General features: G+C 45.7%; 6 protein-coding genes across 6 annotated transcripts; 1 reads left to right on the plus strand and 5 right to left on the minus strand.

Annotated features, from left to right (window-relative positions):
• Nucleotides 1-7,012: 7,012 nt before the first annotated feature.
• LOC102446670 (olfactory receptor 5F1-like) lies at nucleotides 7,013-8,145 on the minus strand. Its single transcript, XM_006116941.3, has one exon. The coding sequence runs from the start codon at nucleotides 8,030-8,032 to the stop codon at nucleotides 7,013-7,015; it is 1,020 nt and encodes a 339-aa protein (XP_006117003.2). The 5' UTR covers nucleotides 8,033-8,145.
• Nucleotides 8,146-20,745: 12,600 nt separating this feature from the next.
• Nucleotides 20,746-21,702, plus strand: LOC102446911 (olfactory receptor 5F1-like). Its single transcript, XM_006116942.3, has one exon. It carries the CDS (start codon nucleotides 20,746-20,748, stop codon nucleotides 21,700-21,702), a length of 957 nt encoding a protein of 318 aa, XP_006117004.1.
• A 6,427-nt stretch (nucleotides 21,703-28,129) lies between these two features.
• Nucleotides 28,130-29,336, minus strand: LOC142829018 (olfactory receptor 5F1-like). Its single transcript, XM_075926070.1, is given in 2 exon segments — nucleotides 28,130-29,083; nucleotides 29,085-29,336. Coding segments are annotated over 2 exon segments (942 nt in total). The 5' UTR covers nucleotides 29,331-29,336; the 3' UTR covers nucleotides 28,130-28,387.
• An 18,366-nt stretch (nucleotides 29,337-47,702) lies between these two features.
• On the minus strand, nucleotides 47,703-48,680 carry LOC102447406 (olfactory receptor 5AP2-like). The gene has a single exon (XM_006116944.3). It carries the CDS (start codon nucleotides 48,657-48,659, stop codon nucleotides 47,703-47,705), a length of 957 nt encoding a protein of 318 aa, XP_006117006.3. The 5' UTR covers nucleotides 48,660-48,680.
• Nucleotides 48,681-53,968: 5,288 nt separating this feature from the next.
• LOC142829325 (olfactory receptor 5T17-like) lies at nucleotides 53,969-54,960 on the minus strand. Its single transcript, XM_075928807.1, has one exon. It carries the CDS (start codon nucleotides 54,920-54,922, stop codon nucleotides 53,969-53,971), a length of 954 nt encoding a protein of 317 aa, XP_075784922.1. The 5' UTR covers nucleotides 54,923-54,960.
• A 4,485-nt stretch (nucleotides 54,961-59,445) lies between these two features.
• LOC102447656 (olfactory receptor 5T17-like) lies at nucleotides 59,446-60,096 on the minus strand. Its single transcript, XM_006116945.2, has one exon. The coding sequence runs from the start codon at nucleotides 60,094-60,096 to the stop codon at nucleotides 59,446-59,448; it is 651 nt and encodes a 216-aa protein (XP_006117007.2).
• Between the last annotated feature and the right edge of the window lie 11,019 nt (nucleotides 60,097-71,115).

Raw genomic sequence — 71,115 nt, forward strand, 5'->3', positions numbered from 1 at the left:
CCAAGCACCATCTAGACTGAGTTATGGATCCACCGGGTCTGAATTATGAGAGCAGATGCTCAGCATAGCTTTATACTAGCTCACCTCCAAGCCCCTGCCTAGCCCAAGTTGCTAAGAGATTTTGAAATAACAGGCAGCTTATTCTGACGTCCTGGTAACCCTCCTTCCCCGCAGGTTAAGGGGCATTTTGGAATAGAGAGTTATTTCAAAATTTGAACTGTGTAGAGAGCACCAATTTCAAAATAAGCTATTTTGAAATATACTCAAAATAAGCGATGCGATTTGCATAGTGCAAATTGTGTAGCTTATTTCAAGCCGAGGGTGCTGTGTAGACACACCCTTAAAGAGAGATCACCCTACTGGGCATGGCCACCAAATTTTTAAATTGAGCATGACTGAAGAAAGGACAGTGACAGAACAGTCAAAAGAAAATGGGAGGGTAGAGGAGGAATAAAGGTAGAGCAGAAGAAAAAAGAACAGAAAGGTACAATGCCCCACAACCAGACATGGGAGAGCAAGAAAAAGAAAATGGCTGCTCTCTGAAGAAAACAAAATTTGGTGATCCTTACCCACCTTTATCCTGAGAAAAGGTGCAGAGACAATGTTCTCTCAGCTGAATGTCGGCTCCACTGCTTACTTTAAACCATTTGCTGAGAGGGGGCCAATAGTGTTTTGGAACAACACAACCTCTCAACAGCTGCCCTAGACGCTTACTGTGACTCTTCCCGAGGATTTTGCTGGATGGTCTTGTGGAACTCAGACTTACCTCGAATTTGCTTTGTTTGGAGACAGGCACATCATGGAAATGCACACGGAGGGGCAGTCAGGGTGAGCTTCAAAGCTTGGCTTCCCCTCGTGTTAGCGGCATAACATAGTGTGGTGGCTGCATCACCGCACAAGGTGCATGTCTCTTCCATAGCATCTGGTTCCCCAAATAAATTCCTGGAGCTTATCAATGGGAAGCCGTGTTGAAAAGGCTGCTTGACATACTCGCGGGGTTCTTACCAGGCTGACTCGGGAGGAAGGGCACTTAGTAGTAGTTCTGGACACATCATCTTCTGAAACACCCTTCTGTACGAAGCATAGAGTCACAGAACACTAGAACTGGAAGGGACCTCGAGAGGTCATCCAGTCCAGTCCCCTGCCCTTGCGGCAGGACCAAGCACCGTCCATACTGAGATATGGATCCATAGGGTCTGTATTATGAGAGCAGATGCTCAGCGTAGCTGGATACTAGCCCACCTCCAAGCCCCAGACTGGCCCATGTTGTGAGGGAAGCAAAAGAGCTAATCTTGTATTGCAGAAACCAATTCGGTCAGGAGCCCCATTTGAGCGTTCACCTCACCATGGTTTAATCCCAGAGGAAGGTGGTTCAGGGAGCAAACAATGGTTGGCTGATTTCCCTGCTGGATTGAATTCATTGCACAGAGACGGCACTGAAATCGCTTGGGCTACATCTACACTGGCATGATTTTCCGAAAATGCTTTTAACGGAAAAGTTTTCCGTTAAAAGCATTTTCAGAGAAGCGTGTCTAGATTTGCAGGATGCTTTTCCGGAAAAACACTTTTTGTGGAAAAGCGTCCGTGGCCAATCTAGACGCGCTTTTCTGCAAAAAAGCCCCGATCGTCATTTTTGCGATCGGAGCTTTTTTGCGGAAAACACTACTGTGCTGTCTACACTGGCCCTTTTCTGGAACAGTTTTCCAGAAAAAGACTTTTGTCCGAATGGGAGCAGCATAGTTTTTCCGCAAAAGCACTGATGATTTTACATGAGATCGTCAGTGCTTTTCCGGAAATTCAAGCGGCCAGTGTAGACAGCTGGCAAGTTTTTCCGGAAAAGCGGCTGATTTTCCGGAATTACTTGCCAGTGTAGACACAGCCTTGGGGTTTGAGCAGCTTTGGTGTAACTCTTCTGACTGGGACTCGCTCCGTAAGAGGGGGCTGTTCTGCTTGCAACTGAGGGATTTAAAACTTGTCTCTTTATTCCATCCAACTCGAAGCAGGAGCATCCAGAAGCAGCGACTCTTCGCTCCTATTTCCTCGGCATATTTGTGCCATCTGTCATGGGCTTCTGATTCTTGGGTTGCCCCTATGTAATCAACGTGTCAATGGCCTCTGCCTATTTTCTAGAGGCTACTGTGGCCACTTAGGAAAATCATGCATTATTTGAGCTGTATGGGCAATAAGAGGAAGCACAGGCCAGTGGGCAGGGCACTAGCGTAGGAGCCAGGAAACCTGCATACAGACCCATCCTGTGCCACAGATTTCCCATGTGATCTTGGGCAAGTCACTTAGCTTCAGTTTCCCATCTTTAAAAATGAAGACTGTGGCTCTTCCCTGTCCCACATGGGTGTTGTGAGGGTAAATACATGAAAGCCTGTGAATTGCTCAGATACAGGCCTGCTGGGTCTCACCAAAGTGCCTTACACCCGAGTGTCCATTGACTCTCCTTTATAGAGCCGGTCTCTGTTCTCAGGGCTGTGGTTCTTCAATGGAACATAGACTGGGGCACCTCAAAGTGTGTCTGCCCATGCCATGTCTGTCCTTTGGATCACTGCCTTTTGCAGTTTCTACAGTCTCACCTGCGAGGGAGGTAGGCTGGACACAGTGGGTAGGCCACAGATGAGGGCATCTCAGGACATAGCTCAAGGATGCCTTTGCCACTGACTTGCAAGGGGCGGGTCTTTGGACACATCCCTCTTATCGGCTTCTCCCATTGGCTAGCTTAGTCTGAGGTCTGCCAAGCATGCTGCCTTTCATGCATGCCATTTTAAGATGCCCATCTCTCCCAGTTCATGTTCTAGAGCAGTGGTTCCCAACCTTTTCACTAGCACGGGCCCCCAATCACCCTCCAAACCATTCGCAGACCCCCATCAAAGCCAATTCTAGATGCAATTCTGGTAGTCAGCAAACTATTTTCTCACTTTTTGTTACTTATGTCTGTTTGATTAGACATTCCTCTTGCGCATGCTTCACTCAGCTCATCAGTATCCTTTCTCTTCAGTGAGACTGATTTCAGCCACAGATCCATGTTAAATGTATGGCTCACATTTGCATACTACTAACAGTCGCAATCGTTTTGTCACACAAAGGCGCCACAACATAGATTTTCAGACCCCAATTAACACCATTATTGGAAGATATTTAATTTAAAAATAATAATTGATTGTAACTTTGCAATTTATTTAAATCTTATTTTCTATGATAATTTTTAATCAGATTTCTGCCCATCTGACTCCAATGAGACTTACATTCTCCATAACGCACATGGAAGAGTTGAACTTGCATTGCCCGGATGGTGGGCTCTGTAAAAATGTTCAGATTTATATACTAGAGAAACACATTCTGGATAAAATAAACAAGTCCCTGTAACAATGTACTCACTTAGTTGGATGTAATGTGGCTTGATCAAAGAATAAATATTGGACCACGTCTAGACTGCAAGCCTCTTTCGAAAGAGGCTTTTCCGAAAGGTACTTTTTCGAAAAAGAGCATCTAGACTATAACCAGTACTTTAAAAAATCAAGCTGCTTTTTCAAAAGAGAGCGTTCAGGCAGTCTGGATGCTCTCTTTTGAAAAAGCACAGTTTGCATTACATAGCTCCTTATTTCAAAAGAGCACTTTCAAAAAAGGCATTCTTTCTCGTAAAACAAGGTTTTCTGTGATCAAAAAAACTGCTGTATTCTTTCTATTTACTTTCAAAAGAATGTGGAGGCAGTCTAGACGAAGGGGAGTTTTTTTTAAAAAAAGCCACTTTTTTTAAAAAAAACCCTGTAGTCTAGATACACCCTTGAAGAATTCTTATCTTATTGTTATTTTGTTCATGAAAATGCAGTTTAATTTGCAATAAGAGTTTGAACACCTGAATTTAACATAGGATGTGAAAACTTGTCAAGAATAAATCAAACAGCAATAAATGAAAGTTTTATGAAGAAGTAGATTTTTTTCTTCTGACTCTGAACTGCTCAGGGATGTGGGATTGTGGGATGCATTAAGAGGAGTGTTGTGAGCAAGTCATTCTTCCGCTCTACTCCACACTGATTAGGCCTCAGTTGGAGTATTGTGTCCAGCTCTGGGCACCACATTTGAAGAAAGATGTGGAGAAATTGGAGAAGGTCCAGAGAAGAGCAACAAGAATGATTAAAGGTCTAGAAAACATGAGCTATGAGGGAAGGCTGAAGGAATTGGGGTTGTTTAGTTTAGGAATGAGGAGACTGACACGGGACATGATAGTGGTTTTCAAGTACCTACAAGAGTGTTACAAGGAGGAGGGAGAAAATTTTTTCTCCTTGGCCTCTGATAATAGGACAAGAAGCAATGGGCTTAAACTGCAGCAAAGGAGATTTAGGTGGGACATCAGGAAATACTTCCTAATTGTCAGGGTGGCTACACACTGGAAAAAAATTACGTGGGGATATTGTAGAATCTCTGGAGATATTTGAGAGCAGATTGGATTACAGCTATCAGGGATGGTCTAGATGGTGCTTGGTCCTGCCGTGAGGGTAGGGGATTGGAATTGATGACCTCTTGAGGTCCCTTCCAGTTCTGCTGTTCTATGATTCTATATTTAGTATCATGAGCATTCACAGGCAAAATCCACTTCTTCAGATGAGAGTGGGGAAAAAGATGGGGAACCTCACAATAGTTTTGCCCATGAATGCTCATGATACTCTATATACATTTTGAATAGTCTCTATGGTGCTACAGGACTACTCTTTGTCTTATTAAATGTACAGACTAATACGGCTACCCCACTGAGACTTGTGATAACATGTTGATAGTTGACAATGCTGAGAGAAATTCAATATTAATAATTGGACCATCCCAAAATAGTCCACAGGGGAATTATTTTGCCCTCAATAGTGGATCAGTGAAGGGAGGGGAATACGAACCCAATATTGTCAAGAGATCTTCCATGGATTCCTCCCCATCAGTTTCCTTCTCTTGGCCACTTACTGCCCCATCACCATGACCAGAGCTCTAAACACTCATGCTCTCTCAATATACCTTCCCCCCTCTTCCTTCCAGTTTGTCTTCTCCCCTATGTACTCCATATTCTCCACTCTAATAATCCTACCAATCCCACCCTAAGCAAAGCAACTTCCCCCTTTTCCCATCTCCCCCACAAATGGCACTAGATTGCCGGGATGTACAACAACAGAGCTCCTAAGTTAGTGTTCAAACTAAAGGCTGGGTAACAGTAAAGAGGTGCAGAGGGATACATGAGATTTCCATTGTGGAGGATTTATTCAGAGGAATACTATATATCCTGGGAAAGAGGAGAGGATAAATGCTGACATAATACATTTAGGAACTGAATAGAAATAATCAGATGAAAAAAGTCCCGTTCAATTACATCACATGGTGGCAAATAGTGACAAATTTTATAAGTGGTTATATAGAAATGCTGGAAATCTAAATATGAAAACGGATGAATTTGAGTGTCTAGTATTCAATGAGCCTATTGATATAGTTGGCATCACAGAAACTTGCTGGACTGATGATGATCAATGGGACACAGAAATACAAGGATGCAAATTATGTAGGAATGAAAGAGCAGGTTGAGGTGGCAGAGGCATGGCACTGTATGTGAAGGGGGAAAAGTCACATTTAGTACAAATCTAAAACGAAACACGAATGTATTCAGAGACTCTGTATGGATAGAAATTCCAGGCTTGAATAAGAATATGGCAGAAGGAATAGACGACTGATCACCTGACCAGGATGGCGACAGTGACTGTGAAATGCTCGGGGTGATTAGGCTACAGAAAGAGAAAACACAATAATAATGTGGGATTTCAGCTTTGCCTATACTGACTGGACGTGTCACCTCAGGCTGGGCTGCAGAGATAACATCTTTAGGCACTATATGAGACAGCATCTTGAACAGTTTGGACCTGCGTGGTCCGGCAACCTTGGGACCTGACCTGTCCTGAACATGGGAATTTGCCGGACCAAGGCAGGTCCCCTGCCATTGGCTCCTCACCCCACTGCCCCTAAGTGCTCCCTGCTCTGCTACCATCCCAGTTGTCCCCACCTCCCACCCCCATCGTCACTCTGGCTGGGATGCTGCTATGCTGCTGCCAGCTCTTAGCCCTGGTTGGGCTGCCAGGGGCTTGGGCCACAGCCCCGGCCCTGCGCTGCTGCAGGTTGCTAGATGCTCTGGTTCTGGCTCTGTCTCCAGTCCTGGCTCTGGCCTGTGCTCCTAGCCCTTCTGCTAATAGGCTCCCTGGACTCTCTGGTCGAGGAACATTCACAGTCCTGCTGGACCCCGGATACTGCCAGAGCAGAGAGTGGTGGTTCTGGGTGTTCCAACCTGAAGTAGCTAGTCCACACCCCACAAAGGGTGTGTGCTATGGAGAGAATATTTGCTTATCTCTATAGGTTGTTGTGAGGACTCATACATTAAATGGTTGAAGAAACCTTGAAGGACTCATAGTACATTGGAATATGAGTTTTTTGTGGAAGTCCAAACACGTTGCAAAATGAGGTGGATTTTCCCAGAATTTTATTTTAGGAGAAAACAGAAAAAAATACTTCAAACAGTGTCGGAACCTTGAATTTCCATCTTTCTTAACATATAATTGTTTCATTTTTACATTGTAAAATTACAATGAGTTTTAAATACACACGTGTTTGTTTATACCTACATTATAACACAATACAAAATGAAAAAAATTGTAACTGAAAAACAAACAGTTGATTCAACCACAAATTGTCAGAAAATCTGAACTTATGGAAAATGTCAAGATTTTCAGCTTTTGCTCCCCTTCAGAATGAAGCCCAATTTTGAAATCTCAAATCCTTTCACAGAACAGGCTCTTAATCCTCACCACCCTGGTAATTGAGAGGCTCTCTCAGTCTCGTTTGAGGGGACTGATAAAGTTTCCTTACACAGGTATCACGTCGCTGGCTGAAGAGGCTCATTCAGTTGACAGTCAAGACTGCACAATTTGCTGTTGGAATCTTTCTTGAACCTTTACTTCATGCCCCATCAAATTAACAGAGTGAGTTATTGAGAAGATAATTTTCTGCTCATCACTCTTCTGAGAGCGGCCTTCACTTCCTTGTTCCTCAAGCTATAGATCAGTGGGTTCAGCATGGGGATGACTAGAGTGTAACATGCAGAAATCACTTTGTTCTGATTGTCTGTGAAGTTGGAACTGGGCTGTAAATAGATAAATAGGCCGGTCGCATAGAAAATAGTGACGGCCATCAGGTGGGAGGTGCAAGTAGAGAAGGCTTTGTATCTGCTCTGGCTGGAGGGGAGCCTCAGGATGGCAGAGAGTATGTATATGTAAGAGATGAGAATGATCAGGGTGGAGCCTAATCCATTCACTCCGGCAGTAATGAAAATGAGCGTTTCATTGAGGAGTGTGTCAGAGCAGGAGAGCTTGAAGAGTGGGGGACTATCACAGAAAAAGTGGTCAATGACGTTGGAGTGGCAGAAAAATAAACGACTTATTAAGGTGGTGTGCATCAGGGAGTTTAAGCAAGCTAGTGCGTAAGCCCCGGCTGCCATCTTGCGACAGAATTTCTGGGACATGAGAGTCACATAGAGTAGAGGATTGCAGATGGCCACATAACGGTCATAGGCCATTATCGCCAAGAGCATGCACTCAGCAGAGACCGCAGCTATAAAGACATACAACTGCACTAAGCATCCAGCAAAGGAAATGGCTTTCCTCTCCGCAAGGAAGGTCTCCATGGCTTTGGGAGCGATCGTAGAGGAGCAGCAGAAATCCACAAAAGCCAAGTTGCTGAGGAAAAAGTACATGGGGGTGTGGAGCTGGGGGTCAAGGCTGATTAACGTGATCATCCCGAGATTCCCCACCACGGTGACACTATAGATCGCGAGGAAGAATATAAAAATGGGAACCAGCAGCTCTGGCGCGTCAGTGAATGCCAGGAGGATGAATTCTGACGCTGACGTGTAGTTGTCACCAGCCATTCTATTCAGTGCTGAGGTAGAAGAACAAATCTGATCTTCACAATGGATTCTGTAGTGTTTGCAAGGAAGGCCCTGTCCCATCTCCTGGAAGTCCTTACACAGTGGTAGGCGTCGGTGAAGGCAACGTTGCCATTTGCACAGCAGATAACTCGATGGTTGGCAAAGAAAAGTGTCATCGCCAGTTGAGAGGCACGTCCGTTAGATCCTTTCCGTGCAATCTACAGAAACAACATACATAAAACATAGATCTTAAGAATAAAACAGGAGCTTTCTGGACCACAATAGCACCTGGAATGTCAATCATGTTTGTAGCCTCTACATCTCAAACTGTTTTGAAAACATTGTGTTTCTGTTCTCACCCTCGGGTGAGCTAGAATTTGCTAAATTGTCCTTATCCAGCATCTCCCAACCTGCCTTAATATTATATAAAAGAAACTGGAGTCCCTAAATTCAATTTTTAAGGTTTTGCAGCAAGAACTGCACAGGATCTATCTCCCCACATGCAAGTACCCAAAGGAATGATTTGGATTAACAACTTTATAAAAAGATTCTCATAATGAGGCATAACAAGTGATCATTTAATTTTGCAAATACATGGCAATTTGATAAACCACATACATTATCTTTACATTTCTATGTAAAGGAAACAAATGAACTCTAAACGGGCAAGTCCCCATGGAAACACAGTGAGGAGAAACTCAGAGTTCCCAAAAGCTGAGGTGGAGTTCACTTTCGTTTCCAAATCTTTACAGCCTGCTGAGTCAAAAGCAACCTCTTCCTTCTACCTGCCTGTAGGAACCTTCACTTGGAATCCACACAGATTCTTCCTCTGCTGAAATCACTGTTAGCTAACTCAGTGTTTCTCAATTTTTTTTAAGGAAGTACTCCTTTAAAAAAAAAGTTATTAGTACCCCCAGTACCTACAGTTTTCAGATACACAAAATTGTTTTCTACCATTGCAACACAGTTGTTTAAACAAGTTAATTGTCGCTGAGCGGGCGATCAAATTTTTGGGTTTAAAAAGTACAAAAACAATAAAGCGCTGTAAAACTTGAAACAGGGGTTCCCAAACTTTTTGACACTAGGACCGGTAAATCCATTCACAAGCTTTTAGAGGACTGGTAACATTCATTTTCATATTTGCATATTCATTAAGCAAATAATGAATATGCAAATAAGTTGTTTCTGGTCCTCCCAACGTCCCCCAGTGCCAGCTTTAGTAAAGCTTTTGATGTGGTCACCCACAATATTCTTGCCAGCAAGTTAAGGGAATATGGATTGGATACATGGACTGTAAAATTGATAGAAAGCCGGCTAGACCAGGGTTTCCCAAACCTGACTGGTCCCAGAGGAGGGATTTTTTGGACCAGGGGAGGTCATTTCAGGGCTCCTGGTTCCCTCCCTCCCCACTAGGCTTCTTTGCACCTCCCTCCCCTGCAACCCAACTGAGCTGCCCACCTCCACTGGTTCTCTGCACCTCCCCCAAAACCATCCCCCACAATCAAAGGGCGTGCAGCACCAGTTCCCTGCAGCCCCTCACAGTCCAGCTGAGCTGCCCTTCTGTTCCCTATGCCTTCCCCCAACTGCCTCAGCCCAGTTGAGCCCCACACTGGTTCCCTGCACGCCTCCCCCACAGCACAGCTGAGCCCCATTTCCTTGCACCTCTCCCCAAACCCTGCAGAACTGCTGAGCCCAGCTCTGATTTCCTGCCCCTCCCACCGCTTGAGTCTTGCGCCGGGTTCCCGGCACCTCCCTCCTCCTGCAGCCCACATGAGCCCAGCACCCCACACCTCCTCCCTTCCCTGCCCCCAGCAACCCAGCCTGGCACCCCCTAGCGTAAGAGGCATAGCAAAGGTGTTATGCGTCCACCATTGCTCCCCTCTCACTACGCCTCTGCGCCGGGAGCCCGGAACATCCGGCTGCATCCTCCGCCCAGCTCAGTTCAGGACTAGGGGGACCTGGCACTGCATGGGCGCTCCAGAAGCCCGGAGTACCCCGGCAGCCACGCTGAGGCCCGGTATTGGCCGTGGCCCATAGTTTGGGAAACACTGACCTAAAACAAATATTCGGTTTTCTCCAAAGTTCAGTTGTGTTGAAGTCCCCCCACGAGACTCCTCTCGAATACCCCTAAGGGTAATGGTATCACTGGCTGAGAATCACTGAGCTAACTGATTAACCCCCCACTCAGTGAAGTGGATAGGTTAAAAATAAGCTTGCGGCAAAATGCATCAGAGTCCGGGAAAACGGCCTGCTTTCTGCTCCTAGCTTGTCCAGCTCACCCTGGGCACGTGGCCTTTAGCAAAGCAGCTGTGGTCACCACTTGCCTTCATGGGACCTATTGGAGTAGCCCAGAACTACCATACCCTATTCCAGAACCTTCTAGGTGTGGAGAGCTAATTCTGCCTAGCAACAATGACCAAGACGCAACTCACACCTATCTACCCCCAATGGGTCTCTTAGGGCACGTCTACACTGCGTGACACTGGAACTATCCTGAAATAGCTATTCTGCATCTGTTGAAGAAGCCTGTTATTTCAAAATAGTCTTTGAGGTCCAGTCCCCTGCTCTCAACGCAGGACCAAGCACCATCTAGACTGAGTTATGGATCCACAAGGTCTGAATTATGAGAGCGGATACTGAGCGTAGCTGGATACTAGCTCACCTCCAAGCCCCAGCCTTGCCCAAGTTGCTGAGGGATTTTGAAATAGCAGGAGGCGTATTCCAATGTCCCGGTAAACCTCATTGCAGAAGGGTTAAGGGGCATTTCAGAATAGCGAGTTATTCTGAAGTTTGGTGCAGTGCCAAATTCCAAAATAAGCTGCCTTGAAATACACTCGAAATAAGCTACGTAATCCGCATAACACAAATTTGTGTAGCTTATTTTGACCTACGAGTGCTGTGTAGACACATCCTTAAAGAGCGATCTGCCTACTGGGCATGGCCACCAAATTTTCAAATTGAAAATGACGAAGACAGAACAGTTACAGAACAGTCACAAGAGAAGGGATAAAGGTATAGCAGGAAGAAAAAGTACAATGCCCCACAACCAGACATGGGAGAGCAAGAAAAGGAAAATGGCTGCTCACTGAAGAAAACAAAATGTGGTGATCCTTACCCACCTTTATCCTGAGAAAAGGTGCAGAGCCAATGTTCTCTCAGCTGTGTGTCGCCTCCACTGCTTACTTTAAACCATTTGCTGAGAGGGAACCAATAGCGTTTTTGGAACAACACAACCTCTCAAGAGCTGCCATAGACACTTACTGTGTCTCTTCCCAAGGATTTTGCTGGATGGTCTTGTGGAACTCAGACTTGCCTTGAATTTGCTTTGTTTGGAGACAGGCACATCATGGAAATGCACACGGAGGGGCAGTCAGGGTGAGCTTCAGAGCTTGGCTTCCCCTCATGTTAGTGGCAGAACATAGCGTGGACACTGCATCGCAGCCCAGGATGCATGACTGTTCCATTGCACCTGGCTCCGCAAATGAATTCCTGGAGCAAATCAATGTGAAGCCACCTTGTAAAGGCTGTGGGATGCCTGAGATGCTCATGCAGTTTTTACCAGGCTGGCCTGGGAGGAAGGATACTAAGTAGAAGTTCTGGGCACATCCTCCTCTAGAACACTAGAACTGGAAGGGACCTCGAGAGATCAAGTCCAGTCCCCTACCCTCACTGCAGGACCAAGCCCTGTCTAGACTGAAATTTGGATCCATAGGGTCTGTTTTATGAGAGCAAATGCTCAGTGTAGCTGGATAATAGCTCACCTCCAAGCCCCAGCCTGGCCCATGTTTCTGAAGGAAGCAAAAGAGCTAATCCTGTATTGTAGAAACCAACTCGGTCAGGAGCCCCATTTAAGCATTGACCTCACAGTGGTTTAATCCCAGAGGAAGGTGGCGCAGAGGACAAACAATGGTTTGCTGATTTCCCTGCTGGATCGAATTCATTGCACAGAGACGGCACTGAAATCGCTTGGGGTTTGAGCTGCTCCAGTGTAACTCTTCTGACCGGGACTTGCTCCGTAAGAGGGGGCTGTTCTACTTGCGACTGAGGGATTTTAAAACGTGTCTGTTTATTCCATCCGACATGAAGCAGCAGCATCCAGAAGCAGCGACTCTTCACTCCTGTTCCCTCGGCATATTTTTGCTGTCCGTCATGGTCTTCTGAGTCTTGAGTAGCCCATGGGTAATCAACGTGTTGGTGGCCTCTGCCTACTTTCTAGAGGCTTCTGTGGCCACCAAGGAAAATCACCCATTACTTGAGGTGTATGAGCAATAAGAGGAAGCACAGGCCAGTGGGTAGGGCACTAGCTTAGGAGTCAGAAAACCTCCTCATAGTCCCCTGTGGTGCCACAGATTTCCCATATGACCTTGGGCAAGTGACTTAGTTTCAGTTCCCCGTCAATAAAAATGAAGACACTGGCCTTTCCCTGTCTCACAGGATAAAGTCCTGCCAGAGGCTGAGGACTGAATCCGCTCCGAATGCTGACCTTCCCACTGACTCCTAGAAGAACTCTCAGCATTTCAGGGGGAGGGGCTTATTGGCAAAGCTGCTGGTATAATGCTGAAAATAAAGCTGCCGAGTGAATGTTCAGTCCCGTGGTTCATCTGACAAAAAAAGAGGCAGTTTTTGGTCACTCAGAGGTATTTGCCAGTTGAGGTCAAGTTTGCCAAATGGCTTTAGAAATGTCCTAGAACATGTTTCTCAACCTTTTTTTTTTTTTTAATAAAGTACCCCTTTTTTTAAAAAAAAGAGAAGTACCCCCAGTACCTACAGTTTTCAGACACACACAATTTTTTTCTACCATTGCCACACATTTGTTTAAACAACTTAATTGTAGACAGGCAAGTGATGAAATTTTGGGGTGTAAAAAGTACAAAAATAATAAAGCGCTGTAAAACTTAAAACTTCAGTTTTGTCCAAATTTCAGTTGTGTTGACGAAACCCCCAGACTTCTCTCGAGTACCCCTAAGGGTATGCATACCACTGGTTGAGGAACACTGTCCTAGAATCACAGAATACTAGGGCTGGACGAGACCTCAGGGGGTCATGTAAGACAGCCCCCTGCCCAAAGCAGGACCAACCCCAACTAAATCATCCCAGTCATTGTCCTATTTTTTCAGACCAGAGCGCGAGTTACAGTGCCCATGGGGCATGATGGCACCGTTATGCATCTCCACATTTCAATTTCTTGCCCAGATGGTTCATTATTGACATTATCTTTTAAAAATAAACCTTTTGGCTGAAAAATGTAGACAAAACCAAGTGTTGGGGCGGGGGGGGGGGTGACTTTTTAATATTTTCCCTCTGGTTTTACTTTGCCCACAACCAAGCAGCTAGAATATCAGGATCTGGCCTTCTCAGGAATAAACGCAGCCTTCACCACCAACCAGAGCCTGTGCTCTTCTTTACTAGTAACTTCAGGGTCTGCTGAAACAAGAAGGCTCAGGGCAGGGACCTGTTGTGTAGGGAGGGCAGGGGGCTGAAACCCCCCAAAATTCATACCAGGACTCTGCTTGCTTTTCTCCTTCTTGTTACTCAAATCCCCTGCCCTCCCCAGCTGGATTGAGGAATGTAGCCAACTATGCACTTTCTCCTCACCCCCTGATGGGAAGGCGAACAGGAAACTGGGTCCTGGTATGAATCTGGGGGGGGAATGCCCTGCCCTCCCTAAAATGGCACCTGAGGGGGGGGGTCTCGGAGCTCAGGCAGGCATGGATGGTGAGGGGAGAGCGCCCCCTGCTGGCCCCTTTCATTTGCCTGCCTGACTCCTGCTTAGGGCGGCCACCTGCGGGAAAGCTCTAGAAGCCTATCTGGGTGCACATCCTGCTTCCTCCTGCAGCCGAGCCCCCCCAGCCAACTGGCTCCTTCACCTATGGCTCTTCCATCTCTAGAAAGAGCTTGAGAAATCATGGGCCATGCAGTCAGTATGGCAAACGTCAGCCAGTCCTGTTTACATGTGTACTTGCACCAGTAGTTATTGTGATACTCAGACCTGCCAATAGGGGGTGGGGCATGGGGACAACTGCCCCAGGGCTCCGGACATCACTGATGCTGTGACAGTGACAGGGGCTGAAGCCCTGGGCCCATTAAATCACCCCCGGAGCCTCACAGGCCATGCTCCAGAGCCTCTGGATGAGCATACTCCAGGCAGTGCTGAAGAGCTGGCGAAGGAAAGGCTAGCCACAGCCCCACCCCTTCCAGGCAAGGCCCCGCCCCGTCTGAGATCCTGAAGCGGGTCCTCCTCACCTGTCTCAGGGGCCCAGCCTAAGTCTGTCAACCGCCCTGCTGGTAACATGAGGCTGATGGATGTGAATCAGTAACAGTGATGGCAGTGGAAGAGGTGGGGTTTAGGGGTTGCCTCCCCCAGCCCTAGGTTCACCCACCACCCATGATCTTTAAGTACTCAAAATCACGAGACTTAATCTGAGAGAGAAGCTAAGCCACATCTGTCTCTTGTATGATTTTTACATTGTGACTCTAGCAGACTAGGCCATCTGTGTCGGACCCATAACAACTTAGCAGGAGGTATTATAATCACACGTACAAAATGGGAAGCGATGGTCTAGGAAGGAGTCCTGCAGAAAGGGATCTAGGGGTTATAGTGGACCACATGCAAAATATGAGTCAACAGTATGACACTGCTGCAAAAAAAGCAAATATGATTCCTGGATGTATTAACAGGAGTGTTGTGAGTAAGACATGAGAAGTCATTCTTCCGCTCTACTCTGCACTTGATTAAGCCTCAACTGGAGTATTGTGTCCAGTTTTGGGCATCACACTCCGGGAAACGTGGGGAAATTGGAGAAGGTCCAGAGAAGAGCAACAAAAAATGATTAAAGGACTAGAAAACATGAGCTATCAGGGAAGATTGAAAGAATTGGGTTTGTTTAGTTTGGAAAAAAGAAGGTCGAGAGGGGACGTGATAACAGCTTTCAAGTACCTAAAAGAGAGAAAAAAAAATTCTCCTTAATATCTGATGATAAAAAGCAATGGGATTAAATTGCAGCAAGGGAGGGTTAGGTTGAACATTAGGAAAAACTTCCTGTCAGGGTGGCTAAGCCCTGGAATAAATTGCCTAGGGAAAGCGTGGTATCTCCATCATTAGAGATATTTAAGAGTAGGTTAGGCAGACATCTGTCAGAGATGATCTAGATGGCGTTAGATCCTGCCATGAGTGCAGGGAACGGGTCTTGATGACCTCTCGGGGTCTTTTCCAGTTCTAGTATTCTATGATTCTATGATAATAGTAATCAAGATGATCCACTTATATGCAGCTATAAAAGAAATGTTAATTAGGCCACAAATCCACAATTCATTAATTTGTATTGATGAGAATCAAAGAGTAGATGCTAAGTTCATTGGTCTGTGTTTGCCTGTATCCTGATAGAAGTTTGAAAATTTAACCAAACTTGCTTGTAGATGCTAATTCCCTTTCATGTCTTAATCACCTTAATGATGTGTGCAACTGTGTCCAGTGAACCTCAAGAACAAAGACATAAGGTATTGCAGGAAACTAATTAATGTTATATACATGGTCCTCAGCAGACCATGAAGTACCAGCTAAAAACCTTAGGGGAATGAATGTTGCCAGTTTATCTGTGAATACACAGGAAATACAAGATTAGCTTCAAAGTAAAGATTTGCATGGACTATTCTTTCTCAAGGGAAGCACCTGCTGTGACAATTTCTGTGCGGAGGCATGTCGGCCTGCTAGGAGAGCTATAAAAGAGAAGCCCAGGGCCAGAGCCTGCCCTCTTCAGCCTGCTTAAACTTTGAACGGGGGAAGTATAAGTCATAGGACAGAGAGTTTCATAATTATTTGGAATACACTGGAAAATGCGCAGAAGGCCTTGAACAGATTCTACATCTGGACTACCTATTGGACTATAGCTCTTTATGTTGACTTCAGAAAGACTTTTACAAACCTGCAGCTTCTGTCTCTGCTATGAATCCAAGCAAAGGACTTTACACACACTTGCATGGATATATATTTAAACTTTAACCTCTTGCAACTCTTACCCCCGCCCTTTAATTATTAAACATTTAGTTTTAGATACTAAAAGATTGGCATCAGCAGGATTAATGTGTAAGATCTGGGACTTGTGTGGACTTGTGGAGTAGGCATCTGGCCCTTTGGGACTGGTGAACCTCCATACAGTGAATCAGGTTTTCAGTAGCTTCTCATTATATTAGACTTGTCTGTCTAGCTGGAAGCCAAGGGCTGGATTGCCTAAAGGAGACTGTTTGGCTTCTTGTTAACCATCGTGGTATTATAGAAGATGTTTTTTTTACTAGCTTAATGAATTTAATTATATAATAAAGCACCATTTGGGGGACTGTCTGCCCTATGCCATGCAGTCTGCCCTGAGCATGGCATTTCCAGTGTGGCCCATCCAGGTATCTGGTCATATACATTTACATCTTCCACTGAAGCAGCTGTGCTAGCCACTTGGCAGGCAGGATACCGGGCTAGATGGACCTTGGGTATCCTACTGTCTGGCCATTCTTATGTTGCGCCCTATGACAAGTCACTATATTGAGAACATGAGCCCTTGATAAATGGACTGGCACCATCATCACATTTTACCTGGGCCCCCAAACAGCAAACCGTGGGAAGACACAATGTCTAATTCACCACCAAAACAAGGACACTACCATCTGCCACTGCTTCTCGATGCTACTGCCTCCAGCCCAATGAAATAAATCAAAACTTTTCAATCTCGCATTGCCAGGAAAACATGTTTATTCATGTTATGGCCTGATCCAAATTCCAGTAAATTCAGTGGAAAGACATAAGGGTGCATCTACATTGCACCCTAAACTCGAAATAAGATACGCGAATTGCACTACGCAAATTGCATAGCTTATTTTGAAATTTGGCATGTCTACACAGCACCAAATTTCGAAAGAATGCGCTATTTCACAACATCCCTTAACCCTCATAGAAAGAGGGTTACAGGGATGCTGAAATAGCACGCCTGTTATTTCGAAAAATATTTCCAAATAACGGGCAGCTTGTTAAGATGTGAGGTAGCTATTTTGGGATACTTCTGGTATCCCAAAATAGCTGCACAGTGTAGACGTACCCTAATAGTCTTTGGATCATGCCATTCTTGTGTGGCCCCTCATTAGCCTATTTACTGTGGAATATCTGAGATCACAGGTGTTCAGAACTAAATCTCTGGGCAATATTGATGGCCCCATTGCGAAACCAGACAATATCCTAACTGTTGAGCCTTGATAATCCTCAAGGACTGGATCCCAAAGGTCAGTAAATCCCATCTGAGGTGAACATGAGCTTCTGAATAATTTAAAGCCACTAACATAGAAATAGTTCCTTTGTTTCCACAAGAAGACTGGGTGAGCCTGGAGTTGGAAAAAGACCCAATAACCATAAACTCTGAGAACCCAAACCCAGAAGGCAAGGTCCACATCACTGTAAGTGACACACAAAACGAGGGATCTCAGAAGGTATCATCTCTTCCAACTGACCTTCTCCTTGGCCAAACTGGTAAGAACAGACCTATTATCTCAGACAGAGCTTGCACTCTGTAGCTGTTACAATGCTGTACCACATTAATTTTGCTATGAAACAGATAGAAATAACTCTCTGGGTCAGGTACTGTCTTGTACAAAATATTAGAGTTGTGGAGAATTTCTTCAGGCTAATAGTTTATTCACCAGAAAATGTAATTTAGTTGACCTGAAACTATTTGTGAATTTGAGAGAGAGTTATGGTGCTAGCTATTTTATTCCATTCCGGATTTAGGAGCCATGGACAAAATGGAAAAAGAGATGGTGAAGGCAGTACCTTCTTTTTCACCTTCACTGTGGTGATTCTCCTAGAATGCTGGAGACCTTGGTTCAGTTCCTCACTTTGATACGAAGCAAAAACCTACGCTTGGTTTGTCTGTTTTGCATGAGGGGCCCTATATCCTGGATGATAGTGTTATGTCTTAGGCAGTAGTTCAATTCTAAGCTTTTCCTCTTTTCATAGAATACATGAATCATCATTGGGTGAGAGAGAGAGAGGCAGAGAGAAAATAGAACATGGTGGTTAGAGTATCATTTGGAATATAGAAAACCCAAAGCCAAGATTCTACACTAATGTTTATTTAATCAGTTGTACAATGCAGAACTGCTTCAAGATCAGAGACTGAGAAAGCCAGACATCAGTATATCTCATAATCCAGTGCTTAAGGAGCTCCCCTGAAAAGTAGGAAACTCAAGTTCATATTGATACTGTGATTCTAAAACTCTAAATCTCTTTACAACATTACTGTTGGTGAACTGGTGGCAGGGAATAAATCAATGAGGACATGGCCATCCGATGAATAGATGACTGGCAAAGCAAGTAAACTACAAGGATGATTTCACTTCAAGCTCATGCACTTACACGTGTTTGCCACAGGTTACTAAACATCCCCAACATCAATAATTACCAAAGTCTGGCATCGCCTTTGAGAGGAACACTGACAGCTATCTGGTTGGCCAGTCTTGCAGCTGTCTTTGGCGATCCTACAATGTGTCCAAAAAGTGTTTCTGAAGAACCCCAGAAGAGCTCACCTACTCCATACTTTCTCCCTTTTTTATTTGTTCTAGTGCAATAATAATATGTCAATAAAAAAATTAAGCAATTTCAAAGTTTAAACAAGAGGTTTCCTCAGATCATTAATTAGACAGAGGTGGTTTTTTAGCTTCAGAGGGGTAGCCGAGTTAAGTCTGTAACTGGAAAAACTTTTAAAAAACAATGAATAGTCTAGCATCTCCTTAAAGTCTAACAAAACATTTAGGTAATACCATGAGCTTTCATGAGCACAACCCACTTCTTCAGATGAATGGAGCATGGAATCCAGAGATACAAATAAATAGCAGAAAAAGGGGGAATAGGGTGGGAAAGAGAAGGAAAAGATCCTGTCTATTAGAGTGTCCGTGCTAAATAAGGCTCATAGAGTGGGCTGTAAGTGCCTGGTACTTAGCTTTTGATGTCATTAGGACATTGAATGTAGTGGCCTATCCAGTTCAGGTCTTTGTTCAAACCTTGATTAAAAGTGTTAAATTTGCAAATGAAGGCAAGTTCTGCAGCTTCTCTCTCCGGTTTTTGAAATTGCTTTGTAACCTTTAGATCCATTAGTGAGTGCCTGAGCAAGTTAAAATGTTCCCCAACAGCTGTATTACCATTTCAAATATCGGAGACTCATTTATCTCTCTACGCTTTGGATCACACCGTTGCTGAATAATTCTCAGAATATTTAGCCTAGAGTAGCTTCAGACATCAGCACGGATGCAGACACCTGAAAGTTGCTCCTGTTGCCTGGCTTTTAAAATTTTATTTTCATCTCCCACAATAAACTGGGGTATATCTACACTGCAGGCTTCTTAGGTAAGAACGGCCATTCTTGCGCAAAAACTTGCAGAACGTCCACACTATAAGCCCATTCTTGTGCAAGAAAGTTAACAGTAGATCATCAGAAGAGAGGGCTTTTTACTCAAGAGAGTGTCCACATCTCTTTGTGCAAAAGCACATGGGAGTGTAGTCGCGCTCTTGCGCAAGAACTTTCCATTTAGAAAAAAAGCAGAGGCTAGGTTTATGCTAATGAAGTGTGGGATATTTAAATCCCTGCTTCATTAGCAATTTTGACATGCCTAATCTACAGCTCTCTGTAGATAGAGAGGTGTAGTCTAGTCATAGCCCTTGTGTGGTCAAATTACCATGAACAATCTTTTTTGCCACATTTAATCTTTTCTATGGTTAGTGTCTGGTATCCAAAATTCACATGGTGACTAGTTATCATTTCTGTTTCATGTACAGCTTGAATCTCTCTAGTCTGGCATCCTGGGGACCTGACCGGTGCTGAACCAGAGAATTTGCTGGACCACGGGAAGTCAATATTCTCTAGCAGCATTACCAACACTTCCACAGCTTGCTGGACTCTTAGGAGACATGTAAGCATAAATTAGAGCTAAATGACACTCCCGAACACTGAGAACCAGGACTGGTGGCTGTAAACACTTTATGGGACTATGAGAAAATTGGCCACGCCCCACCATAAGTGGGTATCTAAAATCATGCCAGACCACAGATGTTGTCGGATCAGAGAATGCTGGACTATAGCTGTTTAACCTGTAGTAAACAACCAGTCACTGATGAATTCTTCCTGTTTGGTCCTGAAATGAATGTCAGTGTTTGGATAAAAAGTACTTTTGCTGTAGTACTGAACATTCCATTTCTTCCAGCACTAGTGATGAACAAGATTTTTTTTTCTCCAAAACAAGCTCCTGAAATGATAATGTAAAAAGGTAAATGCAATTACCACCATCTCAGACCTTCTTGGCTAAAAGTATTGGCTTATAAATGTTGTGCTAAACAAACAAGAAAAGTCTCTTTTCCACCCCGATAGCAGACTGAGATGTGGGCACAAATAAGGACAGCAGAGGGTTTTTGAGTTTTTTGGCCCACTGTATTGGTTCTGCTTCTAATTTAGTGCTTTGAAAATTATATCTGGCAGTCATTGTTACATAAATTCTAGGCTCTGTTATCAGCTTTATTTATATTTATTTCTGTAGAGTGGAGGAGAAGGCTCACCTGCCTGTCAAGTGACTATTACCCTTCTCTGGAACAACTAGCAAATTCCTTTTGGTTATACAGCCTTATCTGGAGTATGGGTAAGTGGAAGGTTTGGTAATCTCTGGCATCTAGGTTAGGACTTCCACGAAGATCCATTGTGGGTTAATCTCAGAAACGGCAGGATTTTATTTCTCACTGCCTACTTTATTCCCACGCAAATGCAGAGATAATGTCTCTTCAGAATCACACGGCGGTGTCTGAGTTCATGCTTTCAGGATTTATGAACCTTCCAATGCTGCAAGTCCCCCTTTTCATTGTGTTCTTGGTGATTTATGTAATCACGGCGGTGGGGAATCTTGGGATGATCGTGTTAGTCAAAGTGGATCCTCAACTCCACACCCCAATGTACTTCTTCCTCAGTAACTTGTCCTTCACCGACTTCTGCTATTCCTCGTCTGTCACTCCCAAAGCTCTGGAGAATTTCCTGTCAGCAAGAAAAGCCATTTCCTTCGCTGGATGCTTTGTGCAAATGTATGTGTTTATTGCTATGGCCACTACGGAGTGTATCCTCTTTGCATTAATGGCTTACGACCGCTATGTGGCTATCTGTAATCCCCTGCTCTACACAGCCGTTATGACTGAGAAATTCTGTCTCAAGATGGCAGCGGGTGCGTACACGGTGGGTTTCTTGAATTCCATGGTACACACCGTATTCACAAGCACTTTGTCCTTCTGCCGCTCCAACGTCATTGATCATTTCTTCTGCGAAAGCCTCCCTCTCCTCAAGCTCTCTTGCTCCGACACCCATATCAATGAGAGTGTCATTTTCATTTGTGCGGGGCTAAACATGGTGGGCACCCTGCTGATAATCCTGAGCTCTTACACGTGCATTCTCACCACCATCCTGAGGATCCGCTCTGCTGAGAGCAGGCGCAAGGTCTTCTCTACCTGCACCTCCCACCTGATGGCTGTTGTTTTGTTCTACGGCACGATGATCTTTATATATTTACGACCCAGCTCCAGCTACTCCCATGATCAAGACCAGGTGGCCTCCGTGTTCTATACAGTGGTTATCCCCATGCTGAACCCCCTAATCTACAGCCTGAGGAACAAGGAGGTGAGGGACGCCCTGAGGAGAGCGATGGGGTGGAAAATGTTTCCTCAGTTACTGTTAATGGGTCTTTAATGGATGATTATGCTCAAATTCTGGGGCATAATACATAACCGAGGTGATGAGATGTCACCAACAGATGTTCCCTAGCAATGGTGGTGGTGGGGTTTAGAATTGTCATCCGCAGTAGCTTTCCCAGCCCTCACCCAACCCCTTCTGTCATTGGGTCCACTACTCCTACCCCTCTCATAGCTGCCTGGGTTCCTCCTATCCTGTATCTGAGCTTCATGAAAGGATATGCAATCCCACCATAAGCTTGGCCTCCCCGAATTCTGCACTCCCACCTTGTGCGATCACATGGGGGAACAGCCATGGCTAGAGAGAGAGGATTTGTGCCATGAAGGATAAATGAAAAGGAAGTTCCGGCTTGGCTGGAGACTGACCACTGATCCACTCTATCAAGACACATAGCTCTACTGTTGTTTTGTCCCTACTTCCCTTACCCCACACCCTAGTGGTGATGTCTAATCTAATTCCTAGACTTTAAACCCACTTGGGGAGGGACTCCATCTGTGATTTGTTTTCACAACGTCCTGAGCGCACAGGGTTTAAAAGAGTAGCCTGGGTGTCTTGAGATCCAATTTCATTTCCCACAAGTTTCCTACTTTTCTTCCAGTCTTTGTGGATCTTTATTTACTCATCTGTGAAGTGGGAATATCAGCACGTGTGTACCTTATAGCACTGATCTGAAAATGAATACATTGCAGGAGGTGCTCAGATAGTGCAGTAAATGAATAATTGGAATGGGTGGAGTATGATGGTGCCTTTATTCTTGCTTGGGATAGCACATCAAAAATAATAAGGGACTATACACGAATGTTTGTTCCTAGCCAGAAATCAGGAGATGAGGTGGGTGTGGAACACAGAACTGAGTCTCTCTAACAAGAGGAGGAATGGATAAAGATAAGGGCGAAGATAATTTTTTAAAAAGGCTTTCGTCCAACCATCATCACATCTGACACTTAATTGGATTCAGTGGCCATGCCAGCAGAAAGCATAAGGATCAACTAGACACTAGAGGTTACACTTTTCCCTTTCCCCTAGAAGGGGTTCCATTAGAACGGAAGTGAGAAGTATTGACAAGGAAGGTATTTATATGTGGGAAGCTGGAACTCTGTTGATTATGATCCAATAATTGGATTCACCCGTGTTTGATCACTTTTATTATTTCAGTCTCCTTCCCTGTCAATAAAATGTATTATTTACTTCCAACCAAAATGCTGTTTCTTTACCTACAATCAGTACATCTGTGTCTGTTCCCCTTCCATTATCTTACCAACCCTGAACTGTGTGCTGTTGTACTACAGGCTGAACCTCTATACTCCAGCACTCTCTGGTCCAGCAACATTTGTGGTCCGGCATGATTTTAGATAGCCAGATGTCCACTTAGTATGGGTATGACCATGTTTCCCAGAGTCCCATAAAATTTGTTTCCAGTCACCAGTCCTGGCTTTCAGTGCTCTGTGCTGTTATTTGGCTCTAATTTATCCCAAATGTCTTCTAAGAGTCCAGCAAGCAGTGGATGTGTTGGTAATGCTGCTAGACAATATTGACTTTCAATGATGCAGCAAATTCTTTGCTTTGGCACCAGTGAGGTCCCGAGGGTGCTGGACCAGAGAAGTTCAACCTCTAGAAGCTCTTTGTCTTCCTTCTGGACTTTCTTGCCCACAAACTGTTGGGAGGCTTCACTGTATTTATCCCCACGATTGCTGCATTTTTGCTCTGTTCTTCCAATGCGGGTCTCAAACCAATGTTCTCCGCATTCAACTCACCTGACTGGGGGCAGCGGGGCAGCGGGGCTGGCCAGGAAGATGGGGGGGGGGACCATCCAGCGGATGCAGGGTTGGCTGGTGGGTGGGCAGGGTTGGGGGTAGGGGTTTTGGCAGGGGGAGATGGGGAGGAGGAGAAGGGGAGAACCGGCTGCCGGAAGCAGGGCTGGACTGGGGCAGCGGGGATGGCTGGGGGAGATTGGGGGGAGAACCAACTGGCTGTGAGAGGGTCGGGGGGAGCAGTGGGTCTGGCTGGGGAAGATCAGGGGGCCGGCAGAAGCAGGGCTGGCCGGGGGGTGCAAGGTTCAGGGTAGCAGGGCTAGACGGGGAAGCAGGGCTGGATGAGGAGAACTGGCCACTGGAAGGAGGGCTGGACGGGGGTAGAGGGGCTGGCTGGGGGGGATCGGGAGGGGAAGTGGGGGAGAACCGGCCAGCCAGGAGGGGGTTGGGGGAAGTGGGGCTGGCTGGAGGGGCAGTGGGGGGGAGCAAAGCACAAGTGAGTCCAGCCCCGGGGATTCCATTTTGCCCCTCCCAACCCCCGCTCAAGTAGTTGGAACTGTCTGGCTGGTAGACACACTCACGCAGCCTGAGCACATTTAGCATCCAGGCAGTTCGCAACTACAAACTGATATACCGAATAATAATAAAACATAAGAACATAAGAACGGCCGTACTGGGTCAGACCAAAGGTCCATCTACCCCAGTAGCCTGTTTACCGACAGTGGCCAGCACCAGGTGCCCCAGAGAGGGTGGACCGAAGACAATGATCAAGCGATTTGTCTCCTGCCATCCCTCTCCAGCCTCTGACAAACAGAGGCCAAGGACACCATTTTATCCCCTGGCTAATAGCCTTTTATGGACCTAACCTCCATGAAATTATCTAGCTTCTCTTTAAACTCTATTATAGTCCTAGCCTTCACAGCCTCCTCTGGCAAGGAGTTCCACAGGTTGACTACACGCTGTGTGAAGAAGAACTTTCTTTTATTAGTTTTAAACCTGCTACCCATTAATTTCATTTGGTGTCCTCTAGTTCTTCTATTTAGAGAACTAATAAATAACTTTTCTTTATCGGCCCTCTCCACACCACTCATGATTTTATAGACCTCTATCCTATCCCCCCTCAGTCTCCTCTTTTCTAAACTGAAAAGTCCCAGTCGCTTTAACCTCTCCTCGTATGGGACCCGTTCCAAACCCCTAATCATTTTAGTTGCCCTTTTCTGAACCCTTTCCAAGGCCAAAATATCTTTTTTGAGGTGAGGAGACCACATCTGTACACAGTATTCAAGATGTGGGCGTACCGTAGTTTTATACAGGGGCAGTAAAATATTCTGGGTCTTATTTTCTATCCCTTTCTTAATAATTCCTAGCATCCTATTTGCCTTTTTGACCGCCGCTGCACACTGTGTGGAAGTTTTCAGAGAATTGTCCACGATAACTCCAAGATTTCTTTCCTGATTTGTCGTAGCCAAATTAGCCCCCATCATACTGTACGTATAGTTGGGGTTATTTTTCCCGATGTGCATTACTTTACACTTATCCACATTAAATTTCATTTGCCATTTTGTTGCCCAGTCACTCATTTTGGTGAGATCTTCTTGGAGTCCCTCACAGTCTGCTTCTGTCCTGACTATCCTAAACAGTTTTGTATCATCTGCAAACTTTACTACCTCACTGCTTACCCCTTTCTCCAGATCATTTATGAATAAGTTGAAAAGGATTGGTCCCAGGACTGACCCTTGGGGGACACCACTAGTTACCCCTCTCCAATCTGAAAATTTACCATTATTCCTACCCTTTGTTTCCTGTCTTTTAACCAGTTCGCAATCCAAGAAAGGACCTTCCCTCTTATCCCATGGCCATGTAATTTACACAAGAGCCTTTGGTGAGGGACCTTGTCAAAGGCTTTCTGAAAATCCAAGTATACTATATCTACTGGATCCCCCTTGTCCGCATGTTTGTTAACCCCTTCAAAGAACTCTAACAGACTAGTACGACAGGATTTCCCTTTACAGAAACCATGTTGACTTTTGTCCAATAAATTATGTTCTTCTACATGCTTCACAATTTTATTCTTTACTATTGTTTCGACTAATTTGCCCGGTACTGAAGTTAGACTTACCGGTCTGTAATTGCCAGGATCACCTCTAGAGCCCATTTTAAATATTGGTGTCACGTTGGCTACCTTCCAGTCATTAGGTACCGAAGCCGATTTAAAGGATAGGTTACAAACCACAGATAATAGCTCAGCAATTTCCCATTTGAGTTCTTTTAGAACCCTTGGATGAATGCCATCCAGTCCCGGAGATTTGTTAACATGAAGTTTTTCTATTTGTTCCAAAACCTCCTCTAATGACACTTCAACCCGGGACAGTTTCTCAGATTCATCACCCACAAAGGACGGTGCAGATTCAGGAATCTCTCCAACGTCCTCAGCCGTGAAGACTGAAGCAAAGAAATCATTTAGTTTCTCCGCAATGGCTTTATCGTCCTTGATTGCTCCTTTTATAGCTCGATCATCTAGGGGACCCACAGGTTTTTTAGCAGGCTTCCTGCTTCTAATGTACTTAAAAAACATTTTGTTATTTCTTTTTGAGTTTTTGGCTAGCTGTTCCTCAAAATCTTTTTTTGCTTTTCTTGTTACATTTTTACACTTGATTTGACAGTGTTTATGTTCCTTTCTATTTATCTCACTAGGATTGGACTTCCACTAATGAGAAAATACCAGACATTTTATATGTTCAGTATTTTCTCAATTTGTTTCCCAGACAGAAGCCTCAAACACCGGACTGTCCAGTACAAAACCGGACACCTGGCAACCCTACCTCTCCTTGCACCCTCCCTCCTAGCCAGATACTCTACCCTCAATCTGCTCCTGCCCCCGCTTCTTGGAGTGCCTGTGCAGTGCCGGGTCCCTCAAGTCCTGGCCCGGGCTGGGTAGAGGATGCAGCCAGGTGAAACAGTGAAAATTTAATTCATTTTTCATTCTTTTTTAAATATGTGTTTATATTTTTGGGCTACAAAAAACAGTACTGAAAAAAAAACGGGTTCCAACTAAAGTAAAAAGTTTGGGAAACCCTGGTCTAGCCAGCTTTCTGCCCGTCTTACTGTCCATTTATCCAATCCATATTCCTTTAACTTGCTGGTAAGACTATTGTGGGTGACTGTATTAAAAGCTTTGCTAAAGTTGGCATTGGGGGCTTTGGGAGGACCAGAAACAACTTATTTGAATATATATTATTTGCTTAATGAATATGCAAATATGCAAATGACTATTACCAGTCCTCCAAAAGCTTGTGAATCGTCCCTGTGCCAAAAAGTTTGGGAACCCCTAACAAAAGCAGAATAAAACCCAATGACGGGAATTCATGGGTGCTAGAGCTAGGAGGGCAAAGAGTGCTGGAGCATCCCTGACTTGAACTGGTTTACAGTGCAGTTCAATGAGCTTCAGCACCCCCCACTGTAAAAATTGTTTCCTCACCCTAGAAAGAAATTGAAGCTGAACAAACTCAAGTTTGAAATAAGGTACACATTTTTAACTGAGAGTGCCATTAACCATTGGAACAACTTACCAAGGGCTGTAATGTCTTCTCCACCACTTGAAATCTTTAACTCAAATCTGGATGTCTCTCTAAAAGATACTCTTTAGCTCAATTGAAAGTTATTCAACTTGATGCAGGGATCACTATGTGAAATTTTCTGGCCCTGTATTTTTCAGAAGATAATCACAGTGGTCCCTTAGAAACTTGCAATCAAAGCTCATTGTAAAATGTCTTCCCCCCCCCCCCCCCGCCGGAAATATTTTGACAAAAACAAACAATTTTGATCTCATTTAATTTGATTATTTTTTTTATTTCTATCCAGACACCAAAGCCTCCCAAAATGGAAAAAGTCAGTGATGAAAAACTAATTTTATTTGATATTCTTGCCTGATAGTCTTTTGCTTTTCAGCTGCTGAAAATGTAAAATAGATCTTTTTAAAAATCATTTTCAATTTTTCAATTTTCCAATGAAAACTACAAAAGTTGACCCAAAAATGTTATCTCTCATGGAAATTTCCATTTCCATGAAATAACCATTTTCTCTGAAGAATGGAACAGGTTCCAACCAGTACTTCCTAATATTTAAGGGCATGTCTACACAGCAACATTATTTCAAAATAACTAACGTTATTTACAAATAACTTAGTCCGCATCTACATAGCAGGCATTTATTTCAAAATAATGTTAAAATACTGTCAAGCTGAAGGACTTCTTACTCGGACTCCTGTAACCCTCATTGGACGAGGAATAAGGGAAGTTGGAGGAAGAGTGCTCTGTTTCAAAATAAGTGCTATGTAGACACTACCTATGTCGAAATAAGCTACGCAATTGGCATAGCTCAATTTGCGTAGCTTATTTCGAGTTAAGCCCTGCTGTGTAGACACACCCTAAGATTTGACTGGTAATTTTCATTTACTTGTTTTATTCCTAAACTTCCCTGAGGGTATGTCTAAACTAGCCCCCTAGTTCAATCTAGGGAGGCTAATGAGGGTGACCAAAATTGCAAATGAACAGTTTGCAACGGCAGTGAAACGGGATTCCGAATTAAAGCCCTAAATCGAATTAGCTGTTATTCCTCCTGAAATGAGGTTTACCAGCTAATTTGATTTAGGGCTTTAATTCGAAATTCCGCTTCACTGCCGCATGTAGACGCGGGCAGTTACTTCGGGCTAGTCAATTTCTAAAATGGCGACCGTCTGGGAACATGCTAATGAAGCGTGGGATATTTAAATCCCGTGCTTCATTTGCAATTTCGGTCACCCTCATTAGCCTCCCTAGATTGAACTAGGGGGCTAGTGTAGACGTACCCTGAGATTTGCATTGAAATAATTACAGTGCAAATTCCATCATCACTGTCCATTATTTGCTAGCCTTTCAAGCATCCCTGAATTGTTAAGTTAATACATTTTTTTTTTGCCCCAAAGCTCTCTTCAGTGCACCCTTCACCTCCTTGTTCCTCAGGCTGTAAATCAAGGGGTTCAGCATGGGAATGAAAAAGGTATAAAAAATGGATACTATTTTATTCTGCTCCTGTGAGACGTTGGAACTGGGCGGTAAATAGATAAACAGGCCGGTCCCATAGAAGAGGGTGACAGCTGTCAAATGGGAGGCGCAGGTGGAGAAGGCTTTGCGCCTGCCGTCGAAGGAGCGGGTCCTCAGGATGGTGGAGAGGATGTAAGTGTAAGAGCTCAGGATCACCAGGAGAGAACCAAGCATGTTTACACCAGCGCAAATGAAAACAAAAGTTTCACTCAGGTGGGTGTCAGAGCAGGAGAGCTTGAGGAGCGGAGGGACCTCACAGAAGAAATGGTCAATGACATTGGAGTGACAGAACGATAAACTACTAATGAAGGAGGTGTGGATCACTGAGTTCAGGAAGCCTGCCACATAGGCCCCTGCCACCATTTTGAGGCAGAGTCTCTGGGACATGATGGTTGTATAGAGCAGCGGGTTACAGATGGCCACATAGCGGTCAAAGGCCATTAAGCCAAAAATGATGAACTCAGTACTTGCCAAAGCGATAAAGAAATACATCTGCACAAAGCAGCCAGCAAAGGAGATGGCTTTCCTCTCTGACAGGAAATTTCCCCAAAGCTTTGGGGGTGATATTTGAGGAATAGCAGAAATCTATCCAGGACAAGTTGCTGAGGAAAAAGTACATGGGGGTGTGGAGTTGGGGATCCACTTTAACTAACACGATCATCCCGAGATTTCCCACAATGGTGATAAGGTAGATGATGAGGAACACCAAGAAGAAGGGCACCTGCAGCTCTGGAGAATCTGTGAATCCCAGGAGGATAAATTCAGACATCACGGTGAGATTTTCCCCAGGCATTGCGGCTTCCTGTACATAGAAATAAGGTAAAATGTCATAAGTACATTTCACAGACCTTGTTTTCACATTGGATCCGCATGGACGTCACTAAACAACTGAAGGAGGCATTGAAAGCATCCAATGGTCAGCCATATGGTGGATAAGAATTAGCATATGTTTAAACAGACCCACAGTAGAAATCTCCCAGCCGAGAGCTAGTGGGGTTGGCACTCTACAAACAGCTGTTGAGACAGAGCTTTCAAGACTTGGCTGGTGCTGAATCTTAGGCTGTGAAGCACAAGGAGATTGGGGGGAAGCTCACATTGCAACATCGCTGCACTTTGAGGATGCTGCCTTCACAGCTATTTTTTAGAGTGAGCTCTGCTAGTCCACATCTGTGAAACCAGGCCAGGAAATTCGCTGCCATCGGTTGTGGTGACACACCCTACATGACCCCAGGATTATGCTAACAAAGTGTAACAGCTGTTTGATAGTCTGGAGCCTGCACCTCCAATCTTAAAAAAGAATCCAAATATAACCAATGAAATAATTTCGGCGTTATACACATCCAGATTCAGAGGCGTAGCCGTGTTAGTCTGTAACTAAAAAAACTTAAACAATGGTCCTGTAGCACCTTAGGGTTTGTCTACACTACCCCGCTAGTTCGAACTAGCGGGGTAATGTAGGCATACCGCACTTGCAAATGAAGCCCGGGATTTGAATTTCCCGGGCTTCATTTGCATAAGCGGGGAGCCGCCATTTTTAAATCCCCGCTGGTTCGAATCCCGTGCAGCGCGGCTACACGGGGCTCGAACTAGGTAGTTCAGACTAGGCTTCCTATTCCGAACTACCGGTACACCTCGTCAATGACACGGGGGTTCGAACCAGCGGGGATTTAAAAATGGCGGCCCCCGCTTATGCAAATGAAGCCCGGGAAATTCAAATCCCGGGCTTCATTTGCAAGTGCGGTATGCCTACATTACCCTCCTAGTTCAAACTAGGAGGGTAGTGTAGACATACCCTTAGAGACCAACCAAAAATATATAGATAGTATCATGAGCTTCTGTGGGCACAACCCACTTCTTCAGATGACCAGATTCATCTAGCATAAGTCTTGCTTTTTGAGGGGCTCCTCCATTATTCACTCAAGTTCTTGAACTGCCTCAATTTCGTCTCAGACGGAGGAGGATCTGACCCAGGTTTGCATGCCTGCTTTGGGAAATGTCTAAGCATTAGAATACAGGGTAATCCTATATTCTTCCCTGTTTTATAGATGGGGACATGAGAGAGAGAGAGATCAGTTGCCTGAGGTCATACAAGAAATCTATAGCACAGTCGGGAATCCGTGCTCCCTCTCTTGTGTTCCTAACGTAATAGAAAGTCAGGGACTGCCTTGAGGATTTAGGAGGCCCTATGCAGTACGAGGACACTGGTGCCCCTGTACCTGACAGCAGCCCAGAAAAAAGGTGATGATTTTTAAGAGATGTAATTTTTATAACCTTCAGCAACACACTAATGAAATATTTTTTCATTGATATAAACTAAGGTCCAGTAGACTAACACAGTAAGCAAAAAGGCAATTTCCCTTGCATTTGATATTCACATTTTCACATCAAAAAGCTATGAATGTGACTTACTTAATTAGCTTCATTAACATGGGTCTTACAATTGACAGGTATCGGCTATTGCTGTGATATGTACCTCGAATTCTGTTATTTCCATTCTAACTCATCTGATGAAGTGGGCTTTACCCACAAAAGCTCATGATCCTATGTATTTATTAGTCTCTGAAGTGTCACATGACTACTCGTTATTTTGTCAGTAAATTCAGAAACTGACAGCATATAACTGGGGTTGGCAAATGCCTGTTAAATGGCTTCCTTTGGTCAGGCCCAGTATGGCCATTCTTATGTTCAATCCACAGGGATTTGACCAATAGCAACTCTCTTGGTCAACACGCTGGGGGGTGGAACTAGATATCTCCTAAGCTACAAGCACAAGCTCCTATAGCCTGAGATAAATATCTGCTATTTCTGGCTCAGAGCTGTAACAAACTCGTGGTCTCTATAGAGGTAGCACCACAGGAGACCTGTTACACACAGACCCCTTCAACAGATCTCTCTACCTCCCTCTTTGGCTATCCATTGCCAAGCTATTACACAGACCACTACAGGGACTTTTGCCAGTGTTTCTTAAACTTTTTAAGACCAAGGAACACCAAACAATTTTTTTTTATGTGGAACAACAAAGATTTTTTGTTGAGGAAAAAAAAAAGGTCAGGGAGAAGTTGTTGAGAACTTTGTTCTCCATGGCACACCTTAGACCACCTCGCGGCACACCCGTGTGCCACAGAACACAGTTTAAGAAACACTGTCTTATGCCCTGTTCCAGCGATTTCCTGAGTAGCAGAAAAAAAGATGTGAAAGTAGCTTTTTTCCCCATTATTTTCTGGGGTAAGAGGTCTAGTGCTCTGGAGGTGGAGGGACAGATTCACAGCTGGTAAAAACTGATCTGTAGGTCCACAGAAGCTGATTTCCCCCACCTGAGTGTTCCTATGTCCTCAGCATACCCTCCAGAATGATACATATCCCAATGCCAGCCCAATGAGAATCGTAAAATGCGAGATCCCGACTCTTACATTCCTTCTGGCTTGGCTGCAAGATTCCACTTCAATTCACTGGGCAAATTTCTTACGCGATCATGTGGAAGTCCCTCAATTGAGTCAAGGTAACTCGATGCTAACTAGGACAGGATCCCGTAGAATAGGAGTGGGGAACCTTTTCAGGATACTGTGGGCTGCTGACCCATGATAACATCAGTCGGGGGCTGCACACAAGTGAGCAGCAAAAAAAAAACCCAATAGCCTCATTGACGTGATCCCGACTGAGAAGAAGAAACACTTCCCACATTCCCCTCACACACCAGAGCCTCCGGGGGGGGGGGGGGGCGGGGATGACCAGACTACTAGATTTTGTGTACTCCAGCCCTCCAGCGGAGACAGCGGGGGCTAGAGCATCAGTTTAGGCTCCCCAATGATGCGGCTGCAGGGGCCAGATCCAGGCACGCCAGGGGCCACATCTGGCACCCAGGCGTTAGGTTCCACATCTCTGCCTCAGAACCTCTATTCTGCTAATTTTTACCCAAGCCCTAGCACTATCCAACCTACCTGAGAAATCCAAGGAATTTCTTGCTTCTTGACACCCCGCACAGCCTGCTCTTCTCTGATGAGGTGTGCTCATATTGATCTTGCTGTCATTTGGGACCCGATCCCCGAAGAATCTTCAGTTGCAAAACCACAAGAGCTTCAGAAACCCAGTGATTTAAATAGCATTTATTGCTTTGCTGTGCCAAGGCTGGTTCTACAGAGGAAAACAGAGCAAGACACCTGTTGATTCTGGGCCCGCCAGGCAGGTTGCTCCACCCTGCGGATACCCTGCCGCTCCCCCACCCCCAAGCCAATCAGGAAGTGGAAAGGGGGGGGCTTTCCTGTCCATGCCCATGAGGCCCTGAGCCCTAGAGCAGGTGAGGGTAGGGTGGGCAGGGAAGGTCCCTACCTAACAGGTTGTCTCTCCCCCCCAACCGCCACGCCTGGTGGCTGCAGGAGAGGGCCAAGCAGCTCCGTTTTCTCCAGGCAATCCTCACCCTGTGCTTCACCACCCAGAAGCAAGGGCGAGGCACTCTGGAGCTGCACTGCTCCAAAGCAGCCCTCGTGGGGAGCATTGCAGTGCCATGGAGGGGGGCGGGGAGTGAAGTGGCACGGCGTCATTAACACGACCATGGAGAACATCACCGAAATGAAGGATCTTCTGCAAATTGTGGCCCAACAGGGCAAACACCCAATTGCTTCTTGGTGCATCAGAGTGTCAGGGATGTGTATGTGCATGAACAACACAGGAGGAACAGGAAACACCTGCTGGAGCAGCTGCTTGAAATGAACAAAGTTGCCTGTAGAATAGAAAAGTTATGTAGAAAAGTGAAATTTACACATCTTATGGACTGTGATGCAGAAAATACAGTTGGTTCACCCTTTGTCTGTGGGGGTCTGTCTACACTACAAAGTTAATTCGAACTAACAGACGTTAGTTCGAATTAACTTTGATAGGCGCTACACATACAAGCCACTAGTTCGAACTTAATTCGAACTAGCGGAGCGCTTAATTTGAACTAGGTAAACCTCATTCTACGAGGACTAACGCCTAGTTCGAATTAAGTAGTTTGAATTAAGGGCTGTGTAGCCCCTTAATTGGAACTAGTGGGAGGCTAGCCCTCCCCAGCTTGCCCTGGTGGCCACTCTGGGCACCACCAGGGAAACTCTTCTGCCCCCCTCCCAGCGCCGGAGCCCTTAAAGGGGCATGGTCTGGCTACGGTGCCCATGCCACGTGCAAGCCTGCCAGCACCCAGCCAGCAGACCCTGCACCTGGCATGGCACGAGCCAGCCACCCGCTGCCACCAGCCCCTCTGCCTCTTCCCGGGACCAGGCTGGCGGCTCCCAGGAGCCTGCCTGGGGCTGCAAGAGGCGGGCGCCCATCTGGTCTAGTGCGCAGATCGTGGACCTCATCGAGGTTTGGGGGGAAGACTCCAACGTTCACGACCTCTGCACTAGGCACAGGAAAGTGGCCGTCTAGGGCAGGATAGCTGCCAGCCTGGCCACCCAGGAGCAGGTTGGCATGAAAATCAAGGTGGCCAGTGAGACCCCCGACCCTGAGCCCTGAGCTTAGAACATAAAAACATAAGAACGGCCGTACTGGGTCAGACCAAAGGTCCATCTAGCCCAGTAGCCTGTCTGCCGACAGCGGCCAACACCAGCTACTCCGGAGGGAATGGACCAAAGACAATGACCAAGCCATTTGTCTCGTGCCATCCATCTCCAGCCTTCCACAAACAGAGGCCAGGGACACCATTTTACCCCCTGGCTAATAGCACTCCATGGAACCAACCTCCATGAATTTATCTAACTTCTCTTTAAACTCTGTTATAGTTCTAGCCTTCACAGCCTCCTGCAGCAAGGAGTTCCACAGGTTGACTATTTGCTTTGTGAAGAAGAACTTTCGCTTATTAGTTTGAAGCCTGCTACCCATTCATTTCATTTGGTGTCCTCTAGTCCTTCTATTATGGGAACTAATGAAGAACTTTTCTTTATGCACCCTCTCCACACCACTCATGATTTTATAGACCTCTACCATATCCCCCCTCAGTCTCCTCTTTTCTAAGCTGAAAAGTCCCAGTCTCTTTAGCCTCTCTTCGTATGGGACCTGTTCCAAACCCCTGATAATTTTAGTTGCTCTTGCCTCTCCCACCCTCTCTCTTCCCCTCTCTCACCTCCTTTTCCCAGTCTCCCCGAGTTTTGTTCAATAAAGAGAGTTTCTATTTTTGAACACACGTGTCCTTTATTTTGTACATCAGGAAGGGGGGCTAGGGAGGGGTAAGTGAAAGGAGGTGAGGGAGGAATGGGGTATGAGCCCCCAATGGGGAGGACTGGGGTGGCTCTGCGGGCTCCTCGGCGTGGAAGCTCTCCTGCAGTCCCCCGATAGACACCCACCCCGGATGGCAGCCTGCGGCAAGTGCAGCCTGGCTGATGGCTGAGTATTGTGATGTGCCGATTGTGGGCATTCAGGGCACTCCAAGCCAGGACTGCTTTGCTGTCCCTCATTGAGTTAGACAAGCGAGCGGGGAACCCCTGAGAACTGTCTGTCTGGGGTGGGGGTCGGGTCACTTTAAGCACAGCCCTCGGCTAGCCTGAGGCAGCAGCTCCACGCTCTAAGTCCTAATCTGATGCCCTGCCGGCACTGCTTCCGGCCATCCTTAACCTCAGTTCAGGGTCCACTCAGTGTGGACATGCTAGTTCGAATTAGCAAAATGCTAATTCCAACTAGTTTTTAGGTCTAGATGCACTAGTTCGAATTAGCTTAGTTCAAATTAACTAATTCGAATTAAGTTTGTTCGAATTAGTGCTGTAATGTAGACACCCTGGTATAGAATCCCACCTCCCCTCCACCCCCCATGGCTCCGGTGAACACAGGATATAATGTGATTGTGTATGAGTTAAATTTTGGTTTAAATTGATAAAGAAACGCTCACACAATAAAGCCTGTAAGGATATTCCCCAGTTTGTGGAATGGGGGACAAGTCTGTGGAATGCTGATAAATGTGAGACCTTCAGTATCAGAAACAGCATCAGAGCAGAAGCTTGTAGCCAGCCATCTATTAAGTATTCTAAGTGGAAATGGCATTTCTGTAACGAGGCTCATCTGTGGGTATCTGAAAAGGAAACTGGCTTTCAGAATCAGGCACCAGAGCAGCCACAGGCTGGCGCCTTAACCATATTGAAAATGAGACATAGGAAAAACTGCAGTACAAGAAACAAACCGTTTGGGATAATCTGCAAGATTGTTTTGAAAGTGGAGCTTTGACTCGGCACCGGATGGAAAAGTACAGAGAAGATTTCATCAGGCGTGCAAACGGCCTCAAGAAGGAGTCTGAGAGCTCCTCCAACAACAAGTGCAAGGAAGTGATTTCAACTCGAAACAGCATCTGTGCATCGACCTCAAGGATTAAGCAATGTCAGGGATCTCGACACACAAAAACTTGTCTAGGACTCATGCTCTTTGGAAGTGGTTTCTGAGCACGTGTTCCGAAATTCACACAGAAAAGGGACATTTCAGCCCTACAGAAATCATCACATCTATTACCCCGACTGGCGCATTCAGCCAGATACCAGCACTGAGGTTTCTGATTACTGAAGTTTGCTTTTCAGGAGTTTGCTCGCCAGTTAGCTAAAAGTGTAAAAGCTAATCCAGCTGATTCCTCAAGAGAGGGGGGAAATAACTGATACGTGGGCCTGGGGGCTTGGGGGGCTGACAGGAAGTCTTCAACGAGAGCCTGTTGAAAGGGAACATACATATATTTAAATCTTTAAAACCTTCCTTAATTTAAAAAAACAGCATATTTAAAGAATTTATTCTGTGCTGTATTTTTTAAGTCTCAGAACCTCATGTCCACTTCATATCCTCTAAGTGGAAGTGACAGAGTTCTGGTTTTTCATGTCACATGACAACTCCTGATACGATTACAGTGACTGCTCAGAACATATTGCCATACTTGAGCAGAGAGGACAATTTAATCTAACTATCCTGTCTCTGAGCATGGCCACGACCCGATACTCCATAAGAAGATTCAAGGACTCCAAATGGACAATTATGGAATAACAGAAGTTTCTTCCTAACATAAAGGATTTGATTTCATAGCCAGCAGCATCTTGTATCTGGCTTTCAGCACAACGTCAGGCCAGAGCATTCCATCCAACAATTCTACCTCTGGAAGAAATTATTCATCCACATTTGCTAACTCTTAAAGTTTCCATTTCTGGAACAGCACGTTGGCCTCTGGGGTCACTGAATTCTTTGCCTTTCCTCCTTTCCCTGTCCCTTTAATGAGCAACTAGAAAACACCTCTGGATTTATGTCTCCAGAGTTGTGGAGCTGGGTATAGCTGTTTATGCCTCATTCAGTGTAGCAACACTCAGATTCGGGAACTGAACATACATTTCTCAGCAACAGGTGCTCAGGTAGGTTAAATGTTTATGGGCTTTGAGAAAGAAAAAGATGGAACAAGTAGCCTCCTAGTTCATGAAGAGAGACAGTGCTAATTTTTCTAAGGCAATGTTTAGAATTCTTAATGGGTGAGGGAGTCTAACATGTTATAACATAAGTGCTATGGCACTAGACAGCGTGAGAGTGTGTAAATTAAAATAGGATATGGGGCTTCTTCAACTCATCCTGCCCGTTTTATATCTGCTTTTCGGGATGTGAGCTACATCATCATGGATCATCTCATTGAACTGACCCGAATTTAATTTAAGAGACTGATACAAAGGAAATCGAGCTAAAGCAAGAATGTAAAGGCATTAGGGAGGGAAAGGGGAATTGCTTTGGTTTAACTAGGTTTATTTGAAATCACTTTAGCTAAAATGGTGCAAATATGGTTGAACTTCCTAAGTATAGATCTCAAACTGCCTTACAGGTAGGCAGGCATGATATAAATTGGTTGAAGGGGAGTAAATGAGGCTATGGGAGTCTAATTTAGACTAGGGGTCTGATTCTGCTCTCACATACCCTGGAGTAAATCAGGAGAGATTTCATTATGGTTAACGGCATTAAAACAATCTGAGGGGAGACTATCATTCAAAAATTTGCTGGACAGAACCTTACACCTCACCTCTAGTTTTGCCCCACAAAGCCCCCAACATTTTGAATCAGATTTGGGTGCTCTCTGAAGGAACTGTCTGCAAAGGAGATCGGAGACAACCTCTGAGCCTATCACCGACTGACTTTATGTATGTATTTGAAAACAGCTACTGTAAAAACAGTCTTTGAAATAGTCTCTTTTCATCCAGGGAATTAATGCTAGAGAACCTGTTGCTATTGTTATTTTTTAGAATGCTAAATAATGAATCACTAATGGAGGAAAATTATTCTCAGATGAAGATTTTATTATCTTCTCCATCATTCAGATGTTTGGTTTCTTTTTAAAGGTATAGGCTACATTCTAATCAATGTGACCATTGCTACCAACGCAGACCAGCTCCAGGGGTAACTCCATTGATTTACTCAAGGTGACTACAGATTGATGCCAGGGTATATGACAGACGAGTCTATGCACAAGAGAGAAGAACATTTGAAATCTGTTGGTTAATAACATAATAGGCATAAATAAAACTGATAAAAATGCAAAACTAATTTCATGAAAAAAAATCAAAATATCCAAATTATTTATATTTAGAAAGGATAGGAACCAAGTCTTTTTTTAAAAAAAATCGTAACATTTTCAGTGATATTTCTATGTTAAACCTTATAAAAATACATTCTTAGACTGGTTCTAGAAAAAATAGTTTAGCAAAACCCAATTTCTTTACAGAAACAAACACGTTAACACAAAACAAAAAATGTTTGTGTTACATGTAACAAAGTGATCCACATGTTGGTGTTGATTTTACAATGTTTTCATAGTTATTTAAATGTTAAAATTCAATTTTTATGCAAAACAAAATATTCGGAAAGTATTTTCATTAAATATATTTCTTTTCAAAAAGGCCATTCTTTTGCAATTAAAAAAACCCAAACAAACCTTTTTTTCATTTCCAAAGAACTTAGAAATAAATTTATTTATAGCCTAGAAATAGCTTTATAGCCTTATTTATAGCCTAGGAGTCAATTTATTTATAGCTTAGAGACACCTTTATAGCTTTAGTTATTTAGAGCTTAGAAATCAATTTATTTATTAAAGAAAAATGCAAACAGGAAATAGAAAGACCCCACTTCTCACCTGCACCAAATGTATGCAGACTAAACTGTAGTTTAGTGAAAATCAAAGGAAAGGCAGGACATGCAAAATTTAATACAAAGAGGGGAACTCCTGCATTTTTTTCTGGAGATGCAAGTAAAACTAGGCTTTGATTCATGATTTTAACCTTCAAAAACTGCCCCAGTTTGGCTTTCAAGTATCATCCTCATTAAAAGCAGACTTGAACTGAACCTTAATGCATGTGTAACCCACACACTTCCTGGGTGGGGTTCACTGTCCTATGTAGTGGTATTTAGACCACTTACCAGAAAGAAAGAAAGAATGAGTTTGGTCTATAGTCTTAGCTGAGAGCCAGCTGACTTTATAGTTCAAGCTGCAGAGGCTCACCTGCTAAGCTCTAGAACAGTGGTCCCCAACCTTTCAAGGTTGTCGGGCGCTAGGGGGCGTGGCCGTTCGCCCGCCGGGCGCCAGGGGGCGGGGACACTTGCGCCCAGGGGACGCCCCCCCCCATAGCCACATGCCCGGGGGCGGCCCCCCGCCCCATAGCTGCATGGCTGGGGCCGGCGCTCCCCCTGCCAAGCGCTGCGCGCCTGGGGCCGGCGCTCCCCCCGCTTGCGCCGCGCACCCGGGGCCGGCGCTCCCCCCGCCATGCGCCCGGTGCCAGGCCAGCCCCGAGCACCTGGCGGGTGCATGGAAATGCCCCCGTGGGCGCCATGGAGCCCGCGGGCACCGTGTTGGGGACCACGGCTCTAGAAGGCCTGCCAGCATTACACATCCACTGAGAAAAATCATTTGTGGGTGTGTTAGGGCTAACTGGATTTTGTTTGGGGAGTAGGGGAGACTTGAACATTGACATAGCGACTTCTTTGTTTGTTTGCTTGCTTCTCACTTGTGTGCAGCCCCCGATTGATTTTTTTTCAGTGGCCCCCAACTCAGAAAAGGTTCCCTACCACTGCTCTAGGAATTGTGAGAATTTACCATTCTGTGTCTGTTCGCCTCAGGGTGAAATATGGCTCGCTGCACAAGGCTCAGGCACCAGAAAGACACATGCCCACCTTCCAGATCTGGAGCTCCTCAGACGTAAGCTGCTGTAGCCTCCTAGATTGCCTGCACAGATGGGTTTGGGGGCCACTCGGGGTGGGGCTGGGAGGAGGGTGGGTGAGAGATGGAATTAACCACATAAAACAACTGTGGAGCCTGCCAGCAGATCAGGAATGGTCTTCCAAAGACAAATGGGAAAAGCCCAAATGCACTGGCAGGACAGGACTGAGTTCCGTCCCCTTTACACGTGGGCTACCTTGTATCGCTCGCCCCAAGCCAAGCAAAAAGGCATTGAACTGAGCGCTGTGCGGGTAAACGGGGTAAAAGGGGTTATTCTAACTCAACATTGATCCCAGACAAAATAATGGAATGACTGATACAGGACTCAGATATGAGTAGTGAATTAAAGCCAATCAACATGGGATTGCAGAAAATCGATGAATGTGGCGGCCCATATCTCTGCAGGTAGTTGGCTGTCTTGTGTCCGTGTGTGACTCGCAGTGTTCTGAGGGAGACGCTAAAGAGAGGTGAGCCTTCCAGTGGGAGGAGATGAGGTTGCAGGAGATAACACCTGCAAGGGGGAAGGAGGTGGAACGCTCAGTCACAGACAGATCCTGGTAGAACATTTCATCCTGTGTCCTGTACGTGAGATCTTCCTTAGAAGGATGTTCCTTACACTGGGAAAAGCCTTCTCCATCCCAGAGCATGGCACTGTCCATCAAATGAATCATCTTCAGATGCATTGGATTGCAAGCCATGGATCACAAGAATGGGAAGTGACTGTCTAAGAAGGAGTACTGCAGAAAGGGATCTAGGGGTCATAGTGGACCACAAGCTAAACATGAGTCAATAGTGTGACACTGTTGCAAAAAGAGCAAACATGATTCTGGGATGCATGAACAGGAGTGTTGTGAGCAAGACACGAGAAGTCATTCTTCTGCTCTACTCTGTGCTGGTTAGGTCTCTGTTGGAGTATTGTGCCCAGTTCTGAGCACTGCATTTCAAGAAAGATGTGGAGAAATTGGAGAAGGTCCAGAGAAAAGCAACAAAAATGATGAAAGGCCTGGAAAACATGACCTATGAAGGAAGACTTCCAAACTAAACAAACCAATTCTTTCAAAGAGAAGACTGAGAGGGGACATGATAGCATTTTTCAAGTATCTAAGAGTGTTGCAAGGAGGAGAGAGAAAAATTGTTCTCCTTGACCTCTGAGGATAGGACAAAAAGCAATGGGCTTAAACTGCAGCAAGGGAGGTTTAGATTGAACATCAGGAAAAATTTCCTTACAGTCAGGCTGGTTAAACACCGGAATAAATTGTCTAGGGGGGTTGTGGGATCTCTATCACTGTATGTCAAATGTATGTCAAATTAGTCAATAGTTTTGGTGCCTCCAAAATTCGTTTTTCAGCAAATTTACTAGTCATTGACAAAAATTCACTAAGCCATGTCTGGGGGAGCTGGTTTCTCCAGAATGAAGCTGGGAGACGGGGAGTTGTGTATGTCGTGGATGCCACGTCTGGGGTGAACATTTCCCCTCATGAACCCCTTTTCTGTGGGTCAGAGCTAAAGGTAATAGCAAATGCAGGACTTTTATTGAGGTCATTAGAGGGGGAATGTTCATTTTGGCCACCTTATGTCACTGAAAGGAACAAATGCATAATCCCATGTGATGGTAATGATTGCCATTCAGACATGGCGCCACAGTTTGCATAATACCATCTTTACAATACTTTTCTAAACCAGGTTTTTAACATGTGACATTAAAATAAACAAAGGTTCCTTAAGTTAGCTAAATGCCCATTAACATCTGTTCCTGCGGTAGCTGTCTTGTACTCCAGTCACATCACATAATAGGCTTTTTACTTCCTCGTATGGATATGAATAGATAGATCCACATCTCACACTCTGCAATAAGCAGTTAAAAAAACCTTTCAGATTTTTTCTCCTGGGGGGAAGAAAGAGTTAAAAACAAATATGCCTGCAACATCCAGACCCATAATCATCAGAGTCAGGGATGGAGACACATGCCTTTCCTGAAGTAGGTTAGCATTCCTGGGCTTCATACAAAACAGACATAATCTTTGGCTCTCAAGACAATTAGAAATAACTGCATTCAAAAGTGATCCTGGAAGTGGTTGGAAAATGAGGTTTATTCCAGTGGGAAAATTTGTTTTTTTTTTCAATCATGTAAAAACTTTTGGTAGAAAAAAATTCAATTTGTTTAAAAAAAATTGTTCCATTTTTGACAACCAAACAACAAAAATGTGCAGTCAAAAATTGCTCAAAACCTATTTATTTGTATTGGTTTTCCTGTGGAAAAATTAAGATTTTTTTTAACGGAAAGCAGACTGTTGGTGAAAAAAATCATGTTATCAAATTCTTGTCTCCACTGTCCTGAAGGAATTCTCAGGACAAGGTCAGTCCAAAACCTTGAATATGTGTGCCACCTGATGGTTGCTTCCTTACTCAATGGGACTGGCTTCTTTACGCAGCTACAGCCGTTTTCCAGCCACACTGGCCTAGACAATATGGCCTCCATGTTCTACCCATTGGTGATCCCCATGCTGAACCCCTGATCTGTGAAATGGGGAGGTGAAGGATGCCCTGAAGAGAATGATTGGATGGAAAATGTTTTCCCAGCTCCTGCCTTCTTTAAAGTCATGTAAAATTCTGATTTGCTTTTTTTAGTGCTATTTTCTTGCAAAACTCTCGAAACATTTACCTGAGCTAATACCGAAACAGTTTCCTGCCAAGAAGCCCGAACTATTTTGTTTTGACTACACCAAACTGATTAATAGTAATAGGGTTAATAATAATCGAATGGGAGTCCAGTCATCTGGACAGCTGTTTATCAGGAAGGAAAGGCACGTCTGCAGCCAGTGATTCAGGAAAATGGGCATCCTTCCTGTTAGCCGAGGAGTGGGAGACCCTATCTGTCTGGTTTTCTGCCCATTAACCAGTCAGTCTCTCTGAGATTTCTGTCCATGTAATGGAGATTTGATACTGTAGCAGGGTAGACTACTCTGAGAGTAGAGAGCCATATAGGGACTCCTGTCACTGAGTTTGCACAAGTTTCTCACAATGGAGTAGTGATGGAGAAAGAGAGAAAGCAGCCATGTTAACTAACCTTGGGTATCCCAGATGTCCCAGTCCTGTGCCGAGTGTGTGCGATGAATAGTCTGTCTTGAGATGGCTGGTGAGGAGTGTTTCCTTCTGCTTGGTTTCTCAGCATCCTTAGAGATTTCTGTCATGGAACTTGAACCCAGGGCTACTAAAGTGTTGGCTGAAGCTAGGATCCCTGCCTCCAGGACAGGTACAAGTAGCCAGCCCTTCTCACACCTTGAGGGAGCACCTCGTACCATACTCTCCCAGAAACTCCTGCCTCCCCCTTATCCCTTCCTGCTCACAAGCCTCAAGTCCATCCCACATCCAGGTTCCCCGCTGTGAGAGACACTACCATGGTCCCAGCAGGTTGTAGGTCCGGCGTTTAGAACAGGACCCAGGTTCTGGGCTGGCTGTGACCTTTTCCCAGCTAAGGAGCATGCACTGGCCGGTCCAAGATCACCACTGCCCATGTGCACACGGGTGTCAAGGGAATAACTCACACACCACATTTTCACCAGCAACTGGTAAGGTGTTATGAAAACTGGCCAGAATGGCAAAACAAAAATGCCCAAGTGGCAACTCTAAGCTGAAGCATGACTGCTTGAGGGAAAAGGGGGGTTTTCTTGACCAAGGCAGGAAGGTCCAAGCCAACACAGATGCTTGGCTGGTTGTCTGATATATAGACAAGGATATTTAGGATGAAAGACTCATCCCCACTCTCCCCTTTCCCACGGGATCTGGAGCCATCGGGATCTCTTTCATAAAAGAGGGGAAGACCCCCTCCAGCGTTGGGGGTGAAGAGTTTAGAAATGGTGACCTGAGCCCGATGGGTAAGCTTCTCGGTGTGGGGCGCCTGCTGGTGGAGGAAGAGGGCCTATTCAATGAGAGGTGCGACTCAGGCCTCAGGCCGCAGGAAGGACTCAGGTCTGTGTTGGGTGCATTCCTCATTTTGCCTGATTTCCAAACCATTTGTGGTTGCAAACAGGATGCTAAAAGTGAGAGTTCAAGTGCTCCTATTCTGCAAGAAGCATCTTGGAGTGACGAACATGGGAATAGGGTAAGGTTCCACCCGTGGGCGCAGGGGAAAAGAAAGAACATCACAGTGTTTGAGATTATATACTGTCCTGTATCATACTGTCCTGTATCATAGTCCCTGAGCATCTCAAAGCCTGCACAGTACTATTCTCGGTATCTTATCAGACCTATGTAGATGCCAGACTGCCAGGGAGTTAGGTGCCTACATACATTTGGGGATCTAGCCCAGAGACTTGGCCACATGTACACAAGAAGATTTCTGAGTAGCTTCATGTCATCCTAACCACATGGCCATCCTTTCTCATTGCAGCAAAAGCCCATCTGTCGGGCAGGGTCGGTGTGAACCACAATTGTAAACATCCAGCTGGTTCTAGGTGTTGGAGGAAAGCCACAGGTCTAGTGAGCTATAGCAGGTATGCACCACCGGGGGCTTTCAGAAGTACGCCCTCTTAGCTGAATCAGAAATATCCATCTTTTAAAGGATTCGTTTGTAGGGTCGACAGGCATAATCAAAGCACCACAGCAGGGTATGTCACCACTTGGGGTTGAAAGAATCATGGAGCTTCTTTTAACTCGCACCTGCCACCCCTTATTTGCCCTCCTAGAAGCTACCATCTTGTATTGGAAGACCCTGACTTTGGGTGGGCACCACATACAGTGGGCTGACACTAGCATGTATGACTTTGTTGCATATCCAGTACTTACTCTCCTCCAAGAGGTTATGCTAGAAGGGCTACACCCATACCCCATGCCTGTCTTGACCAAGCCTGGACCAACCTAGCCAAGACGCTGGAACAATTTGTTCAGAATGGATGTTCAGAGCCATTGAACCAACCTGGAAACCCGGTACAGGCAGGTCCCCGGGTTACGTACAAGATAGGGACTATAGGTTTGTTCTTAAGTTGAATTTGTATGTAAGTCAGAACTGGCTCCAGATTCAGCCGCTGCTGCTGAAACTGACCAGGGGCTGACTACAGGAAGCTGGAGGCAGAATTGCTCTGCCCCCAGCTTCCTGGAATCAGCCACTGATCAGTTTCAACAGTGGCTGAATCTCGAGCCTGGGACAGAACAGCTGGGCTGCCAGGTAGGTCCCTGCAGGACCAACCCGGCAGCACCCCAGCTGCTCTACCCCAGGGTCCACAACAAAAGCCTGGTCTGCTGGGGGGGGTGCACTAGCTGCGCCCCCCCCCCCCCAGCAGACCAGGGACACGGGGAGCAAAGCCGCAGCGGCGACCGGGTGCCGCGCCTCTGAGGCTTTGCTCTGGCAAAGCCTCAGAGGCGCGGGACCCCTCCGCCTCCCCGGCTTTGCTTCGGGTGTCCCTGGTCTGCTGGGGACCGTCTCCAGCAGACCAGGGACACCGGGAGCAAAGCCGCAGCGGTGGTGGAGTCCCGCGCCTCCCCGGCTTTGCCAGAGCAAAGCCTCAGAGGCGCGGGACCCCTCCGCCTCCCCGGCTTTGCTCCAGGTGTCCCTGGTCTGCTGGAGACGGTCCCCAGCAGACCAGGGGCACCAGGAGCAGCTTTTCTCGCCCCGGAGGTCGAGGTGGCGGGACTGCTGCGCTCTGGGCGGTCCCACTGCCTGCGAGCTCCGGGGCGAGAAAGCCCCGTTCGTAAGTGCGGATCCGACATAAGTCGGACCCGCGTAACTCAGGGACTGCCTGTATAATAAAGGGACACAACGTCAAGCCAGGGGGCGTGTCTGCCCTCCAGTGCCCCCTAGTGGAAACACAAATGGACCCTGGATTGCAAACCTCTGGTCTTTTCCCCATTCCTTCCTCCCCACTCTTGACATGGAAGCAAAAGTGTGAGGTGCTTCAGAGTGGAAAATTATCCCATCAAAAAACTTCCAATGAGCTGTAATTGATAATGCTGTGCTCACAGAGTACCTTCCCCATTGATTGTCTGCCTAGCTATTAACAGGCTTCATTCCTATCTCATTAACTCTAGTTTGCCACTTGCTGAATTCCATAAAAATTACTACCAAATTAAACCAGGGTCAGTTAACTCAGGATCAGAGCTAATGAAATGGGAAAGTATGTGTGAAATGAAAACAACCAAGAAAACCCCAGCGTTAATAATGGAGTCAGCTCTTTTGCTGATGCCATCCTGTTGGTTTATAAACCATGTACACATAGTTCTGTTGCCTTCACTACTGAAGGACTCATGGAACAAGAAGCAGCTTCTTTCTCCACTGTGCCAAGCCTCTTTCCAGCCAAAAATCGACCCAAATATTCTCTCTCTTTAGTTTTTTCAGTACACATGAAAGGGCCCTAGTCGGTTATTCCTGTGTGGTTCTGTGATGTTTCTGCTGCTTCTCTCTCTCTCTCTCTCTCTCTCTCACACACACACACACACACACACACACACACACACACGCCCTGCTCCACCTAAAGCAACAAGTAGTCCTGTGGCTCCATAGAGACTAACACAAATATATGGGATCATGAGCTTTAAGGTTAAATCCACTTCATCAGATGAATGGGAAGTGGAAGTATCAGAAACTAAGAGATCTATATAACAACAGAAGAAGTATCTGTCAATTGTAGGACCCATGTTAATGGGGCTAATTAAGTGGGCTGGATGTGTCCCATTCATAATTTTTTATATGGACGTGCAGATGTAAAAGGTGGGAGAAATTGGCTTTTTAATGCGCCAACCAGTTAATGGGTTTTTCATGCCCAGAGAAACGGTGTCAAATCTATAGATGAATGCCAGTTCTGCAACCTCTCTCTATAGTTGGTTAATGAAATTCTTTTGTAGAAGAATGGCTACTTTTAAGCTCCACCAGACAATGCCCATTCCCCCTGTGTTTGCGCTCAGTTACCAAAAAATCCTTTCCATCCATGTCACTTGGACGCCTGAACAACCTTTGCACATGGCTCTTGCTTTAGGAAGTAGTTCCTGTTGCTCTAGCTATTTAGGTCATGCATTTAAAAAAAAATTGTTTGTTTATCTGTCCGTCCATCCATCCATCCTCAGTGAGGATGGTGTAATAAGGCAACCCCCTCTGGGCTAGCTCTGATATCAAGCCAGTGCACAGCTGATTTGCCTGCTTTACTTTCCCCTTCTGTGGTTCTCCAAAGGCTTTCCGAGCTTGCACAGCCCTTGACGGACTTATATATTACAACTGAAATCCCAAGAGACCTAACCCATAAAAGTCCCACCACTGCCATCTGGAATTTCCCAGAAAAATCCAATGAGCACACCTGCTGCAGCTCCGCCATTGCTCACTCTTCTCCCGCTGTCACGTCACGTTTCAGCATCTCTCACCATGATCCTCTCTTCAGGACATCTCCACAGTCTCTCAACACACTTCTCCTCCAGCTGGCTTCAGCTCGCTGCCTTAAAACTTTTCAAGAGACACCTGGCGTCTCACTCTTCAGCCCTCTCCTGCCTTTTCTGACCATGGCTTCCTGGCTCAACAAGACCAGCAGGCTTGCCTGTCTGCAGACTTCCTGACAATTCCTTTCTGTTCCCAGGGAGAGGCAGGAGAGTGTTCTGTTTCTACTGCTTTCCCAGGAGACCTCCTGTAGTCCCTGACCTCCAACAGTTCTCTCTTGCCAACCCCCCACTCACCCACTCTGTTGTCAGGTTCACCCCTTTCTGTGCTAGCTGCTCTCTCTTAAAACCCAGTTAGGAAATCACTAACAGGTCACTGATGCACAGAACAGGGAAGTCATCTTGTGACCGGCGGCTGTTACACCCATCCGAGATTTCACCCAATCCCCCCAGCAGGTAAAATGTTCTACTCCGAGAAATGTCATTTAATAGGTGTAACAAAAACCATTGTTGAACTACTATGCTTTCTTTACTTGGGCATCCAGGCCTGATTTTTTTTTTAACAATATGGTGGTATTGTTAATAGTCACAGATTAAAATGAGGCCATTGACCCCCTGTCATGGAGGTCTTCCCTTTCATGGCGATGGGAATGACAGAGACTGGAAAAATGTTTTTCTCATCGTTCTCCGCAGGGCGTCCTTCACCTCCTTATTTCTCAGGCTGTAGATCAGGGGGTTGAGCATGGGGATCACCAAAGTATAGAACACCGAAGCCACCTGGTCTTGCTGCTGGGAAGAACTGAAGGCAGGCCGCAGGTACATGAATAGAATCGTTCCATAAAATATGGACACCGAAGTTATATGGGAGGTACAGGTGGAGAAGGCTTTGCGTCTGCCCTGGGCAGAGGGGATGCGCAGGATCGTGACCAGGATACAGGAATAGGAGACAAGAATGGTGAGACTGGAGCACCCAGAAATGAATAAGGTGGCTATGAACATCACCATCTCATTGAGATGGGTATCAGAGCAGGAGAGCTTTATCACCGGAGGGATGTCACAGAAGAAGTGGTTGATCTTATTGGGGCCACAGAAAGACAGGGTGAAAGCAAAACCCGTGTGTACCGTGGAATGAGCAAAGCCTCCCACGTAGGAAGTGGAAACCAGCAGCATGCAGACTCTACAGGACATGACCACCCGATAGTGCAGTGGCTTACAGATGGCCACGTAGCGATCGTACGCCATCACTGCCAGCAGGAAGCACTCGGTGGTCGCCAAGGCGCCAAAGAAAAACATTTGTGCTGCACAACCGTTGTAAGAAATGGTCTTTGTCTCCGACAGGAAGTCCTGCAGCATCTTGGGGGAAATGACTGGAGAGTAACAGATGTCTAAGAAGGACAGGCTGGCCAGGAAAAAATACATAGGTGTGTGGAGGTGGGAATCAAGACTGATTAAAAGCAATATACTGAGATTCCCAGACACAGTCGTAACGTACATAGCTAGAAATATCACAAAGAGGGGGACCTGCAACTCAGGCTGGTCTGTTAATCCCGAGAGGATGAACTCCGTGATGGGGGTGTGATTCTTCTCTGCCATTTATTTCATGCTCTAATTCATGGATGGCAGGGAAAAGTGATGCAGGAAACGGTGCCCTTCTGATGGTGTCCAGTGGGATCAGTCGTACCTGGCAATGAAAACCACAATGAGGCTGACCAAATACATCAAGAAGAATTAGCCAAGCCACATAGGACGGTGCTAAATCATCAGTATATCAAGTGTTGTTTCGGGGAGTTAAGGTAGACTTTTCCAGCCAAGATTGGCTTTGTACTTATTGCCCTCTTCCTTTGGAACATGTTCCTCCATTGGAACATGCATCGTTTGTCTCTACAGGTTCTTACCTCTCTTTTCGGCCGATACCTTCACCCTGGAGACATGGTATTTGTCACAAGAGGGAAGTCCATTGCAGAGCGCATTCAAAAATCTGCCCCGAGAGCTGGAAAAATATCCAAATGTTAGGACGTACAGAAATATCTCCCAAAGGCAGTGGCAGAAGCTAAATTAGCATCTTTAAATTAGCTTTCTCAAAGCCAGTATTTCCCTATGCTGAGTCCAGGACACTTAGCAAAATCACTTGCATTCCAGCCAGTTTAAGCAGAACTGTGCAGGACAAACATTCAAATGAACATCAAGTTCACTGAGTTTCTCCCCCCCCCCCCCCTTAAAAAGAAACATGGCAGAGCTGGATTCTTTTTTTATTTAGCCCCTTTAAGATTTTAGGATTCACATGGGGAGAGGTGACGCATACACACGCTGTACACCTCTCTCATAAAGGGTGGGGGTGAGGGGCGGCCAACCAACCTGACCCTCCATGTCTCTCCCTCTGCACTCTCTGTGCCCGACTGGGCTCCTGGGACAGACAGTTCCTAGCACCGTGACTTCCCAAGGTGAAACATGGGGGAGGGACACAAGGTCACATGCCCCTCGGCCAGATTTCTGCCAGAGTCCACACCCTGGTGTAGCCAGCAGCTGCCATTCAGCACTGTGCAGCTGGGCAGGGATGGGAACTGCTTCTAGCTATAGGAAAGGAGGAGGGAAGGGGTAGCTTGGCCTGTTTCTTTGCTTGCAGCTAACACCTCCAGGCTGCTGCTGGCCACTGATATAACCTCGCTGCCTCCTGTCCTTTGGCTCCCGCACAGGCAGGACGGGGTATGCATGGTGCACCAGTGCCTTGGGAACCTGATTGCAGGGGTTTCAGCAGCCACAACGCCTGGCCAAAGAGGTGACTCAGCAGGGGAGGGTGCCTTGGGGATGAGCAGTCCTGGGAGCAGGACTGAGGACGACTGGGGGTGAGAGGTAGAGAGAGGTTGCTAAGCCCATGCACAGGGGCTGCTGTGGAGCCTGCAGGTTTGGGTTGGGAACAGGAAATTGCTCCCCCTTTCTGCCACTCTAGAGCTTAACTGAGGGGTGGCTTCTCTGTGCCGGTGTGTGTGAGGCTTGGGCACATGCAGAGCTCAGGTCCTCCTGGCCAGACCCCCAGGCTGAAGGGTCTTGGGCTCTCCTGGGGCTTTCCCCAGAGGCAGTGGGGGAAGGAAGAAGCTGGCCGGCCGAGCTGTTGGTGAGCTGAGCGCTCCAATGAGGGGCTGGTTCTCCACACAGCACTGGGAGAGGGCCACATGCCACCAGGGGATCTGGCAGAGCAGCATGGCTGGGGCGCCAAAGGGGAAAAACAGACAGAAGACAGCAAGAGGAGGGGATGTAAAGGCACAATGGGAGGGCAGCAGAGGTGACATATAACCAGCCACCACCAGTTGCCTGCTTGCACTCACCAGCCATCACAGCTCACAGCCAGTGCCGGCTGGAATTGCGATGGGGGGTGTCCCTTCTGCCTGAGACCCAGCACATAGCAGGAGTTGTGCTGATGGACCAGCAGGGGGCAGTCTGCCCTGCATGCTGCATCTTCACCCCACCACCAGCCTTGCACCCCCGCTACAGCCTCAACCACTGGGACCACCTCACTCACCACTAGGGGACAGGCATTGGCGAGCAGGGATCCAGCCAGCAGCAGATCCTGCCACTACTGATGGGGGTGGGGGGGAGGTGAGACAGAAAATAAGGGACAATTTACCCATTTTTAAGAAAAAGCCGGGACACTTGCAGGAGAGCTGGGAGTGTCCCTCTAAAATTGGGATGTTTGGCCCCTCTACTCAAAGCCCTTGGCAGATTCTGTTGTCTTTCTCTACTTCAAGGGCCAAGTGTGGCCCCTGGCTTGCCTGGATCCATCTCCCGAGGCTCAGCATTGGTGCTTCAGTCCCCGCTGCCACCCACCGGCAAAGCTGGAGCACACAAAATCTACTCACCTGGGCCCCCTTAGGCTCTGGTGTGTGAGGGGAATGTGGGGAGACTCTCCTCAGTCAAAGAATTCTCACTTGGCGTCTCACTTGTGTGCGGCCCCCGACTGATTTTTCTGTGGGTCAGTGGCCCCTGATCCAAAAAGGGTTCCCCATCCCTGCGCTGCACACACCCACACGGCCAGATTTGCACCTTACTCGCACTTACAGCACAGCCCCTCTCTCCCTGCCGACCACTTCCCTTCATGTTTTCCGTAAAAAAATGAAACTTTGAACCCATATTTAACTTTTAGGCACTCCTCCAATACCACTGCCCCTAGGCATGTGCCTACTATGCCTACTTGGAAATCCAGCTCTGTAAATACACACACACTGAAGTACCTCTGTGTCATAAGCAGGGACCGATATGTTGTAGAGACACCACAAAACCAGCCTCCACCCTCTTCCTGTCCTATGTCCACAACCATGTGAAACCTCCCTGCTGCAGCAGGGCTTATATCTCTCTCCTGACTGGGGAAAGGTGACCTTGATTTCCAGAGCATGATAATTATTTGGAGTTCTGTCTCCTTTGAGGACCAGTTCCCTAAAACAGCTCCGAGCTCTGGTCCTCACACCACTGCTGAAGTACCCTAGGGTGCTAATTCTCACACACAGGTAATTATTTTGAAGAGGCGGGTCCCCATGGCCCAAAGGGATGAATTGGCTTTAGCCACAGCCTTGGGCGAGGGAGCAAGAAAGCTGCAGCCCACCAAGTGTAACCCCAGAGGGGATGTTCCTCATAAACATTCTCTGCTCTGGGAGGTCCACCAGGAGCAATACACAACATCTTCCATTCCAGCTCAGCTGTGCCAAGCAGCCAGTGGTCACATGGGAAGGAAAGTTTGCCCATTCCCTGTCCACCTGCTCTGCAATGGCGGCAGAGAGAGGGGGGTGCAGAGGAACAGAGCCGTGCAGGGGACTGGCGTTTCATTTCACAGTCCATGTCAAGATTTTGACATTTGTTTTTGTTTTGATCTGGAAGAAAAATTGAATAAAAAAATTGAAATTGGCTGGCAAAGAGCCTATGGAAAGGGGAAAATGAGCAATACGTTGTATTTTTCACAATCTGGAAAAACCCCTAATATTGACTAATTACTCAGACAAAGGGACAATAATAATATGAAAATGATCTGCAAAGAAAATATGGAACATAAGTTTAAAAATAATAGAAACATAAGTTTAAATTATATGTATAATAATATAATTTATAATAGTTTAGGTTGGTTAATTTTTGTAAACCAAGTGCCAAGGTCTACGCATCAGCTGAGATTAGACAAACTCACGGCTGGAAACCGGACGAGCTTCCTTGTGTTTTAACATAGTTCAGAGTAGCTCTTACATGTCTAAGAATCTGTTTTATATTGAAGCTTCATGGGAAAAAACCTGGTGAGATTTTGCACATGTTTGTTTTCAATTTATCTGTATTTTGTTACAATGTAATCACTAGCATATAGGCTGTGTCTAGACTGGCAAGTTTTTCCGCAAAATCATCTGATTTTGCGGAAAAACTTGCCAGCTGTCTACACTGGCCGCTTGAATTTCCACAAGAACACTGACGATCTCATGTAAGATCGTCAGTGTTCTTGCGGAAATACTATGCTGCTCCCGTTCGGGCAAAAGTCTTTTTCCGAAAGACTTTTGCGCAAAAGGACCAGTGTAAACAGCACAGTAGTGTTTTCTGCAAAAAAGACCCGATCGCAAAAATGGCCATTGGGGCTTTTTTGCGGAAAACCACGTCTAGATTGGCCACGGACGCTTTTCCGCGAAAAGTGCTTTTGCGGAAAAGCATCCTGCCAATCTAGACATGCTTTTCCGAAAATGCTTTTAACAGAAAACTTTTCCGTTAAAAGCATTTTTGGAAAATCATGCCAGTGTAGACGTAGCCATAGTGTATATTGTATGTACTATGTCATCAAACAGAAATAAGCCATGTGTGATGCTAATGAAGAACTTCAATGGGAGAGTGTTAATTCCTGCACATTGAAATAGCCTTGTCATTGTGGGTGGAATTAAAGATCAAAGTTGCTAAGTAAGTGAAGGGCAACCTAGGCTAGTGAGTGGGCCTCATGAGCGGCCTCCTTCATCTCAGTGGGCCACAAGATTGTCGTAATCAAGACGGTCTTCCTGAATCGGGTAGTTTTGCTCACTGCACTTACATACCTAGAATTTGTGGGATGTGCTAACTAAACTGTAGCAGCACTTTGATGAGATGCAGAGGGAGCACACAGCTCTCACAATCATAAGCTCCAGCCCCCTACTCATTTTGGTTGCCCTCCACTGGACTAGATACTATCTGAATATGTGATTTCTGAAGTAAATTTTCAAGTTCAACCTGGTCTGTCTCTTTCCTTTCCCCCAATAAAATTTGCTTGTAAATAGGGCCAGACTTGCTTATCAAAGGTGCCTGTCAAAGTGGATATAGATTGTCAGATTACTGGATTGGAATTGTGCCTCAGTTAAGCAAATCATAGTGAATTCCCTAGGAAGAAGGATCCAGCCTTCCTTTCCCTAGGAAGAAGGATCCTACCAACACTGTTCAGAGAAAGGTTATACATAGAATCCATGTAATAGATTACACAGGTGAGAAGTTGACACATTACCATCTTTTAGTGTATATACCCTGCCCCCGAATATACCCCGCGGTTTTTGCAGTTTGAGTACAAAAAATCTTGTATATCCCACGCACGAGTATAACCCACAGGGTATACAAGACTTTTTTTCAAACTGTGCGGGGGATGGGGGGGGGAATTAGTCCCGGTTCCTATGCAGCCGCAGGAATCGGGAGATGAGCGCTCCCCCGCTCGGACGCTGGAGGCTGGCAGCTATGCAGCAGGAGAAGGGACGGGGGAGTGCTCCCCACCAGGTAAGTAAAAAAAAAATCTTGTATGCCCTGCACCCGAGTATATCCCACAGGGGGAGTGCGGGGTTTGTAAAAACAAATATAACCCGCGGGTTGTATTCTCTAAAATACGGTACTTCATTTGAAGTCTTGCATGCTTTATTGTTTTGATAACATCATTAATTATTACATTTATTGGCAAACAATTTTTTCTTCATTAAGTCTTTCAGGGCATCCTTGACATCTTGGTTTCTGAGGCTATAGATGAGGGGGTTTAGCATGGGGATCACCACCGTATAGAACACGGAGACCATTTTTTCTTGGTCCAAGGAATAGCTGGATGTGGGCCGGAAATGCAAGGAGAGAATTGTCCCATGGAATATGGTGACAGCCGTCAGGTGGGAGGTGCAGGTGCTGAAGGTTTTCCACCTCCTGTGTGTGGAGCGGATCCTGAAGATGGTGCTGAGGATATAACTATAAGACACCAAGACGGACAGAATAGTTATGATTTCAATTAGTCCGGCAAGGTTAAATATCAGGAGTTCATTTAGATGGGTATCGGAGCATGAAAGCGATAACAACGATGTAATACTACAGAAAAAATGATTTATCTCCTTAGACCCACAGAAGGACAAATTGAATGTGAAACCCGTGTGGACCATAGAATGCAACAAGCCAATTACGTACGACCCGGCTACTAGTGAGACACAGACTCGAGGGGACATGATGATCATGTAGAGCAGTGGATTACAGATGGCCACATACCGGTCATAGGCCATCACGGCCAGGAGGAAACATTCTGTAGTGCCCAGGGCTAAAAAAAGATATAATTGTGATGCACAGCCAGCCAGAGAAATGGATTTTCTCTTCTCTAGGAACCCCACGAGTGTCTTAGGTGCAGTGACAGAGGAATAACAGATGTCCAGGAAAGACAAATTACCGAGGAAATAGTACATGGGGGTGCGAAGCCGTGGTTCGGTGCTAATCAACACGATCATGCTGAGATTCCCCACTAACGTGGTGCTATAAACAGCTAGAAAGAACGTGAAGAGGATGCTCTGAAGTGTTGGGTTTTCTGTTAATCCCACAAAAATGAATTCGGTGACCTCTGTGGTGCGGTTATCCCCAGCCATGTTGTCTAAATTGAGCTGCCTAGATTTGACAAGAAGAGACAGACATTAGATGAGATTATATAGGCAGCAAAATTATCTGAGCAGAGTCAACCCACATAAATGATGTGTTGATCTCTACCATGTCCGGTAGCCATGTGCATGAACGGACAAGTTAGGAAATGTTTCTACACCCCAGTACAGGCAGTCCCCAGGTTACATGGATCCGACTTACATCGGATCCCTACTTACAAATGGGGTGAGGCAACCCAGCACTAGCTGCGCCCCGCCCCCAGCAGACCAGGGAGACGTGCTGCGGTCCCGCCGCCCGCGTCCTCCGCGGCGAGAAAAGCCGCTCCGCGTCTTCCTGGTCTGCTGGCCTCCTCCCCAGCAGACCAGGGAGATGCGGAGCGGCTTTTCTCAGCAGACACCTCAGCTTGAGAATAAAGGACTGAGGGAAGTGAGGTGTGGGAGAATAAAACTGAGCTCTGGAGAAATGTTTGGCTAGAGTTTCCCCTACACTATGTACCAGTTCTGACTTAAATACAAATTCAACTTAAGAACAAACCTACAGTCCCTATCTTGTACGTAACCTGGGGACTGCCTGTAACAGCAGTTTACACTACATCCTAGAGCTTGTGGAAGAAAGCAAGCCTTCACTCTGCGTTTGTAAGCAACAAGTAAAGAAGCAACAATGTTTCAGTTTAGAAAAGAGGAGACTAAGGGGAGATATGATAGAGGTCTATAAAATCATGAGTGGTGTGAAGAGGGCCGATAAAGAAAAGTTATTTATTAGTTCCCTAAATAGAAGAACTAGAGGACACCAAATGAAATTAATGGGTAGCAGGTTTAAAACTAATAAAAGAAAGTTCTTCTTCACACAGCGTGTAGTCAACCTGTGGAACTCCTTGCCAGAGGAGGCGGTGAAGGCTAGGACTATAATAAAGTTTAAAGAGAAGCTAGATAATTTCATGGAGGTTCTTAAGTAGCCAGAGGCAGTTTTATTCGAGCAATATTACAAGGGAAGCCTGATTCAGACGGAGGGGGAGAGACCCCCCCCCCCAGCAGATCTTCGAATACAAACAGTTATGAAGCAACTTATACACAATGCAACAATGGCTAGACAAATGCTACCTTATCTTCAAGGTTCTCATTGGAGTCAGCATTCCATCCTTATCTCCATATGGAGGTGAGAGGCGAAGGCAGCATCTTATTACAACTCTGGCGTGGTCAAGAGTCAGAATTAGCCTGACTCTTGCTCTCTTGCTAGCAAGACTAAGATGGCTGCACACAAATCCCTTATTCTCTTTTTCCTGCCTTCACATGCTGTTTTGCATTTTTTAAACATAAGGGCTGTGTCTAGACTGGCCAGTTTTTCTGGAAAATCAGCCGCTTTTCCAGAAAAACTTGCCAGCTGTCTACGCTGGCCGCTTGAATTTCCACAAAATCACTGCCTTCCTACTGTAAGAAATCAGTGCTTCTTGCGGAAATACTATTCTGCTCCCGCTTTTGCGCAAAAGGGCCAGTGTAGACGGCTCAGATTTGTTTTCCGCAAAAGAGCCCGATCGCGAAAATGGCGATTGGGGCTTTTTTGCAGAAAAGCGTGTCTAGATTGGCACGGAAGATTTTCCGCAAAAAGTGCTTTTGCGGAAAAGCGTCCATGCCAATCTAGACGCGCTTTTCCGCAAATGCTTTTAACGGAAAACTTTTCCATTAAAAGCATTTCCAGAAAATCATGCCAATCTAGACGCATCCAAGGACTAGGGATAAACATTGCTTGCGCCACACAGTCTGAAAAACACAGAGAACACACATTCTCGGAGTATGATGGCACTACTGCACAAAACCATGTTGTCTTAACTAGGGTTAAAATAGCAGTGAAAATGTGACAACTCAGCTTTTAGTTAGACATTAACACAAGCTGCTAAATCAATCAGGAAGCCTGGAGTTAAGTCAAGGTGCTAACCCGAGTAAAAAGTCTAGTTATCAGATCCTCACTTCTATATTGACCTGAGTTAGTGAATGCAGGTTAGCTATCCCCTGACTAGAAGACACCTGCTCATGCAGAGAAGACATGCACCAGACTTTACAAACAACCACGTCAGGAATCTGGTTTTCTAACAGAGGGTCCATTAGAGACAAGTCCCCCACCCTCCAAGGCAAAACTTGGCTTTACAAAAAGTTACGGTTTAAAAGTTACACACACACACACACACACACACACACACACACACACACACACACTAGTGTCCTTCTGCCTTACAAACACAGAAGCTCTTTCTTCGTTTTCCCTTCCTGGTCTCAGATCACCTTTAGGACATGCTGGAATGTCTGTCTTGTCTCCCTTGCTCCAAGATGAACCATATGTCTGAGTCAGACTCAGTGTGGATCTCTGTGAAGGGTTTTTGTGGGATTTTAATTCATTGTTCTTGTAGGTACGTGTTTGCTCTGTTCTTTACCCTGAAAATAGTGTGCATTTGAAATATTGTCAAGGGAACCCGCAACATTGGATGGACCATCTTTCATTGTGGGAGGGGTGGGGGAGGCAAATAAATAAATAAATATAGTCCGTATGCATTGAGATTCACAGATTTTAAGGCCAGAAAGGACCATTAGAGCCTCTCATTTGACATCCTGTATCACATAGGCCATAGAGATTCACTCCGCTACTCCAGTTCAGAGCCTAATAAATTGTGTTTGATGAAGAGTTCCAGACTTGAGTTGAAGACACTGATAAATGGAGAATCCCCAATGGTTAATGATCCTCCCTGTTAAATGATGGAATGCTTGCTGTTATTGCAACAGATTGACATGAAGCAATCGACATCTGAAATTATGAGCAGATTATTAAAAAGGAGTTTTTCTCTAAGAAATGCTTTTACGTGCATTTACACTTCAGGAACACAAGACACTAGCAGAGTGACACGGATAGATCCTGCAAAATAGCTCACCACAAATTAATACGCATTTCTTAGGAGACAGGATTAGAACTCAGACTCATAGACTCCAAGGTCAGAAGGGACCATTATGATCATCTAGTCTGACCCCCTGCACAGCACAGGCCACAAAATCTCACCCACCCCTCCTAGAATAATCCTCTCACCTATATCTCAGATATTGAAGCCTTCAAATCCTCTAGCTGTCAGATCACAACTTCCACAAACACTTTCATGCATCTCAAATGCTCTCTGGCTGATATTTTCACCTTCCTAACAGATCACTCAGATTATTTCTACTCATACCAACATGTCTTATTGGGAGCTATATAGTGCCCGATTCAAAACTCCATTGAAGTCAAGGGAAAGAATGCAAGCTACAGGATGGAGGGGAAAAGTTGCAGCTGTGTAGAGTACAAAGTAGAGAGGCAAGGGAAATTGGGGGGGGGGGGGGGAATGCTGCATAAAAAGGTGAGGTTAGGAAGAAGGAAATGGGTGTATAGTCTAGGTGCTGAGTGTTCTTCCAGAGCAATCAAAAGAGTAACAGTGAATCTGGCTCTACAAGATTTTTTTTCTAAAAATAACCCCTCTTTAAATCATTAGTAATATTACGTTGTAATATTATCTTTGTGTTATAGCACTTACATTTAAAAGTAAAACAAAACAAAAATAAACCAACATCCACCAAGGAAATTCCCAAGGAAACATGATAAAATGGAGTTATGTTTCAGAATATGGATCAGTAAAATAAACTACAGAGATGTTGTGATTATCCCAGAATAAAAGAAATCCAGAAAAATGTAAAAAAACTTAAATCCAAATATGTCAGGATATAGAGAGGTAAGCACCTAATAAGCCTTACCTATACACAGGAGTGACACCAAGGAAGGAGAAAAAACAGAAAAAAAGAATGTATTCAAAAACTGGCTAAAACTCACCCAAACCCCAAGCTATTAGCGGATCTGCATCATGTTTTCTCTCAAATATATATTCTCTCAGGGTGTGTCTAGACTGCAGGATTTTTTTTGAAAAAAGTGGCCTTTTTTCGAAAATACTTCCCCTGCATCTAGACTGCTTCCATGTTCTTTCAAAAGTAAATCAAAAGAATGTGGCAGTTTTTTTGACCGCGGAAAACCTTGTTTTACAAGGAAGAACGCCTTGTTTCGAAAGTGCTCTTTCGAAAAAAAGGCGCTATATAATGCAAACTGTGCTTTTTCAAAAGAGAGCATCCAGACTGCCTGAGTGCTCTCTTTTGAAAAAGCGGCTTGTTTTTTCGAAAGTACTGGTTGTAGTCTAGACACTCTTTTTCAAAAGAGGTTTTTTTGAAAGTATCTTTCGAAAAAGCCTCTTTCAAAAGAGGCTTGCAGTCTAGATGAAGCCAGGAGTGACACCAAGGAAGGGGAAAAAACACAGAAAAGAATGTATTCAAAAATTGGCTAAAACTCACCCAAACCCCCAAGCTATTAGCAGATCTGCATCATATTTTCTCTCAAATATATATTCTCTCTCTCTCTCACACACACACACTCACACGCACGCACACACACACACACACACACACACACACACACACAGAGTCTCTTTGTCATTCAGCATCAGAGTGCAAGCATATTACAAAACCTTGAAATGTTTTCCCAGACAGAATTCTTGTTCTCTGACCAGGCCTAGGAATTCATTGAGATGAGTGTCAGAGCAGGAGAGAGCTAAGAGAGGTGTGATATCACAGTAGAAGTGATTGATCTCGTGAGACCCACAGAAGGACAAACGGAAGGTGAAATCTGTGTGTACCATAGAATGCAGTAGTCCTGTTATGTAGGACCCAAATACCAGAGGGACACAGACTCTAGGCGACATGATAACAGGATACAGCAGTGGGTTACAGATGGCCAGATACCGGTCATAGGCCATGACGGCCAGCAGGAAACACTCTGTGGTCCCCAAGGCTATAAAAAAGTACAACTGTGCTGCACAGCCAGCCAGAGAGATGGCTCTTTTTTCCTCTAAGAAGCTTGCCCGTGTCTTGGGCGCAACCACAGAGGAATAACAGATGTCCAGGAAGGACAAATTACTGAGGAAATAGTACATGGGGGTGTGCAGTTTTGGACTGACTCCGATTAACACAATCATCCCAAAGTTCCCTGCGAGGGTGCTGATGTAAATAGCTAAGAACAGCACAAAGATGATGACCTGCAGTGTTGGGTTATCCGTGAACCCTACAAAAATGAACTCAGAGACCACTGTGGTGGAGTTTGCCTCGTCCATTTCATCCGCCATGTTGTACCTGCATGGAGTGAGAGACATAATACAGTAGCGTACTGGATCAGAACAGTGGTTCATCTAGTTTGATAACTTGTTTTTAACAGTGACCAATACCACATGTTTTGGGGAATGTCGAAGAAGCTTCGTATCGCAGAATATTTTTGCCCGTAACTAGAGTTTCTTCCTCATTCTCTTGGTAAGGGATGGCCTTTATATACTATTTTTACGTAGTCAGGTATTGCTGGCTTTTCCCATGTCTCCTTTGTATTAGTAAGTAAGGATAAGAGTGGTGTTAAAAGGTTTGTGGACCCTTAAAAGACATGATTGAAACCAATATGGAATAGTCATGTGTAAGCCCTTGTTGAAATGAAATCAACTCTGATCCTAAACTGAACATCTAATTTCTGATTCAGCAGGTAGCATAGGTGATGGGTGTCTGGGGGGGCTGGCGGTGCAGGAAGGACCACCCAGAGGGATGGAGAAGGGCATGTGGGGGCACCCCATTTAGAAATTCAAATTTTGGCAGGAGCACAGGGTGGCGGTGCACCTCCCCAGCATTATCATAAGTCACTTAGGGCAGGTAGGTTGACATCTCTTTTTGTATTATTATTAACTGATCTGACCATTCACTATGCAGTTTGACATCTTGGATTGAACATTGCTGCCAAAACAACATTGCCTGCCGTGCACTTCAGCAGGAAATGTGACCCCCTGTTTGCAAATTGGTTGCTAAGTCACTGACACAGATAGGAAGAAAAATACATAAGAAAACCCTAATTAACCAGAGACACATAGAGACACATTCATTTTCATGACCAGAAGGGTCTATTAGATTATCTCTTTTGATATCCTTTATAACACAGTCCCCAGAACCCTGTCCAGCTGCTCCTGTGTAGAACCTAGTGACCTTTTTGTGACTAAAATGTATTGTCTGGGCAGGCGTCCAGTCTTGATTTGAAGATGATGGATTTGATTTGGGGATGGAGGGTCCACCACTTTCCTGGGTATTATGTTCCAATGGTTAATCACCCTAATCGTTTAAAAAATGAGCCTTATTTGAATGTTTGGCTTGAAGTTCCAACGGTTGGTTCTTGATATGCCTTTAAAGTTCCCTTACCCAGAAGCATTATCTCCCGGTGAAGGATACTTCGGTCCCACACATGATCTCACAGATTATTTATGTTGGGACAAATTCTTACCCCTTTGCTCATGTGGAGGAGTACTTTCCTTCTAAAATACTCTCCTTGAATGTATTGGTGGCCACTCTTGGAATAGGTTGATGCTCAGTTTGAGTGATGGATTCAGAATCTAGTCCATTGTTTATTTTTGTGACCATCAAAATCTGTCTTTGTCAGATCACAAGAATGTAATTAGCTAGAAAAAATATCAAAATTACTTGATAGATTTCAGCTACGACTGAGCTCAGTCAAGCTACGTCTACACTGTGGCACTATTTTAGGGTACCGGAAGTATCCCAAAATAGCTATTCTGTGTCTTTTGAGCATGCCTGTTATTTTGAAATGTAACAGGATCGCTATTCCAACATCCCTGTAAGACTCGTTCCACGAGGGATGTTTCAGAATAGCACTTTATTTGACAGTGCCAAATTTCAAATTAAGCTATTTTGAAATTACCTCAAAATAAGATACACAATCTGCGTAGCACAAATTGCATATCTTATTTTGAGGTAAGAGTATCGTGTAGACACATCCTCAGATAATAAAATATGCCTTAACTTTTAAGGAAAGGTTTCCAACACCCTCTTTCCTTTCACAAGGTGAAGAAGGTCAACAAATGTAATCCCTATTAAGGTCAGTGGAGGAGTGAATTCCACAGTTAAGAGCCTTCCACTATAAATTCTATAACTTCAGCTTCTAGGTATTAAGATATAAGGACTGTAAGGCCAGGTCTACCCTGTGGGGGAAAGGTCAGCTTAAGGTACGCAACTCCAGCTATGTAAGTAAATAACGTAGCTGGAGTCCGTGTATCTTAAGCTGAGCTAGGCGCTGTCTCCACAGTGGGAGATTGATGGGAGAAACACTCCCATTGACTTCCCTTACTCCTTGCGACTGCGAGGATTACCCGTGTCAATGGGGGTGCTCTCAGCATTTGATTTAGTGGGTCTTTACTAGACCCACTGAATCGAACCCTGGAAGATTGATCACCAGAGCGTCAATCTTCAGGTAAATGGAGACATGGCCTGAGTGAGTGCTTACACCTAAGCTCTACCATCACTTCAGAGCATGGAGAGATGATTTTTTTTCATCTAACTAGAACGGTCTCAACTATTATCACCTTTCTTCTGGGATCTGGAGATCATTCTTTTCTTCAGACTGTATGTGCCCTCTTCCCCCTGCATCCTCCCCAGGTAATAAGACCCAGTTCTGGTGAAAGTAATTTACATTCCTAAGTCTCAAAGTGCTTTTCACAGGAGATAAGCATCTTTGTCTCCATTTTACAGATGATGGAATCTAAGACACAGAGAGGTAAAGTGAATCACGCAAGGTCAGCAAGCCGGCTAGTGGCAAAGACATCCTGAACAAATACTGCGATTTCAGTTCCCCTCTGCCCCCAGCTTCGTGGGACAAACATGTTTCAACATTCCCCTTACCCCCACAAAAACAGAGAAAACGCCCACCCCAGTGATTAGGACACTCCTCAGAGACATCGGGAAACCAGGGCAAGTCCCTGCTCAGGTCTTATTTGCCAGGGGAGTGCCATAAACTTTGGGAGATCCTCCTTCCTTGATCTGCTTTTGATCAGAAAAGCTAACCTTGGTGTTAGAAACCTTCCCTAAAGAAAGTGTATCAAAACAGATACATTCCCAGGAAAATTATCGGTTGTGATAAATTGGCGTTTTCCAATGGGAAAAGTGTTTCACTGAAAACTTCCTAATAATTTCCATTTAGAATCCAAATCTTTGGAGACATATCCTTTATGCTAGCCACTAGGCCAGAGTTCAGCATGTTGATTTTGGTTGGATGTATTCCTGGAGGTTTCATCACATGACATACTCTTTAATAAAGCTTAATCTTTAATTCCTGGAGATGCCAGGACAATCCTTGAGAGTCGGCAACCCGAGACACGGTAAAACAAATCCAAAATCTAGACTTCAACATTCTGTTTCTTTAACAAAACCAGAGCTTACCTGTGCAATGGAGGGATAAATCTGCACAAAAGATGGGGATGGTGTTGCTGGAGGGTTTAATTTGTTCTGAAACCCTTTTGGACCAAGCAATTGAGATATCTCAGAGCTCTGTGCTTTATCCAAACTCGTCAGAAGGTCTCATGAGACCCCTGTGTCTGGAGAACAATAAGCACCTAGCTCAGAGGATGTGACATTTGAAATAATTCAATCTCATTGTCTCTTTTTCTTTTTGGAAAAAGTGTTCCTCATCAAGGAACAAAAGATTTAACTAGTGCAGGCCAATTTCTTCCCATCATATTTTATTGTTAAGAAAAAGTATTTTTGACTCCGTGAAAATGTTCACTAAAAGTAGTTCCTTGATTTTTTTTAAAAAGGGGGAATATTTTTAGTTTTAAAGCCAAAACTTTTTCAGATAATTTTTTTATTCAATGTGGGACTTGTATTTTCAGTTTGGGGACCATTTCAACCATTCTTTTGTTTCGTTTTCACCAGAGCCGTGTCCAGACTCAGGGGTTTTTTCGGGAAAAGTAGCCTTTTCCCCTGCGTCCAGGGGAAAAAACTTCCCCTGCGTCCAGACTCAAGCCGCGTTCTTTCGAAATTATTTCAAAAGAACGCGGCTTTTCTTTCGATGGCGGTAAACCTCAATTTACGAGGAAGAACGCCTTCTTTCGAAAGTTCCTCTTTTGAAAGAAGGCGTTCTTCAATGTAAAGAGGCCGTCTTCGAAAGAGAGCATCCAGACTCGCTGGGTGCTCTCTTTCGAAAAAGCGGATTTCTCTTTCGAAAGATCCGCCTGCAGTCTAGACGCGATCTTTCGAAAGAGGCTCTTTCGAAAGATGCTTTCGAAAGAGCCTCTTTCGAAAGAAGCCTGCAGTCTAGACATAGCCCAGGTGTGCAGACAGAACGGTCAAGGATCCATTGTTCAACACAAAAACTATTGCAGGTTTTCTTTTCAACCCTAAACGCGCAACATTTTTTGATTGAAAATGTAAAAAAAAAAATTATTTCCATTGAAATTGTCCGTGGAAAAATGCCAATTTTCTGACCAGCTCCAGCTATTGCCAACACATGCATGCTCCCATATAACACAAAATATAATTGAGGTAAATCCCATTATGTCAGCGGGCACTAACACATTTTGTAGGGTTTGAATGGCCACAGATCAAGAATAAGGTAACTTCTCAGAGCCCAATGTGGAGTAATGTTGTTAAAAAATTCTATTTTAAAGGACAAATACTTGGCTGGTGTAAATAGCAATCAAGGGAGCCACTCTAATTGATACTGAGTCACAGAGTTTAAAGCCAGAAGGGACAATCCAATCTGACCTCCCAGATATCACAGAGCACCAGTGCCCCGAACCCACATATGAAACTCAACAACACAACTTAGACAAAGGTATTACAGCCACATTAGTTATTATGTGCCAGAAGGCAGAGCATAGGAGGTACACCATGGAATGACAAGGCCAGCCTACAACATTTTAGCACCTGAGGTGGGGAGTTCAAATGATGCCCCTATGCCTCCTCGCTTGGGCCAAAATTTTTTTACACTCTGGATCCTAGTGGCACTCCCCTACAGTCTGGCACCTGAGGTGGCCGCCTCAGTTCACCTCATGGTACTGCAGGGAACTGATTCAGAGAGAGGTATCTAGAAGATCCCAGTAAGCCACCTCCAGAAAAAGGTGATTTCTGACCTCAAGCATCCCTGCCAGCTGGATCTGGGAGAAAATTCCTTCCCATCCACACACGTAACAGTTAGTCGGACCCTGAGCACGGCAGCAAGAACCAATCAGCCAAGCTCCTAAGAGAGAGAATGCTCAGAGCCACCTCATTTGGGCCTGGTCTACACTAGGACTTTACATAGAATTTAGCTGCAGATGGTTGATTTTCTAAGTGATGCGTCTACTCTACCAAGCCTGTCGCGTTGACTGTAAGGGTCGCTGAAGTCGATCTGAGTACTCCTGCTTTTCATGAGGAGTAACGCTATTCCTGACCTTGCATGGTCGAATTCCCGGCAGTATAGACGCAGCGTTGGGTGAAAGTCGAGGCTATTGGCTGTCAGGAGCCCTCCCACACTTCACTGCTCTAACCCCTCTGGTCGCAACTTGCACCTCGACTGCTCTCCTGGTGAGCTCAAAAAGCCCAGTGTAAATCAGAATGGCATCTGCTGTGTGGCCAGCATTGCAAGCCCATTCTGAGTGAGCAGCCCACCGTGCCACACGTGGAGATGACTTCCAACCATCTCCCCAGCACTGCGATGACTTTGAGTACTTCTGCTCCCATGGGTGCCAGTTCCCAGGGGCAGAGAAGAGCACCAGCATGAAGCATTCAGGAGATCTTGGACCATCCTATCTGAGCTCCGAACCAGCCCGAGGATTGGTGAAATTTACGGAAAGATTGCAAGCTGCCTGGAGGCTAAAGAATATTCCAGGGATGCCCAGCAGTGCGGTGTAAAGATCAAGGAGCTGAGGCAATTGTACCACAAGGCGAAGGAGGCAAGCAGATGCTCCAGGGCAGTGCCTCACACGTGCCACTTCTACGAGCAGCTGGATGGAATTTGGGGGAGGAGGGAGGAGGCGGCCAGTTTCCCCAGTATGATCGTGGAGTCTGGCCAAGACATGCCCAATGTTAGGACAGAACAGTATGGTGGCAGAGGGGGAGGAGGAGGAAGAGGAGGAGAGTAGCTAGCCAGTGTGATTCAGAGAAGACTGATATCTCACATGGCAACCTAAAGGAAGGAGGAAGGGGAACCTATTAGCTCTTTCCCCAGGAGGCCATTTGTGCTGGACACACATCTCCTCCCCCACTCCTGCAGGCTGGCAAAGTAGCACTCTGCCCAGGAGCTGCATGTTCCAGACACTCATCCCCCCCTGCAGGGAGGAAAAGAAACAGTGTCCCTGGCAAGCCACATATGCCAGACCTGGCGTGTGCTGGACATAGTGGGAAGCTGCCTTCTTCCCCACTCCTGCCTGCAGGCTCCTGCCCTGGCTGCCCCTTGCCATGCCTGTCTTCCTCTGGACAGAGTGTGTCCTGATGCTCCTCTGAGAAGTCTGGGCACCTGCTTGTGAAGTGCCCGCTTTAAAGCAAACATGTGGCCTTGCATGGAACACTTCTTCATTGTCTTCAGAGAGACCTTCAGTGTAGGCTCACAGATTAGGGTTAGTCTTAATGCAATGAATCTCCTGTAATATCTGCCCTTGAAACTTTTCTTTGCAGCTGGGACAGCAGCCAGCTTGGTGTGAACTCCCCCTCTTCCAGCATCTGCCTGCCTGGCTCAGCTCTGCAGGTGAAAACACACAAGGGAGGAGATGCTCCAGGAGCAGATGGACTGCATGCACACCCTCTTGGAGGAGATGTGAGCAGAGCACCTGGACCAGATCGCGGAGCTCCAGGAGAGAAGAGCTGCAGGGGGCAGCAGGCCAGACAGCACGAGATGATGTTTGCCTCCCTGACCGCTGACATGGAGCACCTGGCTTCATGCTTAGAAATAGCCTTCTCCCAGAACCCTCCCTGCCCCAGTGACACACCCAGTTCCTCCTCCCCCATCCCTGTTGCATTCATTCCCAGGATCGCTAAGGTCCGCTGGGCTCTAGGACATAGGGAGAGACCTGAAGGGCAGCCGGAACCTCCAGGGTCTTTGAAGCCAGAAGACAGTTCCACCCATGTTCCTGAGTCCCCCTCCCCTCTTTGGGTGCCCACCGCTTTCTTTTCCTATCTGTTTTCCCTAAATAAAAACTCCTATTCTTTGAACAATGTTCTCTTTATTGCTTCGACCGCAAGGGTGGGATTAAAGGCAAACACAGCGAATGCAGGGGCAACTTGTTGAGATCCAGGGGGGAGAGTCTCAAAACCGGCCTTGCGTAAAACTGACCTTCCAGGCCTCTCTGGTGAGCGCTGCCCCTTGCTGTGCTTTCCTTATCAAGCTGGTGTCCGACTGCTCAAACTCTCTGTCCAGGTGCTCTGCCTCAGCCCCCCGCCCCTGCCAGGAAAATTTCCCCCTTGTTCTCGCACAGATTATGGAGCACACAACAGGCTGCCACTACAAAGGACCCTGAGGTCCAACTGAGTCAGGAGACGTCCAAACCTTCCCTTTAAACGTCCAAATCCACATTCCACCACCATTCTGCACTGGCTCAGCCTGTTGTTGAACTCTCTTTGCTGGGGTCCAGGCTGCCTGTGTACGGCTTCATGGGCAAGGGGTAGGCTGGGTCGCCCAGGATCACAGTGTGTATGTCCATTACCCCGGCTGTAATTTTCCTGTCTGGGAAAAAAGTGCCACTGTGCATCTTTTGGAAGAGGCAGGCATTCCTAAAGTTGAGTGTGTCATGCACCTTTTCTGTCCATCCCACGTTCAATGAAACGGCCCTTATGCTCCACCAGTGCCTGCAGCTCTGTGGAGAAGTTCTCCTTGCGGTTGATGTACTCCATGGCCAGGCAGTTGGGGCCCAAGATAGGTTCCCCCAGTTAGGGAACCCCATCACAGCTAAGCCATCCACTATGATGCCCATGTTCCCCAGAGTCACAATCCTCCTTAGCAGAACGGTATTGAGCGCCTTGGCTATGTCTATGACAACAGCCCCCATTGTAGATGCCCCCCCTCTGAATTGATTTCCACTGAGCAGTAATTGTCTGGCCTAACAAGCATCCATAGGGCAATTGCCACGCGCTTCTCCATGGTCAGAGCAGGTCTCATTCAGGTAGTCTATCACTGGAGGGGAGGGGAAAGCCATCTGTAAAGTTCTAAAAAATGCAGTTGTCCGCATGCAGAAGTTCTGCAGCCACTGATGACCATCTCATCTCTGTGCACACTGCGGTCCCACCGCTCTGAGCTTGTCTCACGGTACCAGAACTGCCACTGCACTGTGTCCAGAGGACTGACTGGTGGCTTCTTCCTCATCCTCTTCCTGGAGGAGCGACGTGTACGCGCTCCAAGGGTTAGGTGTAGGGTAAGGATGACACACAGGAACCTGTCTGGGAACATTTTAGCCTGCCTAGGCACTCATGAATGGATTTAAATGTAGCCATTCTTCTACAAAGGAATGTCGCAAGCCAACTACAGGGAGAGAATGCGGAATTGATCTTCATATGCATATTTGGCACTATTTCCCCTGGCTTGAACGAAGACTTGAACGGGATGGCCCATTATAAAACCAACTTTTCTTACATTCAACACCCAAATGACCTCCAAAGCTAATATAGGACACTTCCAGCCAACTCAGTTAGCCTCATTAGCACCGGCACTACAATTGACAGTTACTTTTTTTCCCCCTCCCTTCTTCATCTGTTATAAATTGTGAAGGTTTCCCTCCTCTCAAGCTCATCTGAAGAAGTGGGTTTTGCCCATGAAAGTTCCAGGCCCGGGGGAGGAGGGACAGATGCAGCCCCCAGCTTGCCTGGGTCCAGTCCATGAGGCTTGAGGCTCCCCCCAGTAATGGGAAGCCTACTCCAGTCCCCCTCCCCACCATCCCTCCACACATACAAAATCTACTAGCCTGGGCCCCCCCAAAGCTCTGGTCTGCGAGGGAAATGTGGGGAGGGGGCCATGTCAGAGAGGAATTTTTGGTTTGGGGGTTTTTTTGTGGGGGGGGGGTTGCTTCTCACTTGGGTGAGTCCTCTGACTGATTTTTCTGTGGGTCAGTGGCCCCCATCCCAAAAAAGGCTCCCCACCCCTGCTGTAAGGTGCCACAGGGCTACTCGTTTTTAACGTTATAGACGAACATGGCTACCCCTCTGAGCCAAATCGAAGCCAGTTCTCAGAATCTCAAAATTGACATAACTGAGCAAATGTTGAAAGGAACTGAACCAAGGTGAGCCAGAAAAATAGGATGAACCTGGAACAGGATTGCTTCTCAGTAAAGCTTACAGAAAAGAGATGAAATGGAGAAATGTGGAGTAGTGCTCTGTTTTGGTACCGCTAGATCAATGCTTAAGGTATGAAAACTAGCAGACAATGTTATTGAAACCAAATTGAGTATAGCCCCCTTTTTGTTAAAACATAGTGAATGTTAAGAGTGTATAGGGATGAAGACAAAAATATACTTGATGGAATTCCCATTCTTAAAAAAATTACTAGAAAATTTTTAACAATCCCTTTTTTAAGAAATCCAAAATATAAATTAACTTCATAAAAATAACACTGTATTTTTGAAAAATACAATCATGTTCCTTTTATTTTTTAAAAAATCTTAGTTTAATTAAGGACCCAAGCAATGCTGGGTAAATCTGCTAGTTGCATATAAAATCGTAATACACATTCTGCCTACATCCCAGGTAGTTGCACTGAAACCAAAGGATTTGGATCAATTTACACCAGCTGAGAACGTGGCCAGGAGCTTTCGTGTTTACATGGATTGATGTCTCCAAAAATTATCAAATCGATAACCCCTTGGTACCACTCTATGCCACTAGGTGGTGCTATTTCATAGGTAAAGGGGACCTGTAATTCTGTGCTGGAGAGCATCACAAGAGTTGGCTGGGAGATGGTGGGGTTACTTTTTGTTTTTTGGGCCTTGAGATTTTCAGCATTTACTCCAAAACCAAAAACCTCAAAAAACGCGTCTTCTCTTTTGGCAACCAAACTTCTCCTGTCAAAAACTGCTGAAGACAAACAATTCAGATAAAAACTAGACCAAAATATTTTGGACTCTGGTTTGTGCCTTGTTCTCTGGTCCACTTCTTATGACACTTGCACCTTCTCGGCCCTTGTGTTAAGGCCCACAGCCTGGAGGGGTATCAGGCTGGGCCTTCTTTCTGGTACCACTGGTTCCCTCCCCTATTGGGACTCAGCTCCTGGACAGGGCAAGGGTGAACTCCCCTCAGCTCTGCAGCCTCTTATAGGGCCCAGCCCAGCCTTGATTGGCTGAATGCTCCTCACTCTGATTGGCCAAGCTTGTTCAGGCTTCCTCTGGCCTGCTTTTAACCCTCTCCCTGCTGGTGTGAGCTGCAGCACCACTAGAGGAAGGTTTAACTGTGGAAGAAACTGGCATCTCTCCAGAATCACTAGCGCCAGTAGCTGTTCTATGCAACTCAGATTCCACTCTCAGACATGTCTGGGAACAACAGAATTGTCTTGGCGCAGCTGAGCAACAATTCGTGTCACCCAGTAACTTCTCCCAGCGGGGCCCAATGCCGACTGTTTCACAGCAAGGTAGGAGTTCCCGTAATATACCTCACTGGTATAAACCTCCCTAACTGGGTGAGTTTCTTCCAAAAACCCATTACTGAGAGGTTGACATGTGTCCTGGACTATGTCACATCTCTGCTTCCTTTTTGTGAGACCGCAGCATGATGTCAAAGCTTTCGATGTGCGCGAGAGGCACTTACTGGAAGAAGAGACGATATGGTGTTATTAGGGTTTCTGTCTTCTTTTTCTCTTTCTCTCTTCATTCCATTCACCTCATGAAGTTGGGGGGGGGGGGGAATTCCCCATGACAGCTTATGCCCTAATAAATCTGCTAGTCTCTAAGGTGCTACAGGACGACATAGAGGCCTCTCTGAGTCTCTTAATTCCCTGCCAAGGCAGACCCAGTCCCAGATCTGGGTGCCATTATGTAAGCCAGGGGTGGGAAACCCTTTTTGGGTTGAGGGCCACTGACCCAGAGAAAAATCAGTCGGGGGCCACACACAAGTGAGCCAAAAAACCTGACAGATGTGGCCCCCCAACTGAGATGAGATGGACGCTCCCCTCACACCCCAGAGCCTGGGGACCTCCAGCATAATAGATTTTGTGTGCTCCAGCACTGCGGGGAGGATGGGGCTGGAGCACCAGCATGGGCTCCCCAATGCTGGAAAGAGGAGTTCTGAGCTTGGGGGGGCCGAATCCAGGCAAGCCAGGGGCCGCATCCGGCCCCTGGGCCTAAAGTTCCCCACTCCTCATG

The sequence above is a fragment of the Pelodiscus sinensis genome, chromosome 4 (genome assembly GCF_049634645.1).
Source record: "Pelodiscus sinensis isolate JC-2024 chromosome 4, ASM4963464v1, whole genome shotgun sequence".
In the NCBI taxonomy this organism is placed as follows: Eukaryota; Metazoa; Chordata; order Testudines; family Trionychidae; genus Pelodiscus; species Pelodiscus sinensis.

Excerpts from the sequence above, each read along its gene's own strand:
- LOC102447656 (XM_006116945.2), bottom strand. The coding sequence starts at position 60,096 with ATGGACGAGGCAAACTCCACCACAGTGGTCTCTGAGTTCATTTTTGTA.
- LOC102446670 (XM_006116941.3), bottom strand. The coding sequence starts at position 8,032 with ATGGGACAGGGCCTTCCTTGCAAACACTACAGAATCCATTGTGAAGAT.
- LOC102447406 (XM_006116944.3), bottom strand. The coding sequence starts at position 48,659 with ATGGCAGAGAAGAATCACACCCCCATCACGGAGTTCATCCTCTCGGGA.
- LOC142829325 (XM_075928807.1), bottom strand. The coding sequence starts at position 54,922 with ATGGCTGGGGATAACCGCACCACAGAGGTCACCGAATTCATTTTTGTG.
- LOC102446911 (XM_006116942.3), top strand. The coding sequence starts at position 20,746 with ATGTCTCTTCAGAATCACACGGCGGTGTCTGAGTTCATGCTTTCAGGA.